Here is a 71,619-nt window from a genome sequence, read left to right as displayed (position 1 = left end):
AACACGTACAAGCAGAGATACGACGCCCCGACGAACCCGGAACTCGAGGAAGACTGCATCTGACGTTAAGGTGTCCATCGACGGCTTTGACGTAGTCACCCTCGTAGACACGGGAGCTGACTATTCGGCAATGGGCGGACCATTTGCGTCTAAACTGAAGAAAGTTATGACCGAATGGGATGGTCCGCACATACGCACAGCAGGAGGCCACCTCGTGACGCCAAGTGGAACGTGCACATCGCGCGTCACCATAGACGGCACAACGTACCCTGCGGCGTTCGTCGTTCTGCCTAACTGCTCCCGCGATGTAATTCTTGGAATGGACTTTTTGATGGACAACGGTGCAATAATCGATCTGCAGACTAAGGCAATAACGTTTTCCCCCCATCACTCCATGACGCCGGAACCGAACCCGGAACGACGTGCTGCTGTAATGATTGCCGATGATCATGTCACCCTGTCACCCCGCGCAAGCTTGATGGTCGCAGTCTACTGTGAAGTGGCTGCTCCTGACGTCGACGCTATCGTAGACACTGATCAAAGGGTGCTTCTCGACCGTGGTGTGTCTGTCGCAAGAGGCATTGCGCGCTTCAAGGAACACCAATCCCACATTTTGGTTACTAATTTCACCGAGGAGTACCAGCATTTAAACAAGGGCGCGGCAATTGCATTCCTCGAAGAAACGCAAGAAGCAAGTGACGTGATCGCGTTCGCCGACTTTGAACGCACACCCGTAGAAACCTTCAAGCTTCCGCAGGCATTCGACGTGAATCCGGCGCTACCGCAAGAACAACGGAAAAAATAACTAGCTTTGCTGCGTCACTATAGCGAATGTTTTTCGTCGAGCGCAAAACTACGTCAGACCCCTCTAGCGAAGCACCGAATAATAACCGAAGATGGAGCCCGACCTACCCGACAGTCACCGTACCGCGTCTCTTCACGCGAACGGGAAGCCATCCGGACTCAAATCGACGACATGCTCAGCGACGACATTATACAGCCGTCGAAAAGCCCCTGGACTGCGCCCGTCGTACTCGCAAAGAAAAAAGATGGCACATTAAGGTTTTGCGTTGACTACCGGCGACTGAACAAAATCACGAAAAAGGACGTGTACCCCCTCCCCCGAATCGACGACGCCCTCGACCACCTCTGCCACGCGAAGTACTTCTCATCGATGGACCTGAAGACCGGCTACTGGCAAATTGAAGTGGACGAGAGAGACCGAGAGAAGACTGCATTTATAACCCCAGACGGCCTATACGAGTTCAAGGTGATGCCGTGTGGGCTGTGCACAGCACCAGCGACGTTTCAAAGAGTCATGGACACTGTGCTAGCTGGCCTTAAGTGGCACACCTGCCTCGTATACCTCGACGACGTAGTGGTATTCGCCCGGACTTTCGACGAACACCTTGAAAGGTTGGAGTCTGTACTCGAGGCCATTCGCACGTCGGGGTTGACGCTGAAGCCTGAAAAGTGCCGTTTCGCATACGGGGAACTCAAGTTCTTGGGCCACGTCGTCAACGCCGCGGGAGTCCTACCTGACCCGGCAAAAACTTCAGCCATTGCGAACTTCCCAAGGCCGAAAGACAAGAAGGGCGTGCGAAGATTTCTCGGGCTGTGCGCATACTACCGGCGCTTCGTCGCAAACTTCGCACGCATTGCAGAGCCACTCACGCGCTTGACGAAAGATAGCACCCCTTTCAGCTGGAAAAACGACCAAGAAAAAGCATTCTGCGAGCTGCAAAAACGCCTGCAAAGCCCGCCCGTGCTCGCTCATTTCGACGAAAATGCCGAAACGTAAATGCACACGGACGCCAGTGATATAGGCTTGGGTGCCGTCCTTGTCCAAAAGCAAAGCGGCTGCGAAAGGGTAATCGCCTATGCCAGCCGTGGTCTGTCGAAGGAGGAGAAAAACTATTCTGCCTCTGAGAAAGAGTGTCTGGCTATTATATGGGCGATTTCAAAATTTCGCCCATACGTGTATAGAAGGCCATTCAAGGTTGTAACAGACCACCATGCGCTGTGTTGGCTCGCCAATTTGAAGGACCCCTCTGGCCGTCTTGGGCGGTGGAGCTTGCGCCTGCAGGAGTTCGACGTTACAGTCGTTTATAAATCCGGCAGGAAACACTCAGACGCCGACTGCCTGTCCCGCGCCCCCGTCGACCCACCACCACAAGACTCTGATGAAGATCGTGATCGTGACGGAGAGCGACCTAGCCGCCCAGCAGCGTGGCGACCCCGACTTACGCGTCATAATCGAGTACCTCGAGGGATGCAACGTTGCCGTTCCTAGGACCTTCAAACGCAGCTTACCAGCATTCAGCCTGAGAAACTCCGTCCTTGTGAAGAAGAATTTCAGCGCCGGAACAAGAGCGAATTACCTTCTCGTCATCCCCGCGGACCTTCGTGACGAAATTTTAGAAGCGTGCCACGACGACCCGTCTTCCGGACATCTGGGCACAGCCCGCACTATTGGAAAAATCAGGGCGAGGTACTACTGGCCCGGCCTTACCTCGGACGTCCCCCACTACGTCCGGAGCTGCCGTGACTGCCAGCGACGAAAAACGCCGCCGCCGACAAGACCCGCCGGACTTCTGCAACCGATCGCCGTCCCATCGAGACCATTTCAACAGATTGGAATGGATCTTTTAGGCCCATTCCCTACGTCACGATCACAGAACAAGTGGATTGTCGTAGCGACAGACTACATGACGCGCTACGCAGAGACCGCCGCTCTTCCGAGGGGGACTGCACAAGAAGTGGCGAAGTTCTTTATAAGCCAAGTTGTGCTGCGACATGGAGCCCCGGAAGTCCTAATCACAGACCGCGGAACGGCATTTACTGCGGAGCTGATGCAAGGAGTATTACGCTACAGCAACACGGATCCCCGAAGAACGACGGCGTACCACCCCCAAACGAACGGACTAACAGAACGTCTGAACAAGACAATCGCAGATATGCTGTCAATGTACGTTGACGTTGAACATAAGACTTGGGACGAAGTGCTCCCGTATGTCACGTTTGCGTACAACACGGCTATCCAGGAGACGACGCAGCTGACGCCGTTCGAGCTTGTCTACGGTAGAAGGCCGACTATGATGCTCGACGCCATGCTTCCGCACGTAGAAGACGACGACCTCAACGCCGACGTCCACGGATATCTTCAACGTGCGGAGGAGGCCCGCCAGCTCGCTCGAGTTCGTATAACGGACCAGCAGCTGGTGGATGCGGGCCGCTACAACCTTCGACGCCGAGACGCCGAGTACCAACCAGGGGATCGTGTGTGGGTTTGGACTCCCATCCGACGACGCGGACTCAGTGAGAAGCTCCTGCGACGGTATTTCGGACCCTACCAGATTCTACGACGTGTTGGCCAACTTACCTACGAAGTGATCCCCGATGGTGACTCCGGCACATCACGACAACGCACGCGGCCTGAAGTCGTCCACGTGGTTCGCTTAAAACCTTTCTACGGACGATGACGAACTTTTATTTTCATTTGTTCGGACTCTCGCTTATGTTAGCATCGGGTCGATGCACTCTTAGAAGGGGGGTAATGCCGCGAACCATACATTGGGTTTGTTTATTTGTGTTTTGCTTTTACCGCCCCGCTGCGCCGGTCTGTGTTATCTCTGCGCCAAGGGAAGCGCGTGTTCCATTCTTTCTTTCTGTGCCGCATGTGTTATCTGTTGTGATAGGAAGAACATTCCGATCTAACGTGAACAGCCCAGAATAATCTTCTTGGATCTACTATGTTCTCGATGCGAATCGACGTTTCGAGAACCACGCGCGCCAAAAGATAAAAAGCCTGCAGTGCGGACGCCGGGGCATTCGATTCGACGACACTCGCCTGTGCAAGTCACTTTGTTGACCGCTGCTTCGCCGCCTCTGTATTCTTTTGAGTTGTTAGGGGAGCACAAGTTCGCTCCAATAAACGTGTTTCTCATTCAAGACAACTGCATCGTCCTTGTCTCCGTGACAATATCAACAATGATAACTTGAAGAGCAGCCCTTTTCGCCCACGTTTCACCGCGGAGCATTAAAACACCATTTCACAATGGTGTTTTAATGCAGTGGCAACACGGCCTGTTCGATTTGCAGCCTCGGATTCACCCCGGATAATCCGCGGGTAGTAGGAGGATTCGGTACGTCGCGGAAAGGCCTATATGTATTGGTCAGACTGGGCGCTGCGGGAGCATGAGCGCACATTGGGAGATACAGATAGTTGAGCAAACTTGACGGATAATTGCCGAAATTGCGGAAAAAGCGGGTGCAGGCCACGACGGAGTGAGATTAAGATTATTGGCCGGGGTAGCAGCGATGTCGCGCGTGAGATTACGGAAGCCTTTTTGATAAAGAATGCCTACAATGGCGTTAGTGACACATCCTCGGCTTTACATAAAAGTGAGTGAGATTTGTTGAAGCCGTGCTTGTAGGGTGTGACGATGGATCATGTTTTCTAGGCGGTTTGCATATGCATGTTGGGCGCATGCGCTAAATTTGCCTAATTTTGGGGGGCATAACGTTTAAATAAATCAGTTGTTAGTTGCGCCGGTCCTGTTGTCTCTCTCTGTGTGTCGTACTTCTACGCAGTCCTCATGGCTTTTTAAGTTTCCTTCACTAGTTGACTATTATAAAGTGTATATGGCGAATATCTAGATGCCTTCCACTTTACGTCAGTCGGCCGCCACCAGAATATAGTGATATTTTTCAGAATCGTCATATTTACCCAAAATCCCCCACTTTTTTAAATAGTGGCTTCAGGGTACACGTATTAAGAAAATTGTCCTGGCTAAGAGGAAACACTGGCCACTTGGCAAAAATGCTGAATCTTAATTTTGGTCCCGCAGTCGAGAACCCAAAGTCCTGAGTTCAGCAGCGCAAAGATGGGGGATAGTTGGAACTGGCCCATATTTGACTGCGCTGAATGATGACGAAAAAAAACAAAAAAAGCCAGCTAGGAGCATACAAAACGAGCTCAAAATTAACACCAGATGTAGTCGACATATGCAAACGGATTGTGTTAAATTCTTACAGAGGGGGGGGGGGGGGGGAATATAAATGACAACAACCATGCAACATGCGTTCACACTCATGATGCTTCCGTATACACCGCCGTCCATGAGCTTCATTAGACTTTTTATTAAGCTGCTAGAGGGTGTGTTAACGTGATTCGTCAGCCTTGCAAAAAATTAAAGACGACGCCCACGATTGCTGATATGTGGTAACATGAAAGCATTACACCTTATTTTAAGCAATGTAAATATTGACACATCATACAATCAAAACATGGCATAGAGTTCATTGCAGTGGACGCAGAAACGATGGAAGTATTGTGTTCTCGCTTCGTCATGACCCTTTTCCCTTGGTTTTGTGTTCTTTTTCTTCCCAGCAGTGAATTAATGAACGGCACGGCCAATCGCATGAGCTATTCCGACGCATTCACTATTAGAGTCACGCTGTTTCTGCAGGCGTCAGCACATGTCAAAAATATGCAAGTTTCCGAACCAAATGCAACAATGTATTACTTAGACACGCGCTTGCACAGCTGCCACGAAAGGTCGGCTGGGGAGCAGGAGGGCGTGTTCGTCTCGCATTCCTAAGGTTCCTTGTTCAAATCCCGGACCAATTTGCATTTCCATTCTTCGAAAAAGCGACGTTATTATTGTTGTTGTTGTTCTCCTGCGTTCGAGAAACTGGCTCCTGCGGTAAAGATGATAAAAATTACACGTGCGCGCAGTGGGATTAGAACGCGGGTTTTCACAGTACCAGCCTTCTGCTGTTCCAACTGTACTATCTTTATTTATTGCTGGGAGATTACGCTTAAGCATGACAGTACGAGGACACTACACAGTCAAGCAAACAAGAAAATACACAAAAGTTAGGAAAAATCCAGATACAGCAAAAGTCAGGCAAACACCCTTTCAGAAGGCACCCTTTCATCATTACTTTGGTTCTTGTAACGCGTTAAGGCTCCGAGAAGTGTCAAAAGGCACAAGTGATACTGTTACGTTATTTAATGGAGAGTAAGTGACATTGTTTCTTTGGAGCGCAGTGCTGTGCCTAAGCTCGTGCGAAAGCAGGAGGCGCAGCTCACTTTTTCGCTGTGAAATAAATTCATGAAGGGTGAGTGAGTTCCCGTTCACTGATGTCTAGCATTTCGGCTCCGTTTCTGTTTCATTCCGGCGAGCCTTAACTCGAAACCCGCATGTACGAAAACCTGGCTGTAGCAAAAAATTGCGAACTTTTGTCAGCTTCGTTGCATCCAGGAACCTCGATGTAACGAATTTCAATGCCACTCCGGAATTTTTTCGAACCACGGAATTTTAACTTCAAGATTTTTTTAACACCATGTATTTTCACTCTCTGTGTAACCAAGTCCCGTTCGCCGACATTTCAATGTAACACAGTTTCATGGACAACTAGGCACGAAAATTTTGTCTTGTAGTAGATTTTGGGAGACGCAATCGCCGAAACGGGGTCTCGATCAAACGCGAACAGCGACACGGGCCGCTTAATGCCGCTGATGCAGCGAGACACGGAGTCCGTGAGCGAGTTCCTTCACTACAAGCACCGTGCCTACAAACTGGGTATGGCGCCGCCGCCGTTGCATGCCGCCGCTTTGTCCCTTCGTGTTCCCTCATGCTTGTTGGGTTTCATCATTCCAGTAAGTGCGCGGCAAAGCATTTGTGGGGCTTCATGAGCCTTGCGCGCCTGTTTCTTTCACGCCGGCGTCCGCGATAGCGCGTCGCCGGTGTCTTCTGCCTCGGCCAGAAAGCGACTCGCGCCGCGCGCGGCAGTGGGAGGAGCCGCGCGGCTTGAGCCAATGGGGAGGCGCGCAACTTATGGCGCCGTGTCCCGTTCACTTCGTTCGTCCTTGTTCATTTTGCGCTTACTTACACATTATGGCGGGAGCTTCGAAGCGCTCTGGGTGCAGGCTCGCCCCGCCAGAGACGGTTAGGCTTACCACCGCGGAGGATATTTGATAAGCGCTTTCATAAGCGGCGCGTATGACGTTTTGCAGTGAAAATTTCGCCCACCTTAACAGCTTCTTCTTTCGTGTGACCAACTTCGTGTGTCCCTCGTGTTGCGTTTCAGTGAGCGGTTAGATGCGTGCGCTGGAGCTACCCGCATCGCGTGGGTGGTCTCCGCGGCTGCGTCAGCGCGCCTGTGGCTTGCGAGCTGCGTTTTTGCGTGCAGAAAACGCTCCGCTCGGTTCACGCTGACGCCCCCGTAGACGATTAAGCTGTCCAGACAGTAACAGTGTGCCTGCCGTGTATGCGCGTCCCGTTTTCATTTGGAGGAACCGCTTCACGCGACACTTCATTCAACCGCAAATTTCACTGTAGCGAAATTTTAATGTAACGAATTAAATTGTGAATATTACCGACTTCGTTACATCAAGGTTTGACTGTATTAAACAAATTGCTATAGTCGAGAAAAAAAACGCCTCTTTTTCTTAGGCAGGAAATGTAGAACGAAATGCAGTGTTCCGAGATTTATGTAGAAATGTTCAAAGTTTAGAAACGGTAACGCTCTCCATGATGGCCACTGTACATTAAAGAAACACCAGGTGGCCTGAATTAATCTACAGAACCCTCAGACCACATTTCAATAGTATTAGGCCCCTGAACTTTGAATGATTCAATCGAATGAATATGATGAAACAACTTTGCTTTATTGAAAAGGTCAAGGTGTCACTATAATTTTGTTCGAAAAATGGTGTTTAAAAGGGCATAATTGGAAATTACCTGTTCGCTATGTCATTACATTTTCCGTCAGCTAATTTTTCGCGCAGGGATCTTCCCAACAAAGTTAAACGCCCACCATGACTCTTGTCCTTGTATGCACAGTCATTCCTGCCTGTTACCATTTTACCTTAGCAACCCAATCAGACATCACTCAATTTCAAAAGCTCTTTCGCCAATTGTGATGTCGTTGAATTGCATCAATGTACCTATTGCTGTGTACCCGCACTCTTCTTTCCCGTTTTTCTTTTCTGCTTTTAAATGCTGTTCTTTTCCTTGGGTGCTCTTTTACCATAGTGTTAATTACTTGCCTTTTGTAAGTGCGTTTTAGCGCAAGCGCAATCTGTTCATCTGTTCAAATGATTTTTTTTTTCTAGAAACACTTTGCATTCCTTACATATTTTGTTGTATCGAAGTTTCTTCATTTTTTGTATATTCTTCATTTTCTTTCATTGCTGCGAACATATGCGTGCGTACAGTCTGTGTATGACACCCCCTATGTAATGCCCTCCATTGGTGGTCTTTAGGGGCACTGTAAATAAATATGTGGCAAAAAGCCTTTGACCCAAAGACTGTAAGTCAGAACACTGACTCTGCGCCATATTGTGAAGAATCGTAAAGGTTCGGACCACTCATGAAACGTAGCAAAACCTAGCAGGGCATTCCTGCGTTTAATAACCCCATGTCACGCAACTGTCGAATTCAGTGCAATTAAATTTTGTAATGAATTACCGGTATCACTCAAACAACCTCGTTTCCTACGTTTAGGCGTCTACTTCGTTTATATTGTGTAAATAACTGCTGAGAACTGCCTGTTATTTTTTAAATTAGTTTCTGTTTACTGAAGTTATCTTACCTGATTTCTAACTGACGTTGTGTTAAATAAATGCTGTTATATTTATTCCGATAAATAATGATTTTGCGCTCGTTTTTGTTATTTTAATAATTTTGTTGAAGTAGTTGAGTATTGGTAATTTGTGCAGTCATGTGTCTTTCTCACTGGTATTTCTGCGCTATAAAGCATTGATTATCGCGTCATACGTTTCTTTTTCTTTCTCTTTTCTTCTCTTCCTCTTCTTTTCATTTTTCGTTTCCTTTTTCATTTTATTTCTCTCTTTTGTCTGCTAATAACCTGAACGAATTAAACGCTGGTTCGTAATAGTGTATAATAAACTAATATTCTTCGGATGTATGTCTGCGGGTTTGGAACATTTGTTTGTAAATTGTGCGCTGTAATAAGGCTAAACCACTAATTTTTAATCACTTGTCATACATTCAATAATAAGAGGTCCCCTCGGCAGTGCTTCACTTCGGGACCTCCCACGCTATTCCAATGTATTTGTGCACTATCATGAAATTAATAGACTTTGATTTGATTTTGAAGGACACAGGCATATAGATCTTGCCAACCTTGGTTCCATAAACACTGGTTCTTGCTTTGGATGATGACAGTAACCAAAATTTGACGACTTGCGTCGTCTTCAAGCGTCAGTGCCTCATGAAAAAATGACAGGTGTGATTAGTTTCCCATTCTTGAGCCACTTGAGGAATAGAATAGAACTTTATTGCTGTCACAGAAGGGTACATCACTGGAATATACCTAGCCAATACAGAAAGGGGAGCTCAGAGTAATAAACTGTAGTTGGACCCCTTTTATTGATAGCAAACACAGAAATAGTTTAATTGCAGCTGCTAACAGGAATGATACCTAGTTTTTTTAGTACCTATCTTATACAAAGTAGGTAAATGGTACATCACTTTAGCTCGTAAAGCTGCTTGTGCTGTTCACTTCCTATTTGTGTTGAGTTTCCTCGTGTCATTTCATTACAATTGTTTTTAATTGCTTTGTCACAAAATAGCGGTGTATTTTTCGTTTGGAATAACGTGAGCTCTGGTAGCAATCCTACGAAAGCTTTAGTAAACGCTTAATTTGGACGCCATCGGGCAGTGAGTCTTGCAAAATATACTTATTGCAACACAAATAGTGTGAGAAGTAGCTGGTGACTCGCTCCCTTCCCTCTATTTTGTTGTATGTTGTCTCCAGTTTGAAATTCAGAAGCCGCACAACTTGCAGAACTAAGCTAGCGCCCATAGCGTTATACATACTAGGGGGGAAATGTGGCACTAGAGTGCCGTAGTGGTCCATGCTCGAGTTGGAGTGCGGTAGAGTACCGCGGAGACGCAATCCGTTTTTACTTGGCAAGGCTTGCCTGTGGCTGCAAAAAGCCTTCATGCAACGTGAACAGGAAAAAAATGTTACGTTTGCTGCTTCCGATTTGTCACTGCTGAGCGCGCGGAGACGGAGATTCTTGGGAAGTTTATTGGTAAAGGTCTCGCCCACTGTCCCATGAAAAGGCACGAAAACGCTTGTACAAACGTACAAACCTTTTTTTTCTTTTCTTAAAAAATGAAAAAAAAAAAGAGAATGTTAATCCGTATACGCGCCGCATATTTCAAGGTTGAATTCTTGGAACGCGCGTAACCGATTTTATACACTGGGTTGGAAGTAGAAATTTTGTAAAAATTTAAATTTTTTCCGCAGTTGAACAGCAGAAGCGGGTGAAAGTGGATATATTGCGTACAAGGATGGGAATGTACGTATTACCCGCTTAAAAGTGAAAGATCTGTGCAAAACTGAAAACTGTTTATTCGGGTGTTAATTAAAACATTTTTGTGCTAGTTTAATATCGACCTCATTTTCTACAGGTACCAGTTTTTTCTAAACGATTTAGCTCCCGCAAGATAAACTTTTGTAAATGACATTTAGACCCCAGTGTAGCAGGGGTATAAATTACATGTTGTACTTATAGCGGAACAGGCATATACATGATATCGCTCTTCGTCTGGAAAAAATTGTGTTCCTGGAAGAAATCGCAAGAAAGCCAGATGATTGGTAGTGTATTTACTGTAAGGATGAGCAAACAGTTAGTGAAACAGGCCCATTTGTCTACTTAAAGGGACCCTGCAACACTCTTTGTGCAGTGCAAGTAAATCTGCGCGGCGTTTAGACTACACTGCCAGGAACACCCGAACCAAATATTACACGTGCACGTGAAGCGGTGACCGCGCAAATCGCTGTGAAAGACGCGGAAAAACCAATCGCGCTCTCTCCTCATTACGCACCCCTAGCATATGGCGTAAACGACGTCATCTTGGCCATGGCCAACTTCGCGGCTTATTTCTCATTTCCTGTCACGATGCGCCGTCGTCGGCGCTGTGTACCAACCTCTTCTATGCCTGAACCTGTACGCATAGCCCTGCACTTTCTTTGCGTTTTGAGTGCGCGCGGAGTTTGAGTGATGGACTCAATTCTCCCTCTTCAATGAGACCACTCGACAACAAACGTTTATTGCTTCGGAAACGCCCTACTAGACTGAGCGCGCACTTGCGAGCAGGCAGCCATGCCTGCTTTTTCGTGGCACCAGACCGGTAATAGACCCCTCCACATTGCGGGGAAGAGGGAAAAAATTTTCTCCGACCTCCCCTCGTGGGAACCAGTGTTGCGGAATGGGCATCCCCATTCCATTCCAATTCCATTCCGGGGAATTAGAACTTGTCGTGATTCCATTCCTTTCAATTCCTCGGAATGACAGAAGTTAGCCCATTCCCATTCCTGGAATGGACGGAAAGTTCAATTCCATTCCCTTAATTCCTCAGCGTAAAAACTGCCTCAAGTGCTCTATCGAGTTACCGAGGAACGCAACACGAATGTGACGTTATCATACGAGTTGAAAACTGAAAAAGTATGCAAAATGTGTCACTTGTCACAAACGTTGGGAGGTGGTAGAAGGTTGGGTACATATCTCGGGCAGAACAATTACCTAATCCAAAAAATACAGTCCGTTTTTAACGAAAATAGAGAGAAGTGGGACAGCTAAAAGTGCGTCCACCTTCACTGAAAGTGAGTCTAACCGATCGTCAAATTTTCAAACCCGCAAACTGCAAGCGAGGAACGAACCCATGCGACGATTTTTCACGCACTAAGTAAACGCAACTACGAACGATCTAAAAGTAAAAAGTACACCGTTACGTGGTTTATGAGATAAAGGTGTAGCCCTTCTTCATGGTCAGCGGGAGTGTGTGTTATTTAGAACCGGTCGTTTTTTGCGATTTTCAAGTAAGCGTTTCGACGCAATGTAAGCCCAGTTTCAGAGAGAGAGAGAGAGAGAGAGAGACTTAATTTGCGGGCCCCGGTTTCACGCACGAGCCGTGTGTGTAGACACCCCATCAGAGCTTTTTGGTCGAGCAGCCGGTCTAAGGGGGGATGGGTTAGTTGTTGAGAGTATGCGATAGGGCTTACTAAAAAAAGCTTGCCCTTTAAGAAGGGGCAGTTTCTTTTAGAATAAGTAGCGGGATCCCATTACGTATTGTAATATTTGCCTGTTAGTATGTTTTAACGGTTTGTTCTTGCGCGACGCGAGATGAAGCAGCTATTGCGTTGATGTCTGCTTTTTCCGTTTTGTTGCACAGTCTGTGGCGTGCTGTCTTGCTATCTGCTTTGCGTACCGTCATACCAGCTTAATTAGTATGCTGTGGATAACTCATAGGCATGCAATAAGGTACGCATTTGGGCTTGTTGGTTCCTGATGACTGAAGAAATGAAACACATTTGGTTGTTATTCAGCGCTCTGGTCCTGTGTCCTTTCTTGTCCTGTCTTTTTAGCGCTGTTTTTTCACTCGTAATCATAGGCATGTCGCGCAGAGCTTGCTCACGTATTCGAAACGATTGAACGATTCCAAGTGAATATACAGCTTTGAGCACCAATGCTACTGTACCAATGGGGAAGACTGGAGGGCAGCGTCACGGAACACCGTTAACAGTTTTGCATTCACCGTAGGAAAGTCGCCAGAGCTTCCTCGTCGACCTCCATTTCGCTTGCTCATTGCCCTGGAACTACCTCAGCCCAATCCCTTCAATACAGAAAGTTACGACCCCTCATTTAAAGTGACAGACCCATATCATGACGGGAGCCCTGCACAATTAAGAGGTATGGTCAGGCAGTTTATATGCATGAACGCTCAACCAACATGCACGAGGACGTGATCAAAATTTTGAAATAAGACCTTCCTACCTGAATAGTGGCGATGCCACCACTTTCAAGCCGACGACTAAGGCTTCAGTAACCAGGTAAGTTTATACCCAGGCTCAAAGGCCACGTGCACAGAAGCGCAGCAACCAAATCACGAACAAGTATAGCAAAACTGAAGGAGAGAGCCTCACATTCGGTTCGAAGCAAAGCACGGTGTCGCAAGCTGAGAGCTGACAAAGCACTCGTAAACAAGGGCGCTGTTGGAGCCGGAGCGGTTAGAAGCAAATGCCTTTCGGCAGCAGTGTGTTCTGCATTGTCTTATATAATATCTAGTGTAATCGTACATCCAGCTGCCCATTACCGTAGCCGCCGTAGCAGAGCGTGGAGGTAGAAAGCGCAGTAACATATCCGAAGCTCGGTTTTTACGCTCATGGCGGGTTCCATGTACGCAAATCCCTCACCCACAATTTTCTTTTTCCTGCTTTGGTTTTGATTTGCTCGAAGTTTAATTTCCCACGCGCTGCGGCAGGCTGCGGAGATTCAGGTACTCGAGGTGCTGGGTATGCATTCTCGTTTTTGCCGCCGGTGCTCCATTTGAGATATACCGGCGCGGTCGTCGCCGCAGACTAATTACGTAGCCGGTAGGCACCAGCAATAGTGACGCCGTCGTCTAAAAATCCCCATTCCATTCCCATTCCATTCCGGGAAAACAACGCTTAATTCCATTCCCATTCCATTCCTCCAAGCGTTGTCCTCATTCCATTCCCATTCCATTCCGGCATCTCGAAAAGGTGGAATGAATCCGGAGTCATTCCAATTCCGGAGTGGTAATTCCGCAACACTGGTGGGAACCCCTGTGTAGATGCGACGCATAGGGGGTCCCGTTGTTGTTTCCGTTAGGTTGATTCTCCCATCGCGTGAAACGTGCCTTGAACCCGCTGCCGCGGCTATGACGCAACACAATCCACTTTAATCCAATCCAAATCCAATCCAAGTTAAGCCAAGCCAATCGAATCCAATCCAATGCCCCTCGCGAGAGATTGTTCGCTATCGGAGAGGAGAGGGGGTGAGCGGCGGAGAGCGCAGCTCGCGCGGCGAGGAGAATGGGGGAGGGGTGTGGACGGACAACAACGCCGTATGGAGGGACAAGGCGAGTGAATGAGATGCAGTCGCATCTAAAACTTTCCGGCATGTGATATATTGAAGGCCGCCGAAGAGAACGCCGCGAGCCGCCCCCCTCTCCGGGAGAGAGCGCGCAGCTTTCGTCGCGTTGTCCGCGGTCGAGTTGAGAGGGAATTTCTCATCGCGCGTAGTTTCGGTAATAGTGAACGGATTTTCATAATTCTTGAAGGAAGAGGTTGCTGGGGCAATACTTTACCCCACAATACATTCCGAGTAGTCGATGCAGGGTCCCTTTAAAAAGTGCACACTTGCAGGCAACCAAAGCGGGCACTGCCGAGTTAGTGGAGCAGATTGATAAAGCCTTTCTTACGAATGCGCTTTCTGATTTTCGAGAAAGCTCCCTCTTGAAACAAGGGTAAACTCCACCAAAGGTGAAGAATAATGGAAGAAACGCATAAGCCACTTAGCCTGCACTTCTGATTGTCGTATATGTTTTTAATGCGAAGCATTATACCTCTACCAGACAATGGTTCTGTCGCTACCATCGGCGCCAACAGAAAACTCTTGCGAACAAACAAAAGAAATGACTGGAATGGAACCTGGAAAGAATTGAGAAACGGAGCGAGAGCCCGCTGTTTTGCTAATTGAGCTAACAGCCCATGCGGAGATGGGAGACAGATGGTGTACTCACCGAGAAGCTGCAGGTTTACCCCCTGCGTTCCCGTTGAATGCCATGTGATAGCATCACGCGACCTCTCGGGGAGCTGTGCGCACCGCCCACGGCACGTGTAGCCGCCATGTGCGCGTGCATTAGGAATTAGTAAATATGTGATTTCTATGAGTTTTGTTTTGTGTCCTCGAGATCGCAAAATTGATTCCCGGGCGGTTGTTAACGATCAGGCCCGAAAACAAAGCTTCAGGAGAGCTTGATTAGTTTCGGCAGCAGCTAAATTAAAGGCGTTCATTTGGTTCCGCTCGAACGGTTTCTTACCGCTGCACCCATCACGCATACCAGCAAACTGTTCACGCTTGAGAGATTTTGTCGGTTGCCCCGTCCGCACTTGAGCTTAGGTACGCTACCGCATTGTTCCCGATAATTGTTCAAGTATTTAAAAAAAGACCCTACAGGCATGTGCGGAAGCTTTTTTCAAAGTGCTACGAGTTGTGCCGCGCCTCCGCCAGATGGCGCCACGGGTCCCGCGACCGAGAGAAGACGCAGTGAAACATCCCCCTCGCGAGGGGCACGATCAAATGCAGAGCATTTCCGGGGGCGCACGACGTTAAGTAGTTTGCGTTACGTTAATGTTTTTGCACTTGTGGCAACTGCTGACGAGAGAGCGCTCGTCAGCAGTAATTTGAATGAGTCAACGATATAAGGCGCGTTCGTAGCGTCATATTCTGTGTCGGCTTTGTGGCGCAGTGGGTAGAGCACCATGTACGTTGCGTTCCGCCCGCAGGGTCGAGGGATCGAAACCGGGCGCCGGATAGTTTTTTTTTATATAGTAGGGACAACGACGGTGCGGACTACGGACGTCAACGCGGGTGACATCATGAGTTACTGAAATGCTCTGCATTTAAAATTAGTGAAAGCTCACACCAATTCATGGCATCTCACTTCGTCTCTGCCACTCATCTCGCCGCCTCTGCCGGCTGCGGCAGAGACTGAGGAGAAGTGAGATCGCCTAATACAGTGTTTGAGCTTCCTTTAATTACATAAAAAAAAGTTTCCATCATGTGCCTCACCAATGCAACTCAACCGTCCACCATTCATGGAACTCGCATTGATTTAACGTTAGCAAAGAATATCTCTTCTAAGTTATAAAGGGTGTTGTTTAGTATACTTCCCTTCTCTCTGGTCGTACTTATTGTGCAGCAACGTGTGTGAATTCAAGTGACGTCGCATGGGTTATCATTGCGGGTGTCGTTTACAGCTTCGCTGTTCAACCACCTTCACAGGGTGGATTGGTGCGCATTTCTTTTCTTTTTTTCATTTCATCTGAAATTACGGCGCGCTTTACGCTTCGTGAACAAACTAGCCCAAGAAATCTTAATACTGTCCGTTTCTTTGTCGCCTGCTATAGTTCAATTCTGGTGACTACCTCTCCACGTGCTCTGCGAGAAAGTAAATGCCCAAGCGATGTTCATAAACACTGCGGAGATTCTTTGAGTAAACACAGCGTGTGTTGTGTGTAGCGAATTCTGAAAAAAAAAAAAAAAAATAAGCGTCAAGTGTCAAGTATGATGAGAGGAGGCATGAGGGAGGTAAAGGCACCGTTCACGATGTTGTGAATGCAATAGAGTAACCTAGCTTTACCCAGGTACAACTTCAGAACGACAACAGAAGTTGCCTCTGCGCCTCACTACGGTAGCCAGCTGCTCCACCGCCCCACAAATACCACGCTACTGCGAGTATTTTGAATATGCCGAGACTCGTTTCCGTGATTTTTCGTACTTAATTCGCGTAGGTAGTTTCTTATCCGCTTCTCGGGGCCGAACGTGGTGAATGAGGTTGAGAATGTATAACTGAGTAACATCCTGAAAAAGTCAAAGCAGAAACAGTGCGAGTGAGACATGGGCATGAACATGTCGATGAACATGAACATGTCGAACATGTTCATGTCGATGAACATGTCGAACGCAGAAAGTATCGCGCTTTTGTATCCATATTTAACATATGCACATTTGCCCTTGTCTCAGGTTTCAAAACAAAAAAACAAAAAAAAACGCGCTGTTTCAGTGAGAACATGCTGTTAGATGAGATAACTGTAAAACGAGAGAGGGCGACTGATTCTGTTCAATTTATTTTGAAGTGGCATTACTTAAAGGAGTACTGACACGAAATTTCAAAGCTGAGATAACTATGCAAACATGCTTCCTTTTTATCAGGAGATGTCTCCTAGCAAGTTTTAACAGCAACCGTTCGGCGTAACATATTTTAAATCTATTTTAACCTCCGCCCGCACGAGAACGCCCAGAGCGGGCCGACATGACATCATCTGCTAATTTCCCCAAACTGCCAACGTCGGGGCTCCCGCGACGAAGCCTTCCCTTCTTAGGTGGTTCGGGTGGAAAGGAAAAGGAAGTGCACTGGGGATATTATTGAGCCCAACTGGGAGCTCACCTGGATACAACCCAATGTGGTGGGGAGGGGGAGGAGGGGATATAAAGATTAGAGAGGAGAAAGGGGGTGATAGTGAGTAGGTAGGCGACGCGCTGGCTGTGGTTGGCGCGCGCTGCTCCCGCGTGTGTACACGTCATGGTTTTGGGACTGACCTCATGCTGCCCGGGCGCGTGGGGACGGTGAAGGCCTCGGCCGGTCTGGGCGCGCGCGCACGCACGCCCTGAGCGGCAGCGGTCCGGCAAGATTGGTGACGTCACGTGATACCGCCTGTCATGGCGGCCGCTCGGAGTTCGTTTTGTCGGATCCGAAACTGACACGAATAAACGACGCCGTAAATGAATGTTTACGCTGCGCTCTACCGTCTAATGTGTCATTCTATGATTAGTGGGCTGGTAGGCACGCGTAGCAGCGGAAAAAAAAAAAAAAAAAAACGCAACACGAAACTTTCGTGTCAGTACTCCTTTAAATTTATCTCGTGCTTTCTGCGAAGTGCATCAAGGATATTGACTATGTCACCTGAATAAACAAATAAACAAACAGCGTTAACAAGCAAACTGCCCCTACCCCGCCACTCGTCATCAGAGTTGGTGAGTGTTCTCGCCGCTGCGTGCTTGCTTGTCTGCGCAGGTAAAGTACAGGCTTCTGGCCCGTAAGTGGTGGCGCTCGATTGTTCGGCAGACGGCTAAGCGACAGCTGTGTGACCTTGGGCCCTCCCCTAGGTATGTACAGAAGTTGGAGGGGTGTACCAGAGAGAGAAATACTGAGGTTTTATAAAACTTCAGCAAAAGAAAGTGTTCTTGGCTGAGCTAGGAAATTCTCTCCAAGAGCGTGTCAACCGTTGCAGACAGGTTGGGATTTATGATCCCCGTACGTGAAAGGTAGATTTGAAGATCGCATCTGCAGTTTAAGGTGTAGCTGTCGTCGCCACTCGACTGGTTGGGTGCACTTAGAGCATAGGAGAGTGAGATGGAGTTCCGGGCGCTCAAGTGATCTCTGTACGTTCATGGAAGTAGAGTGTAACTGCTGTCTTAAAGTTTCCTTTTCTGTTACTGAAGTACCCAGTTATCCTAAAGCAAATAGTTTTACGTCAAGTCTTCAGCTCCCTTCCAAGGCATATTCCAATGTAAACAAATCCAATGCATGGTTTGCGGCAATATCAACACCTTGAGTTCACCAATTCGCCCACCCTCTTCAAAAACTTCATCACCACTGCGCTCCCGAGTCTCCTGTCAAATCAGCTGGGGTTCGGGCGATTGGGTTCCTCAACCCCAGACTTTAAGGAAACGGATCATTTCAAACTTTACTGCCTCCACCTCAAAACCAGGCGCCACGGCAGGTAATTGAATCCATGTCCTTGGTCTGAGCAGCCCAACGCTTTCGTCATTGATCCACTATCGTGGGTCAAGGCCCAAAGACCTTCCTAAGTGTCACAGCTCCCAACAACATTCATAATAGTTCGACATTTTGAACATCCAAGTAAAGCAGAGAAAGAGCGTCGAGTCATTTAGTTAGTAGGCATAATCAGGAGACAGAGACTTGGACGGAGATTCGGTCTTTAATCTTTCGAGAAAAGTCAGAAAAATAAATCAGTATTCAAAATCGACAATTCCGAGATGCAAGACACACACTTGGCAAAAAATTCTTCTGCATTGATGCTCCCAACTGTTCACTATCACAATTATACAGTTTTTAAGCAAGTTCTTCTCCAGCAGGTACATTGGGTTTCTCGATGACAGTATTCATCTGAAGGGCTTGAACATCCGAGCTTGGTTCAGCACACAAGATGAACAAATCATTCGGCCCATCTACTGGCGACAACTACAGCCATGTTCATACACTCACAACATTCACTCTCAACATGGAACCAGAATTACCCTGCACTACATTTTTTCTATAAAAACCCTGGACGAAGCTAGTGTAATCAGCTGTGAACAAAGTAGCAGTTTGAACACTGCTGCTTTAAAAGGACACTGGAGGGAGCTTGTCAAAGCCCTAACTGTGGGTGCATTATGTGCTATCGTGCTCACTATGACCTAGACCGTTCATTAGTATCCACCACATTGTACAACCCTTGTCTGGTACCAGGGGTTAGAGACCAAGTACACGCTAGGTGCACAACGTCCTAATGAATCAAGGCCTATACTAACATATATGCCCATAGTCATTGTTTTGACGATGTAATCGTCTGAATACCAATGAGCAGTGTAGGTCACAGTGAGCGCAATAGTACTGTAACCAGTGCAGTCTGTTATTTGAGCACTCTGCATAAGCCTCAACCCCACGCTGCTTCCATGGACGCTCCCATCAAGTACCATAATGACGTTGTGCTGGTTTTTAAATGTTTCCATGCTAACTAAGCATTAAAAACTGATTTGCACACATTTTGAGCAGGAATATTCAGTTTTGGGTTGAGCCTGCACAGCTTGTATAGAGTAGACACGCCAGCCATCAGCTAAATTTAACACTCCCAGCTTGGTATTCTGTCTGACATTGGCTTCAGAAAAGCGTCTGTTTTGAATGCACTGTTCTCAATAAATAAACATTTTGTCAAAAAAATTGGTCAAAAAAAGTCAGCACGTTGTATCTGAACACCTTCAGGCTTTATTGTGGTCTGGCAATCAAACAGTGTTTACAACTCCCTTCAATGTCCCTTTAATTACAATGCCCATTGTTTACAAGATGCCTATGAAAAGGACATTTTACTAAAACCAGAAATACTGCATCTAAGGTTAACGTTCTAATGACAGATACAGCATTAAAAGAACACACAACACCAAAACCACAACAGTAAGAAGTGCCACCCAACTCGACACAGTTTTGCATCAGTCAAGGTCTCTGGCAGTTCTCTGTGAGAAGAAACCACGTAGGCACATGCCAAACAATGCGGCCTATTTTCTAAAGCACCAGTTTCCATCACACGCACATCATTTGTCACAAGGCACCCCTTTAGATTTTCGGCTAACTGTACAATGCCGGTAAGAACTCGTCCGGTAAATAAGTTAAAGAAATGAGTCTGCTCTTAGAATGGGCGAAATCCAACTACGTATACAGTAAAAACTGCATCCATACCCTAATCATGCTGATTCGAGAGTTCAGCCAAAGTCTCAATACTGCCAGTGTGAGCAAAAACACTTTATGCAACTTGGAAAGTTATGCTACCACTGATACGAACAAGGCTACCTTGTCCCGTCCAGTTTCAGCGCAACTCAGCGTAATGGTATTACATTACTTTTACTAATAAGCCACAAAACTGCACAGATTGTTTTTTTCTTTACCAAGTTCTCTGCTTAACAAATGGATGTGTTTATATGTATAAGATAGGACAGGTTCAATACGTGCCTGTGCAAGCAATCCACGTCATTTGTCTAGTTGCTTGACGTTTGCCTAACACAAGAAATTCTGAACGTATACTGTAGCGACTTGAAACTTCAGCATGAACGAAAAAACACCATACGTTATCAGAAAACCCGGAGACAATGCTGTGTACAGTATCGTCTTATAGGTAACGTATTGAGTACATCTCAAAATATATTATATGAATTCAGCACACCTTCAAATAGTATGCACTGAAAGCTTCAATTGTACGGCTATTACATATTTTGTTTAATACAAAGTAAAAATAAAGAGAAGGAGTCCCTAATTATTATGAAAAAAGAAAGAAGTGAGCTACATAAATACCACAATACCTGTACCATAATTACGAGGATCAAAAGCTATCACAAGCACTCCTTAATTCTGCACATTCTGTATAGCTTGCTGCCAAATATGTTCATCTCAGCAAGACACTGTGTGTTGAACAATTACAATCACCTGTCTCAGGTCAACTAGCAATCACACCATTAATCCCACCAATCACACTATCAGCTGTCCAGCCACGCATGCCACTTGGCGTACAGAGCTTACTGCACCACTAAGTGACATTTCAAGCATTACATTAGTAAATTACTATTACCACCGGGGAAACTGTAATCAAGGAAAAAATAAAACATTGCACTTGCCATGCACTGCGATACTAAAACTCGCACGATCCCTGCGAGCGCCAGCTTTTACCTCCGCAATTGCGACAGGTTTCTCAAGCACCAGCAATGTGAGGAGCAAGCCCGTTAGCACCTGCAAGCCTACAGACATCGTACAGCCTACGCAACATTCCGCTACAGGCACCAGCATAGCTCAACTGCCTCGGAGGAGGAAAAGACCTGCCATTCCACAAGAACCACAGGAAGGTGGCGACAGGTGAGGTCACCTACCGGCTGTGAGCTGTGATGCGGGCCTGACTTGGGTTGCTGGGGGTGGAAGGGGGAGATTCGGTGACGCTTACGATACCCTTGCCCCAGCAGGTCGCACCATTTGCTACCTGTGCATTCTTGGGAGTGGTGAACCAGCAGACGAAGTAAGTGCCTTATAACTGACCACAAGAACAGTTGAACTGTCCACGCACAGCAGTGGCCCTTTCCCTCCGTTTACGGAAGGCCTCCGTTTGCGGCACTCCGTTTACGGAAGGCCGCTCTGCCCCAGCAGGAGGCTGGCCAGCGAGGTAGTCCTGAGCCAGAGGTAGGCCTCGTAGGTGGTGATGGCCGACTGGGCGAGGCAGGCGCGCACCGACACCACCAGGCGGCACCACCAGCCCCCGCAGCGCTTCAGCTGCTCCTCGTAGACGGCACGCACGCAGCAACGGGACATGGTGATGAAGGAGCGCGCCATGCCCCGCGTGCCTGCCAGGGGAACACCATGCAGAAGGCGGGGGTGGGGGTCAGCTTTTGCAATTGCCTGTAAGTATGACTCCTCTGGGTACCAGTGCAAGTACAGCAGTGTCAGAATAGAGGAATGCGCAGTGTGCCATTTACCTCGAAATCCCAGTTATTATCATCGTTATTTGGATAAAGAAGTGTTTTTAATGAACCACAATTGTATTTCGTGGCGTTGTGTGAATCGTTGACTTTCGGGATGCTGTAAAACTTCGTTTCGAGAGGCACTGTCGCAGCAGACAACGGGTAAGAACAGACATTGGAATGAAAACAGTTTATATGGTTTTCCTAAGTTGACCACGTTAGCGACATTGCGTACAAGAGAACTTGGTTACAAGAGACACTCAGTTACCAAGGGCAACATTTTGGGGTGCCTACAATGAGTTCTTCCCTATTTAGAACAGACACTCTTTAAGAGCGCTCGTCCTGTGGTTCTGTTTGTGCCACATTTTCAGTGTTGCGCTTTTTGAAGGTTTCGACATATAGAAGAGACGCAATTGAAGATGGAAGATTCTGTAGGAAACTGCCTCTGAAGATGAAGTTTGGGCCTGCATCCAAGAGACCGCAGGGTTTGCAAATCTCTTGAACAATTTTGTGCCTGGAGATATGGAGCGCGTGTGCTCCAAGGACCATACAGTTCATACCGTAACCCACTCGCGTAATGACCCCTCCCCCCACCTTTCTTGTTGAGAATTTACTTTTTTGTCACTTTGAATAAAAAATGCAGCGGAAATGTGTTTTTATTTCAGCATGGTTGGTGATGCTGTAGACGATCGCAGTAACTTGATACCATGCTACAGTACGCTCAGAAATGCTAAAAACACATTCCAACAAAAAGAAATCTGAAGCGTAGCCGGACATGTGAGCGCGAATGCCGTGGCTTACAATTCAAAAATTGCGCGCTTGTGGTGCGCCACCTGTCGAATGCAAAACAAACCTTCTTGCGCCATAAAAATGTTACGGTGTGCGAACAAAGCACAAAACGTACTCTGCACTCCTTCCCTGCGCTTTGCTGTTTGGGCTGGTTATGCCGGCGTGCGAACAAATCACTAAATGTACTCCGCACTCCTCTGCTCTTGCTGTTACGCGATTTCGCCATTACGCTCCGTGGTTTTGTTGTTCAGCTGTGTTCCAACCTTTTTTTGTGCTCCTGGTGCATGGCGTTTTAAACTACGGTGGTGGAGCATGCGTTGCACATGGAAATGGCGCAGCTGCGTGGCACTTCAGTGTTGACCCAGTGCGTGTAGGCTATGGGCGAAAACGAGAGGTTTTCGGGCGGTGAACTGGGATCGCCGTGTGTTTCATGGGCCCAAAGAAGGGAGGTTTGCCGGTGTCGGGAAAGAAATTTTGGAGTGCCTTGACTGCACGGAAGACGGTGCCGACAACAAAGTGCGGCCGCAAGCGAATTCAGTGAGGAGGGAAGCTCCATGGCGAAGGGGGACAATGGCGAGTTGCGAATAAAATATAAATTTCATTACATAATTACCTACGTGTTTTTACGAAAATGGTAACGCTCTGAGAGCGCTTCTCTTAGCAACTTTATCGTATGAAATTTCAACTTTTAAATATCTGTTGCAATTTTTTTCCACCATAGTGAACCCTCCCCCCAAATTAATGCTGAATTTTCTGGAAAAAAAGTGGGTTCATTACGCGACTAAATACGGTATGTTCCTCGCACAAGTAAATGGCGCCCTGGAGGATGAACCAGGGGAGGAGGATGATGACAAGAAAGTTGCATGGCTGACAGCATTACCATTTGAGGATGACAAACCTCTAAGAGAATTCCGATGGTATTGTGAGCAACACAATACAAGCTGCACTCACTAAGCCCGCTATGAATGATTTTCTTAACGGGGCCCTGAAGACAAAACACAAGTTTGGTTCATTCGAAAGAGTGCCTCGTTGGAATTATACTGACACCACTTCTAACACACACTTTGCTCACATAAGCTATATAATTAGGAAAAAAGGGAAGGGCCATGCGACCCACTAGCTCGTTTCCCGCAACAGAACCTATGATGTCATACCATCGAGCTTTGCGATAGGCGGAGGCCGGTGAAAGCAAACGCAAGTTACGCAGAGCTTATAATCTTGCCGAATAAGCTATTTGCGCTTAAATTTATGGCACATTCTTTTTAAAGCAGTAAAAATTGGGGGATAGTTATGAATATGAAAAATTGGGGAATGATAGTTATGAAAGCGCATGTAAACATAGAAGTACCGATGCATACTGTTGGTACTGCGCACACTATGCTTGTCTTAGCTGCACAGCAGCCCACTGCTTTCGAGTTGTCTTATGCGCACTGGCTGATTTGCGTAAGCGACGTTGTCCTACGTGACCCTGTTTGTCGAGGATATTCCATGTTTCATGAAACAATTACTTTCTACAGTAACAAAAACAAGCCTGGTGCAAATACTGTCAAAAAACAAAGCAACGGCAGACAAAGGTCCGTTCATGAGCATGGCAGCACCACCTGGGAAGACTGACGGCAACCAGCGCTGCAGCCGAATCAAGCAGTGCAAGTTCTTTTGTATACGCGCGCTTATTACTTCATTGCTGACGTCCCGAAAATGCACAATTTGGCGGCAGAATCAAAATTTTCACCTAAATTGATTAATTTCTCAGTGAATACGGCATTATTTGCTGCTGGACAAGTGCTAGGAGCACTATAAAACACGAAATATTTCGAATAAAACAAACTTGTATTTTGTCCTCGTGGAGCCATCTTGACCAATTTCTTGCAGACATTTTTGAACACGCTTTGATACCAGTATATACTAAAGTGATCTAGCCCAACTCCTCACTGTTTTAGGTATTTTCGGATACAAGAGATTGGGGTTACAGGAGACAGGCTATTCAGGTCTGTTGAGTGAGTCTTGTAACGAGGTTGCCTGCAGTGTCGTCCCCGCCAAGCAACACTGCCCGAGCGGCCTCGACCATCACCCCTTGCTCACCAAGGCTGGCCTCGATGCCCCGGAGGAGGTCGTTGGTCTTGAAGATGAGCAGCATCTGCCTCGGCACCATGCTCAGGATGCGCGTGATGATGGAGAAGTTCTGGGTCGCAAACGCCTTGATCTCCGCCCCCTGCGCGCACGTCCGTTGGAGTGAGCAGTGGAACCGTGTGAGGGAACGCGGATAGAAAAAAAAAACACTCTGGGGCATTTATGTCCGCTTAAGAGCTTTGAAGTGAAACCTTTAGCAATAGAGTAGAACCTTGTTGACACGTTTAAACAAAAAACGTTAGGTACAAACGTACTATGCGGGAAAACGTATGACTCGCTCCAGTAAAGCAAAAAAGCAATCGAGAGACGAACACAAGAATTTAATGGCCTTTTTCACTTGTACATGTCTGTAAATGTCTGCTGGCGCATGCTGCAGCCCTTTGAGAGCAAGAGCTCCTTTTTGAAACAGACTTTTGTCCGCACTAAGGTTTTCCATCTGGCGAAAGTAACTCTGCCCTGCTTCCATGCCGACTACGGCCCGAGCATATGTGGCCGCTGGAGACGCCACCTCCCCGTCATCGCAGCCATCTTTCTCGGAGGCTTCACGCAGTGATTCCGCCACGATTTCTGCCAATGTTAACGTTTTGCATGTTCGGACGTCGGCATACAGGCGACGTTGGCTAGAGGCAGCTGCACTACCAAGCAACTCCGGCAAGTCCAGCACTGCTAGAAAGCCGCCACGGTGACCCAGGTGCCCCAACCACCGCTCAGTGCCTGCTTATTGCGCCGCGCACGATGAGGCTCGGTCTGCACGCGCGTCAGCACGTTTTTTGTTCACCGTAAAACGTGTCTGCTCATAGTTGGATAAAATTCTTAAAATTTGGAACGTGCTTACCGGCAAATCGTGTTACAGTTAAACCTCGATATAACGAAGTTACAAGGCACACACAATTTACTTCCCATTGGAAACCATGTATATTTTATCTCGATATAACGAAGCAAATGTTGCTGTAATTTCATTACAACGAAGTCTCTGAACTTGAAGAAAATTTACCCACAAGCAAGGACGATTTCCCCGTGACGACGTCTGAGGGGAAAGCGTTGGCAGCGCGCGCGACTTGGGTAACGCACGCGGCCGTGCCTCCCGGGGCGCGCGGCAAGCAAGGGAGAAGCAGCGAAATCCTCCCGCTGTTGCGAATGGGCAGGTTGCGACTCGCATCCCAGCTTGTCTCCGATGTTGGTTATCAGCCATCCTGACGCTGTCTCCGCTGTTAGGACTGGGCCCGCTCACCGCAGCCACCACTCTTGCGACTGGCCATCCGAGCGCAGCCACCGGTGTAGCGACGTTGCCTTGATCTGTCCGCTATCGACGCGGCGTAGAGCAGAGCGAGGAAGTTGTCGAGTCGACGAAAAGTTGAAGCAACATTTATATGCAGTATGTAGAAGGGTAAGCAAACGTTATATGGCTCGCACAAAGGCGACAACACCTCTCCACTCAATGCCTCCGAGAAGTGCCGCCAAAGAATGCCGACGATAAGTCCTAAGTGCCTCCGGGCGGGTTTCTATACCCCCGGAAGTTCGTTTGAGCCCAGAGAAGTTTGAATCACTCCAATCAGGACTCTCGATGGCTGAAGTTTCAAATTCAACAAATCGTGGCGAAGCGACGCCTACGCCGTCTCCGCGAGTCGGTCGTTCACCCGGTGTGGGATTCGGCCGAGCCGCCGCTGATGACAGTGATGATGATTTCTATTGGTTTCCCCTTTGTATCGGGGTGATGACATGTCATCTTACCAAAAAGGACTAATATACCTATGTTATACACTCTTGGTTCAATACTAGCACTGCTTAGGGCAGGCACAAAAAGCTTATTAGGCACAAAATACTTTTTTTTTTCTGTTACAGGTGGTAACTGTCCTAGGCAATATTCCCCTCTCTGCTTTCCGTTCATCAGCATTCTAATCTTCTTTTCGTCCCCTCGATAGCCTTGAAGTTAACTTCCTCTGTGATACCCTTAAATCCTAGGGCTTCTGAAAGCCCAATATTTCCTTCATGTAGATTTGGATGGATATCCTCACATTCTAACACAATGTGCCGCATAGTTTCTGTTTCTTTTCCGCAGACCACATACCCCATCATTTTGTGAATACTTCCCCACAAAACTCTTAGTTCGCAGGCAACCTGCTCTAGCCTCAAAAAGCAAAGCACTGCCCTGGGAATTATCGTAGAAATTTTCCTTTCTGACGTTCATCTTCTCAGCCTTGTACATCTCTAACGACGTTTTAGCTTCCATTTTTTCCCTCCATTTATTCGTTTCAATCTGCCTTGCCTCTTTTTTGGTAACCTTGGCTGTTTTGGATTCCCCACTGTTCTTTTCGTATTTCATCGTTAGCCTTCTAGTCTTTCTTAACCACTGCGTGTTCACGCTTTTCAAGTATAGGTACCTAAAAACCTTAGCTGCCCACCTTCGTTGATCCATTGCCCTCAACCTCATCTCAAAGCATATTTTACTCTGAGCTTCTCTAACTTCAAACGATGCCCAGCCCATATCTCCCTGAACTGCTTCGTTAGTTGTTTTTCCATGCGCGCCTAAGGCCAAACGTCTTACCGTTCTCTGGTTTACTTCAAGGCCTGATAGAACGTCTGATTTTAAGCAGAGTACAGCATTCGCAAACGTGAGACCCGGAACCATTACTCCTTTCCACATTCCTCTTACTACTTCATATTTGTTATACCCCCACAGAGCTCTATGCTTCATTATAGCTACGTTTCGCTTTCCCTTAACCTTAAGTTGCTCCTTGTGAGTCCTTAAGCAGTTATCCCCTTCGTTTAACCACACTCCCAAATATTTATATTCCTTCACTCTAGGTAATTCGCCTTGCTGGATAGACACTACGTCGGTGGTAGCGTCATTGAAAACCATTATTCCTGATTTTTCTGCACTGAAATTTAAACCGAGGTCAGTGGCTTCCTGGCCGCAAATATTTATTAGCCGCTGCATATCGGTTTGGTTATCAGCTAAAAGAACAATGTCGTCTGCGTATAACATTCCCGGAATATGCTGTTGTACCACTTCGCCTTGCAGCATATGGGTTAGGCTAAACCCTACTTGACTTTCTTCCAGTTTCTTTTCTAACCCTGCCATGTAAAGCATGAACAGTATTGGGCTCAAAGGGCATCCCTGTTTCAGTCCCCGATGGATGTTGACCTGCTGGGCGCATTTCTGTCCTTCCCAAGTAAGGTGCACTCTATTGTCTTTATAGATTGCTATAAGGAACTGTACTAACTCGTCATCTAATCCCTGGAGTTTCAGCATTTTCCACAGCCGTTCTCTGTTTACATTGTTTACGCGACGCTGCATACCTCCTCCCCCCATGCTCCTTTTGATGCGACCAAAGCACCCAAAGTGGCCTCCCTCTTTCTCGTGCCTTCGCATCGCCTGGTGCGTTCTCTCGCCGCTTTTGTTTCCCGCGTGCGACGCCGCCATGAGGGGCTGTAAGGGGAAAGCTATTTCGCTTGAGCAAAAAGCGGCGATCCTGGAAGCCGTTTCGAAAGGCAAAAAGAAGAGAGACGTTGCAGCTCGATTCGCGATATCACAAAGTACGCTGTCAACAATTTTAAAAGCTAAGGACGTGATTCTCAGCTCTGCAAAATGTGGTCAGTCAACATCGGCCGATGCGCCTGAAGCCGCTACTTGGCTGGAGAAGGAAATGCCGAAAATATTGACGCGATACCAGCCATCGGAAGTCTACAATGCAGACGAAACAGGATTTATTTATCAAATGCTGCCGAATAGGACGCTAGCACTGAAAGGGAATGGGTGCCACGGCGGTAAGCAGAGTAAGCTGCGTACACGGCTCTTCTGTGCGTCAACATGGATGCCAGCGACAAGCGGGTGCAGGTGAAAGAAGGTCACGGACTACTTCCAGAGGAAATAAAGGAGTGATTGCTTTGGTAGGTACCGAATTTCGATGCAACGAAATTTCATTATAACGAAGCATAGTGCCGATTTTTACAACTTCGTTATATCGAGGTTTAACTGTATACAGGAATGTAGTAACTGGGAAAAAAAAAATACCGTAAAGCTACGGGGCATTTTCAGTGTTCATACCATATTAACTGGGAAAGTATCAATGGGGTTTTACTGCATTGCACTTCTTTACCACTGCATTGTGTTTTCTTTGCTTTTGTTACTTCGTCTTTCGGCCCGCGTTGCTTTGACAGGCAGACTGGCAACGCTCGACACCATAGCTTCCCCAGAAACAAGAGCAGTGATGGAAGCAGCATTTTACTTCTCGGAGCAGCTGTTGGAGCAGGCAAAATTCCAGTTTGGAGCAGCCATAAGCCACTTCGAAGCAGATTCCGAAATATGCTTCAATACAGGTAAAATAAGGGTGGATACAATTCACAAGAACACCGTTAAAGTTTCCAATATTTATTACGCACCATGCTGCATGTAAAAACTAACGATCAAATGCAGTAGGCACATCATTTCATAAATCAGAACAAGATCTCTGTTGCCTTCAACTTTCGGATAAAAATACATGAGGTACATCACTAAACTGTCCTAGTTTTAAAACGTACACCACCAGCAGCCAAAAACTAAAATAGGGTAAACACAATTAGAGCAAAAGCCACAAAACCACAGTCATCCTTACGTCTCGTTTTAAAAAAATTGAACATTTTAACTTCCGGGTTTGTCTGTATATGTAGTTCGGGTAGACCACAATAACGTTGGAGTTGGACCGATGCAGCATGCAATAGAAAATGATTGCAGAAAAACGTCTTGAAAAAAACAAAGCCGAATATGACTAACTTTACAATGTTAACAATGTTAACACACCACAAAGAACCGTTCATATGTTCTTTGTGACAAACATGGCAATGCCCCAGGGTGGCCGTAAAGCCATAAAAAAAGCCATGGACGATCACAAATAACGAAGGCCATGTCTACAGATGCCCAGACCCATCGCAGCAAACTCAGTTTGACTTGGATGTTTAAATAACGGTGACACTAGACACAAGCTTATTTTCAGTTTCGGTTTTGCACCAGAGAGTTAGAAGTGCTACCACACGCTTTCCAAATGCCCCTTCGAAGGGCGAGACAGCGGAACCTAGGCATCCTGATGTGCTAGCTTGGGACTACACCACCGCGCGACACAAGCGCAGACACCGAAACAATTTGGCATGTGAGCTTAGTGATTCCTATTTCTACCGATTTAAACTGGTTAGTTTAGTAAGTTTGAGAATTGCGAGAAAGCTGAGAGAACTCTTATAATTGCTATTTATCAGAACCAGCTTCTCCTCCCGCCTTTTGCTATACCTGTTAAAATACAACCGAATTCACATTCACCGATTTAGAAAATGGAGTCCCATTCATGGCAAGTTGTGCGCAAATGGTAGCGTTTTGTTTTCGCGCCTTGCAAACCAATCCTTAATATATGTTTTCCGTATGAACACTTAACTCCGTCGGGTGCGGGTTACCCTGGAGGTGCTGTCGAACAAGTTAATCAAGCCATGCGAAGGAAGCGCACAATGGACGGGAAGCTGCGCCAAAACAGGTCTGAAACAACCGTCGCTAAAGCAGACGACAAAGCCGTACCGCCGACACCGCCGCTGGCGAGAAGGCACTTCCGCGAGAGGAACGCTGAGTAAACTCGCCGCACCATCTCTAGTGTGCTCTGTGTGTGAAACCCTACCCCCACCGCCGCCTTCTCTGCAAGGTGAGTTTGCTGTCCCGCACGCCACGAAGGAACCATTGGCTAGTAGCGCTAGAAAGCTTTGCTTCAAAAATATAGCACGTTTTCTAGCAGAGGTGCACTTGAAAGTAGGCATCTAGTCCCTCACTTTTCTCTGTTCTGTGCACTAAGAATGCATCATCCCAGGACCTCGCCGCTCACTCAGATAAAGAACAGACTCGAGTGATGGAGCGAGGACTGTTGGCAGCCCATTGCTGGCAGAGAACACCGTACGGCCGGCAGTTATGACGACGGTGACGAGCAACCAAGAGCCACAGAAACAGCCAGGGCCAGCACTTTGCCCCTCTAAGCTATCAGTTACGGCCGCTTGCTACAGTAGTCCATTCCTGCCTTGTTCGCAGCAGTAATAACACAATCGAAGCCCACCTCCTGCTGCGTCTGCTTCTGGCTGCTGATGCCCTGGGTGACGGAGCGCCAGGAGCGCCCCGAGACGATGCACGAGAGAATCTTGTGCAGCTCCCCGGTCACCCCCAGCTGGCCACCCCAGTGCTCCAGCCCGGCCAAGTCCTTCCGGATCAGGGAGAGCCACAGGTTGGCATACTGCAGCCGGAACTGGTCCGTCAGCTCCTGCATTTGCGAGAAGGGGGGGATGGGGGGAGGAGAGAGAGAGAGAGGGGATGTTGCTTTAAACAGAGCTTTATACTAATATTGTCATGGTGCAACAACTGATTAGGGCTAGTGGAACAGCGGAAAAGAGGATGCATTTCAGTTAGCTTGTGCCTGGCGCCAGGTAGCAGTCACACACCGAGAACACGTACTCATGAAGGGGCACCTCCTCATCATCTTCGTGGCTCAGGCAGTGATGATTATGCTTGTCATCTCTACGACGATGATGAGGATGATGGAGACCCACGCCAGAACGGCACACACCCACTCCGGTTGACTGGTGTGGCCAACAGAGAACGCTGCATCGGTGCCGTCTGTGCTCTGTCGTGGATTACAGACGTAACAATATTCACTCGAGGAAAATCTGGCACCACTGTGTAGGCAAGCTGTGCTTCAGCAAGCATGCCATCATGTAGTGGGGAGGCACGCTCCACTTGACCTTGGCATGGCTCATGAGCAGGTGGAAAGTTAACGCTGCCTTTTGTTATGATTCAGTGCACCACTAACCTGTTCGCGCATGCTGCAAGTTTTGTGTAGTGCCGTTGTGCTTTGCGGCAGAGCCCGCCTTCCTCGGGCGTGCTACAACATGCCTGAGAATGTCCGCTGCACAGTCACCTCGCTGGCGGTGACTCAAGCCGTTGCAGCTACAAAATACAACAACAAACTCTTCACGCAGATACATGCATCTGCCAGTGAATGCCGAAAATCTCCTCTCCCCCCCTCTGACTCAACTAGCGCCGCTACTACCGGTCTTCACGAACTCGGGAAAGAATGTCTGTGTGTGTCTTCGTTTCGTGCTGCGTGCAAACAACTAGGAAAGTTGTTTGACCGTTAGCACTTCGGGCATAAACACGAAGTTCCTCCGGGCGCACAGAACACAATCTTTTGACAGCATTAGATCCCGCTGTCGCTCTGTTCGAGCCATGCTGTAAGCTTGCCCAGAAGGGTGATGTTCCTCTACCGCTGTTGTTCATCTCTCGCCATGCAGTAAGCCAGTTAAGTTTGCCTTCGGCTTTTTGTTATCATCACCAAGGCAGCAACTTCTGCTGGTTGCTTGTCCACCGTGCTAGCACTGCATTGACAGAGGCAATGGAGCCTCGTTCAGCAACGCCTTCGCCAATGTAACACTTTGAAAAGGAACGATTTATTGTAAAACATCATTTAAATGTGGTGGACTATTTTAAAAGTGAAGTTTGAAAATGATTTATACGTCAAAGATTAAGAGGCTTTATGTGGGACAAACAAGAAAAAGAAGTTACATTCAATGTTATTTTTGACTTAATAAGAGCAAAAATAAGCCATGTGTCCAGCCAAGTCAAGGAGGCGAGGAACGTCACCCACCACCCACGGTGCCGCCCACGACGGCACGCGACCACAGCGACAGATTTCCCTCCAGCCTTTAATGAGTATGAAAGTGTGTGGATCTAAGAAGGGCCTGCAGAGAAAATACACGTTTGGTTCACCAAAAAGACTGCTTTGCCCTTATGACAATGACGCCGATTACGTCGTAAACTTCAAGTACGTATCGACGATATCAAGTATAACACAGGTGATGCAGTGCCCCTCGGCAGCCACTTTCTGGCGACTTCTCTATGAGGTCACAGAATCTTTTTTTTGTGCGATTACGAGCTGCGATGTTAAGCCAGAACTCAGACACGACTGGGTGATTGTAGTGCGGCCTCCAGTTTCATTTGATCGAACCACCTGGATGCGAACGAGCGGTTAACACATCGATAACTACATTTTCAAGACTGGCCCATAGTTCACGACTATAGCACAAAATTTGAGAATTTTTTAACATTCCCTTTTGTGTTTAAAAAATGCATTTCATGGCTTGAGTGACACTCATTTAATTACCAAAGGGTAGTTTTTTTCCAACTTAACAGAGTTATACTGTGTCTTTGTGGCCCCTTCAAGTCGCCACGTCTCGCTTTACCCTCCTCTCCACACAGAAATGGATATCCCATAACGGGGATGTTGGGATTGCGTGACGCACAGCTTAGAACATGCTGTGGAGGAGAACAATACGAGACGAGAGATGCGAGATTGGGAGACATCAGCATTAGGCTGCTCCGCCAACCCTCCTTTCATTCGTGCGGAAATAACACCAATGTACAGTCGAACTTTGGCAGAACATCCTTGCCAGACGTGTTTTTTGGCAAGTTGTGTTCATGAATGCTTGCTGATGACATTTGTACTCCAACACATGTTCAAATTTTCTGCATTTTAATTTTCAGGGCCACTATTCTCTGTTTGCCCAGTGTGGTAATCAAGCTTTGCAATCCGTCCTCTGAGTTACTTAGCAAGGCAACGTCATCAGCAAATCTGAGGTTACTGAGGTATTCTCCATTAACCCTTATGCCCAACCATGAGCCAGAGACTATTAGAAGGATAAGAATGGGGTGGAGTGCATTCGGCAGGCATTCTCAGATAATGCATGGCAGCCTACCATTGTCCCTGAAGAAGAAAGTGTATGACAGCTGCATCTTACCGGTACTCACCTACAGGGCAGAAACGTGGAGGCTCACTAAGAGGGTTCCACTTAAATTGAGAACGACTCAGCGGGCAATGGAGCGGAAAATGATAGGTGTAACATTAAGGGACAAGAAGAGAGCGGAGTGGGTCAGAGAGCAAACTGGTGTTAAAGACATATTAGTAGAAGTTAAGAAGAAGAAATGGACGTGGACAGGGCATGTAATGCGAAGGCAAGATAACCGTTGGTCATTAAGGGTAACAGAGTGGATCCCTAAAGAAGGCAAGCGTGGCAGGGGGCAGCAGAAAGTTAGATGGGCAGTATCCCCGCAAACTATCCCCGCAAACTACTTTGATCAAGTAGTTTGCGGGGATAGATTGGTGGCGGTTAGCACAAAACCGCCATAACTGGAAATCTATTAGCTAACGGGCGAAGCATTTCCCTTGCAGTAGGCGTAGACAAGCTGATGATGATGACATGTTCACATAACACGCTGCCCAAGAATATCATGCATTTTCCTTCCCATTTACACCAGGGTTTCAAGCCAAAGAAAATAAGGATGTGGTTACTGTCCAGGTTCAGGTGATTTCATTTTGTTCCGACTCCCCCTATAGGTCACCTAAATCACTCTCCAAACAGATCTGCAAACTGGTTTTCAAGCTTAGAACTGGTTCACTAAGTTGAATTCTTGCATAGCGTGAAAGAAATCGATAGTTCAAAGCAACCACAAAGAAAAAGCTCAAGTTTGCTTCATTCGAGTGACTGCTTTGTCCACCTAAACGTGGTGCAATTTTTAAAAAAAACTTTACACAATTATCCAATGTAACAGGGAAAACAAATAAGTGCAACAAGTACTATGCACGTTTTTTTTTCGAGGTGTGGGTATTTTAGTGTGGTATATAGCTTCGAGGATATGCAGTGAGTGAACGGCGAGGTCCTTTCCCTACCGCTTTCAGCCTGCTGAGGGCGTGACATTTCTTTTAAGTGCAGAGCACTTTAAGCGCTCGCCTTGTCGTCCTAGCTCGCTCGCTCGAGCCAAGTATATAGAGCACCAAGGCGGCGTCCCGGGGTAACGCTGTTGTTCGCGGCGTACCCCAGAGGTCTCGAAAGCCAAGCGTTCGAAACTCGTGAAACGCTGACGCTTGTCATACATCTTCCCGTTGTTTAGCGCAAAGAAAACTATAGGTACATTTCGAGGAAAAATAAACGTAATTAACCGGCAGCGCCCGTGTTGCTTTAGTTAAGGACAGCCGTTGGGTTGGTTTTTACGATCGTAAACGCGAAATGTGGCAGTGCAACGCTGGCACGTGCGGAAAGAAAAGCACAAAGAGAACTGAACTCCCGCTGGAGCAGTTTCAGGCAGAGGGCGCGCGAGCACTGCAAAGGTGGGAAATTTGATTTGCATTTAGTGGTAGCAGTGAGCGGATAACGTCGGCACAGCCAATTATGGCAAATCTCTGCTCTGCACTTATGACAGCTTTGACATTGAGTGAAACGGCTTCACTTTTTCGTAGCTGTGCACTTCGCTCAGATGACCAGCAGGACCCTTTCCGTGTTGTAATTACAAGAACAGTGCTGATACTGTTCCGACTGCCCTGAAGGAACAAAAAGAAGTGCACGAGAGATTACACAGCTAACGGTATGTAAAGGAGAAACACCCCAAATGGCATTGGCCGCACATTATCGACAAAGGATAGTGAAACCGTTTTGTTGTGAACCGGGCAACCGTTTTGGTTTGGATCAGCTTTGGTTCCCCTCCAGTATGACCGAAAATTAAAGGTTCGCGTTCAGGTTCAGTTCCAAAAGAAACACTGGTTCAATCCTGGTTGCATGTTCTGGTTCAGTTTCGGTTCGACACCCTCGTGAACACGTGCTATACACATCAGATACAACAGCCAGGATTCGCACCCGTACTCCCTCCCCCTGTGACCGACCGTGTAGAGGCCGTGGTCGAGCAGCACCAGTGTCGCACCGTGGCTGCCCCTGCGCACGAGCAGGTTGCCCGGGTGCGGGTCGCAGTGCACGTAGCCCTGGACAAAGATCATCTCGCTGTACAGCCGGCCCAGCCGCTCAGACACCTGCCAATGAAGGGAGAGGGAAGGAGAAATTTCAAGGGATGAGAGAGATGAGGGCTCAGCTGTACACCAGTTTTTTTATGTTGCACAAAGCTTGTAAAATTGGCACGTACTAGTAGCTACAACAATAAACGACTCCTTAACAAAATCATATTGGAGGAGTGGCTGGCTTGATTGGGGTGAATCTTTGCATGAAAGTTGCGTTTCGGGGTCTTTTCTTATTTTTTTTTCTTTAAGATTACAGGCAGTTGCATGGCCCTAATTTTTGGGGAAAAGCTGTTTGGTTTACGAGTACAGTGAATGCTTTTCTGGGTTTCTCTCCCACGTGTGTCTGCCTAAACAAAAAAATTAATCCGGTCAGCTTTTCTCCCATAGCAAAAGCGCAATTTTATTTGATTCGTAAAGAACTCGGGTACTGCTGCATGCTGCTTTCTAACAAAACAGAGCAAAAACTGAGACCTTCGCGCAAAGTTTTAATGCGAAGGAGCTACTAGTTGTTTGTAAATAAAATTGTTCAAGGACAATCATTAATTGTTGCTATATCCTGTCATACATGAAACTGTGCAAAAAAAAAAAAAATTAGTCCTACCTAATGCAGCAACAGTTAGCACAAATTTAACACTGCAGCATCAAAGTCCCCCCCTACCCCCACCCTTTCACAGTAAGCCATCAGGATAAATTTTTTTCGACTGCAAGAACCTCGCAATTTCGCAACAAAATTCATGAACCACACTGACTCACGTAAACGAGCAGACAGTGCTACTACGAGTTAAAGTTTTGGCATGATGACGAGGCATCATCGATAAACGACGGCATCGGTAAAGCATGTATGTGCGGCAAGAACCGAGCACAGTATTTCTCAACGTTTATTCTTCACATTATTAGTGCCCGCAGACAAGCTAATCACGGAAGCGAGTTTGCACCTAAGTGAACCTGTGCAAGCAGCATTGCTCCCTGCTACAGGCTGAAATGTCGGATACTCACTGGAAAGAGGATGGGAAACATTTTCATTGGCCCGAAGGGTCGAACAAAGGCACTTCCCAGCCGTAATCTTCCTAAATGCCTGCACTTTTTCAGTGAAGTTAATCCCCACCAAGTAATACTACAACCAAAACGCCAATGATGACGTTCTGCACTGCCTACAGTTTTTTTTTTCTATCATAATGCTGGGCTTTTGGTGGATTCCTGGGGCATTTCTGGAACCACGCTACTAGCAGACCTATACCATTGCACTGCACAGTCCAGGGAGGTTTCATTTGAAATGCTTGAAGCCATGAATTGAAGTCAATGGACCAGCGGCCGTGAGGCCAACGTGGGAGTCTTGAAACAGCACACTGAACTTTGCAGAATACTTCAGGCACCGTGGGCAGGCTTTTTTTCTTGGAGACTAATATTTTATTCTTATTTTATTTAATACATACAGCAGACCATCATTAGGTCCAAGCAGGGGGGCACAAAAGACAAAAGGCACGAAAAAATACAAACAATACAAACAACAAGGCACTTATACAGTGGGTAAGTCATTCCATTCTAGTAGTATCTTACGCAGAAAATATTAACACTTGAATGTGTCAGTAGCAGCAAAATATGGGGTGAGAGCATCTGGTTTGTGGTGTATGGTATGTCTTGTAGCTAATGGGGACCAAAACAAAGATGGGTTGATAGACAGTTCGCCTTTGCTGAGTGAATAAAGGAAGTCTAGGCGGAACCACTTTCTCCTGGATTGGAGGCTTGGGATATTGTTAGTCAGCATCAACTGTGAGGGAGAATCGGTGCATGGGTGTTTGGAATAAATAAATCTAACAGCTTTTCTTTGAATTCTTTCGAGTTTACGGATGTTGTGATTAGTGTAGGGGCCCTGCAGGCATATTGAAGCTTTGGCTTGCATATAGTTTGTCACATCCACTGACAGGTCAGTTTTACTCCGTCACAACGACGCTTCAAATGCATGGCCCTCTATGAAGGTTTCAACGGGAATTCCATTTACTTCACTATATCCAATATTTCGTTATATCCCACTATATTATAGCGATGTATGAGTGTATACTCGGTTACAACTCAAGAACGGCACCACCTCTTGTAGTGTATCACTCCGCCAAAGCGCCGTACTCGTGACGTCAGTGCACGCGCATTTTGAAAGGGGTTTGCTATGAATGCGTGATGTCGTCTGCCTTGTCTCACGCAGTTTGTTTGTCGTCACTGGAGTCATTTATAAGCATATCAAGTCCACAAAATCATGGGAACGGCTCATGCCACGTTCAAAATATTCCCAGTAACGCCCTACTTCCGCCGCGCGGAGAAACATCCGGCTACGGTGATAAGGCACAGCGGCAACTTCCGGTGCCGTTCTTAATTAAGGTGTCACCGAGTATACCCGTGTTCAGACTCACCTCTGCACAATACCCAGAGCGTGCGTCCCCCCCCCCAACTACCAGTCCCCCTTACCTCGACGGGGGAGATGCCGTTCTCCTGGAGGTAGTGGCGGTCGTTGACCTGTCCCCCCTCGCAGAACTGCATCGTCATCACCCGCCTGGTCGTCAGCTTCCAATGGATCTCCGGAACCTGCGCTGGTCGAGTGGGGAGGGGGGACCGTTCCACACAACACGAAAGCCCTTTTAAGGGGGGACAGACCTCTCTGCCTGATTAGACATCCTAAAGAGTTGCGCAACCCGTTCAGTTTCCAAAGTCGAGTGCCTCAGAAAGAGAGAGAGACAGCCGCTAACTCTGGACCCCACAACCTCAAAGCAGTACTGACACAAAATTTCGAAGCTGAGACAGCCGCATAGAAGGCTTCCTTCGTACCTGGAGATACCTCCCAGCAAGTCTACACATGCCCGTTTTAATCTTTGCCTGCACAAGAAAGCTCGGAACGAGTACCCTTTCAACACTGCCGTCAGCGTGATGCCATCGGCTCCTGGCCCCAAACTGCTGACATCGCAGCTCCCATGACGTGGCCAACAGGCTGTATCATGTCACAGGTTTGGGCATGACGTCATGCTGCCTGGGTGCAAGGAAGTTGTGGAGACCACAGCCAGTTTGAACACGCATGCACCTCCAGCTTGGCAGTGGTGCGGCAAGAACGGCGGCATCACGATTGATTGATTGATTGATTGATTGATTGATTGATTGATTGATTGATTGATTGTAGGGTTTAACGCACCGATGCAACGCAGGCGACGAGGCGCGCCGTAGTGGAAGGCTCCAACAGATTAATTTTTACCACCAAGGGATCTTTAAAGGAGCCAAGAAGAGAAAGTACAACTTCGTTTAATTTGAAAGAACTAGGATTCAGTATCTCACTCAGCTCCATTACGGCCACAAAAGATGTTTTTTTAACAAAAAAAAAAAGCAAGAAGTATTTAAAAACTCAAATTTCGCGCCGCAGTGACGTGTTATGAGCAAGAATGACGTCACACGGGCCAACAATAAAACATAATTTTCAGTGCGTTAACTCACGTTAGCATTCAAGTAATGCGGTCAGATGGAACTAGAGGCCCTATTACAGACGTCCAGTCATGTGTCGTCACAACGGGTCAGTTAGGCGGCCGCCAATCACACAAACAAGGTTCCGTGACGTCGTAGAAAAGTTGCGGGAAATTGGCTAGGGGGTCGCGACTGCCTCACACGTTTTCTTCAATATCTCGGTTATTTATTCGAAGATTGCGATGATATTGGCATCATTGTTATTGGGACTAAGCAGTCTTTCCAATAAACCCAACTTGTATTTTGTCTTCATGGCTCCTTTAACCGGGGTCGAGATCTCGTACACATGGGCGTTTTTGCTTTACGCCTCCATCATAAAGGCGGCCGCCACCGCGGCTGGGAATCGAACCCACGACCTCGTGCTCAGCAGACCAAGGTGGTGTCACGAGTGCTGTCCTGCATTGGCGGCCGGCCACCTCGGTGCTCGTTTCGTCGAAACCAAAATTGACACGGACAAACAGGCCTCCGAGTAATTGTTCACGCTGCGACCAATCGTTCAATGTTCAGTGCTATGATTAGGGAGCCTATTAGGGCTGTCAATTTTACAAATGCCTTCTATTGTTGCATTCTCTCTTTTTTTTTTCTTTTTCGAGGTATAGTAGGACAAGGCGGCAGAGCTCCCCAATCCATTCAGTGCCCCTCCCACAAGGCTATGGAACTCAGGCACCACTAAAGACAGAGGGGCTCAGCACAGCACACTTTAGTAAAGGACTCCACACTTGCAGGTCCACACCACACAAAGCATCATTTTAAAAACAGAGAATCAATCCGGAACAAGGTTTCCCGCCACTTGCATGCATACACTGCTTTGTTTTTGCCAACGTCAAAAGAGGCTAGTCGGACAAGGATGTTTGGCATAGTTTGCAAAGAGCGTAACACTGCACAAAATAGGCACAACAGCATGTTGAGTGCCTGCTTGGAATCGCTTATCTCTGCTATTGTACACTGAACTTGGATTTGTCAAAAAACAAACTTTATGTTGATGTGATAATTTTGTTCTCCAGGCCATCGGGTCTTTGTAGCAATCGCACCCTTTTTCACAGCGCCGACACCACAAGCTCCCTGGATGCCCGAGTGCAGCCTCCCCCCTCACCTCCAGCCAGGGGAAGTGGGCGAACATGCGCCGGACGCGGTCCGTGTTGTGCGCCTCGTTGACAAAGTCCAGCTCCAGCGGAAGGTTGCGCTTGGTCTCCTCGGCCAGCCACATGAGCGAGAACTCCGGGAACAGACGCGCCACTATGTTCACCAGCAGCTGCACAGGAATAGTAGTAAAGGGTTTGGAACAGCAGGGGCGAACGTCACCACCCGGCGGCACCCCGCAAAGAAGGTGAGGAGGAGTCAGGCGTCTACAGTTAAACCTACATGTAACGAACCTCTATGCAACGAATTCCTGGATTTAACAAAGTTTTTCCATTCCTCATTGCCAGCCCCATTGAAACCCGTGTGTTGGCGACATCTATCTAACGAAGGCGTTGCGACGGTTCACCTTGAGGTAACCAATTTGCTACGCTGATGAGTCATTGCTTTGAGCACTTTTTCTAAAAAACCAGCTGGAGAAATGCACTAATTTAGCAAACTTTGCCCGCACCGCAACAGTGCATTTCCAATGTGAGTGCGGTGCCGGTCCGCCAGTGACGAGTTTCGCTACCAGAAAACAAAAAGTTCAGTTTTTTTTTCAAGACAAGCTCGCAATTTTAAATGCCAGCGAGAAAGAAGAACGTCGCCGTCTGGTACAGTATCCCAGCTGGCACTCCCTCAACAATTTTGAGCGCAGCAGAGAGCATCAAGTTCACGAAAACGCGCCCTTTCTGCCTAAGTTTAGTTCTTGAAACAGGATAAGGAACAGAACATTGGCACAAACCAAAAGTGGAGGAGGAGGAATAAACGTGTAATTGAGCAGCCAATGATGTTGGGTGGACCGCCAGGTGAAGGACCTCCTTAGTGTAGGAAGCCCTGGGTCTTGGCCCAAAAGTGATACTTAAGTTACCACATTTACTCGCATAATACCCCCCCTTCCCTACTTTTCTTCTTGAGAATTTACTTTTTCCGTCACGTCGAACAAAAAAATGCAGCGGGAATATGTTTTTATCTCAGCATGGTTGCTGATGCAGTAGACAATCGCAGTAACTTAATATCACCCTTCAGTACGCGCAGAAATTCTAAAAATGCATTCCAACAAAAAGAAATCTCAACAGTGGCCGGAGACCCGAGCGTGAATGCCGTGGCTTACAATTTGAAAGTTTCGCGCATGCGGAGTGCCACATGCTGAACGCAAAACAAACTTTTCGCAATAGAAACGTTGCGCCGTGCAAACAGACCACAATACGTACTCCGCACTCCTTCCCTGCTTCTTGGCGTTCCAGCTGGTTTCGTCGGTGTGAGAACAAAGCACTAAACGCACTCCGCAATCCTCTGCTCTTACTGTTCCGCGATTTCGCCATTACGCTCCGTGTTCTTGTTGTTCAGCTGTGTTCCGACCTTTTTTTCGTGCTCCCGGTGCGCGCCGTACGATGGGCCAGTACATGAGCTGCACAGCCGGTTTTAAACTGAAGGTGGTGGAGCATGCATTGATGCACATGGAAACCGCGTGGCTGGGCGGCACTTCAGTGATGGCTTAGTGCATGCACGCCATGGGCGAAATCAAGGAACTTCCCAAAGAAGGGAAGTTTTCTGGCGTCGGGAAAGAAATTTTGGAGTGCCTTGACGGCACAAAAGACGATGTGCTGGGGGCCGACAACAAATGTGAAGCCAAAAAAGTGACTTCAGTTAGGAGAACAGCTCCTTGGCTAGTAGGGGGGCCACTAGCATGTTGGGAATAAAAAAGAAATTCGATTGCATAATTACCCGCGTGTTTCTGCCAAAATAGCAAGGGTCCGACAGCGCTTCTCTTGGCAACTTTATTGTATGAAATTTCAACTTTTAAAAATCTGTTGCAATTTTTTTTCCCTCATAATGAACCCTCCCCCCATATTCATGCCGAATCTTCTAGAAAAAAAGTGTGTCCATTACGCGAGTAAATCCGGTACGTTTGTGAAAACGGGGTAAGTGACTGCTTCATTGGAGTGCCGTGTAGCGACTAAGTTTAATGTGAAACAAATTCTTTAGGCGGAGTTCGCCATCAGTGATGTCTCGCATATTGGTTTCACTTCTGCTTCATTCAAGCAAGCCTTAACTCGAAACCGTGCGTGTAACGAAAAATTGCGAATTTTCACCAACTTTGTTACATCCAGGTTTAACTGTACCGAGTTCGTTACTGGCAGGCTGCTGATGCCAACAATGTGTTCACTCATTTAGTTATTGGTACGCTGGATTTAGGCAAGTGATCGCAACTCCCAAGTCACGCCAAGGCAGTGTGAAAGCTGCTGCGGTGTTTATCAAGGCATTGAAAGGCAGACAATTTCCATTGTTACACTGCGATAAAACGTGTTCAAAGTCCTACTTCTCGCCGCGACTGTAAACATGTGGCCAGTCATGTTTGCACTCTTATAAAATGCTCCACTCCCCACTGCCTGTTCAAAATGCTAAAGAGAAATAAACACCCCTTATATTTTTAATACTACTACCACTTCGGGGAAGTGAAGTATCTGGGGAGGTAGATGGCAGCTTTGTCTGTTAAGGGGGGGACACTGGTCTTGAGGACCGAAAATTTGCCAAAAAAAAAACAATTTTCTGTGTTAATTTTATTTGCAGCCTACAGGTCCCAAAGAATGTAGTACCTGCAAAATATCATAGCTGTATCATAAGTATTCACAAAGCTGTCGCCCTTTGAAGTCGCCTAAATGACCATTTTTGCCTATGTTTGCAAACTTCGTGCCCTGTTTTCTCAGAACCGATTTTTTTCCCACATGGTCAGCTGTCAGGTACAATATCTTGGGATGTACTCGTTCGATTTGCACCATTTTTCCTGCACTCGAAAGGTTATGAACTGAAAAGTGCAATAAAACCACAAAAGTACAGAATTTCTTTTTGTTGGCACAAGATTTTATGCAGTTAGTTTTACAAAAACATTCTAAATTTATGACCTGACATTTACAAATTTTACAAGTGTTTGCAGAAAGCATGCTAAAATTACTGCAATGGTATAGTTGCACTCCCTGGTCCTTCTAGAGCACAAAGGGATAAAAGCCATTAGAGTATTTCATAGGTACATAATGAAAAAATTGCCAGAAACAGAGTGACATAGCATGTTGCACAACTATAAACTTCCACCCCATAGACGAAAACTGACTGCATATTTGTGCTCAGGATGTTGAAATAGTACACTCAATGTGTAAATCTCAAGCACATAGTTTAAAAAATAACAAAAATGTCCTCAAGACCAGTGTCCCCCCTTAACAGGAGGTGTTATCTTGCCGTTCCCACGAATAATTTCTCGCCTCTGCATTTGCAAGCGCTTTCCATCCAGCAGCATATGCTACCCAAGTCTCATGGTCCTCATTCTTAAGCGCAGCATATCGCGTAAGTTCAAGCGTGCGCTATTCCACCCTACACAAAGTTCAGCAATACGTCAGCTATCATTTCACCAATCACTGTGACGGTTTTACCTCTTGGCCCGTAACATGCAAAAAAGAATTACTGTGCCGTAGTGCTCATGATTGAAACATTAGTCTCCATGTGAGCGATCGGTCTCGATTTCATTTTCAACCACGTTTCTCCAAACATCAGTGAACGGGCTTGCAGGTCGAGCAAGCAATGCCAGGTGAGGGCAAAGCAAGCAGCTTCTAGCTCTTTGCCTGTCCCGCATCTTTCGAGAAACACTCGGCAGTATGTCTTGCACGTACGTCCTCCTACTTGGTGCAATTAATGCATAATGGCCCCTGAACCCCGTCTGAAATTGGGCTGAAGAAACGCATGCCAAACTGTAGCTGAATGTGTTTTCACTTAGCATTTCCACATGTGAAGCTTACATACGGAGGAAACGTCAAGTGTTTTTCGGCACCGCCTTTCGTTGAAGCCGTTAAATTCGCACGGTTCTCACCCCACACATTTGGTTAACTCTCTCTCTTCTGCATTTGAGAGGAAAAAAAAATCAAAAAGGTGGAACCCCATTCGCAATTCAACGGCAGCTATACTCTGTTACAACTCAAGAACGGCACCACCTCATGTAGTGTATGACTCCGCCAAAGCGCCGGAACCGTGACGTCAGTGCGGGCGTGTTTTGAAAGGGGTTCGCTATGAATGCGTGATATCGTCTGCCTTGTCTCACGCAGTTTGTTTGTCGTCACTGGAGTCGTTTATAAGCATATTAAGTCCAAAAAATCACGGGAACGGCTCACGCCATGTTCAAAATATTCCCAGTAACGCCCTACTTGCGCCGTGCGGAGAAACATCTGGCTATGGTGATAAGGCACAGCGGCAACTTCCGGTGCCGTTCTTAAGTTGTCACCGAGTATAGTGGTCATGTCTCAGCATTCAGTGATTATGAGCAGCATACACACATCAGCTCCCTTTCGACAAGTTGAGCTCTCAAGTTGGGCGTGAGCTCCTTGACTTTCTTTGTGGCTCATTTTTTTTTATGTGTGCGAGCAAGAATTGATGCATAGGATTTTCTAGTTTTCCCCACCTCGTAAGAAGCAGTACTCCGTTGCTATGAAAATAATGCTAATAAAAATATAATAACAGTATAATAATAGTAATATAAAAAGAGTATAATAATAGTTCAATTTTGTAGGCACCTATAAATGCCATTCACTGCCCCTGAGCACGTAAATAGTGCGATTGAGTGATTATTATTATTATTATTATTATTATAAAATGTCAAAGAAGAAAAGAAAGGCCTAGTGTTGCAAGCCCTGACACTCGGCCAGCGAAACGTTCAAGACACGTGAAAAATAGGAACTATGCAAGTTATTATTGAATGAACGTGACCTAGAGTATATGTATGAAACCAAGGTTTTCTGACAAAACGAACTTCCTAACATTTTGTTAGAAAACCTTGGTTTTATACATACACTCTATGTCACGTTCATTCAATAATAGCTTGTATGGTTCCTATTTTTCACGTGTCTTGAACGTTTCGCTGGCCGAGTGTCATGGCTTGCAACGCTGGGCCTTTCTTTTCTTGTTTGACGTTTTGTTCTTTTTTTTCCCCTTTTTTGTTTTCTGAGATTTCTGTAACAATTTTTACTTTATTGTTTCTGTCATACATATGGTTTCTGTGTGTCGTCTCGTCCTAATTTTTGTTTTGTTCTGTATGGTGTACCAGCACCAAGACCCCAGGGTTGTTCCTGGGCACCGAAACTAAACGTTGAGTCATCATCATCATCATTACAATTAGCACCACCACCTACAACAATGTTGCGATCATCATCACTGCAAAGTACTTCCCCCCTGTCCGAGAACACCCAGAAACCTGCCCGCTGATCACAATGTAGTCATAACCATAATGCGATGCACAGAACAAGAGAGAAAAACTTTGAATGCAAAAAAAAAAAAAAAAAAACCAAACCCCAGGAATGCGTGCTTCGAGAAAGGTTTTGTGTGTGACAGAGCAGCTGCATTCACACAGCACTGCGGACTGGCCCGACACACACGGAGAACTTCATACTCGACAGCTGTCACAGATGCACTGCATGCCCAGACAGGCCCGTAAAAACAATGCAAACAGGCACCGATATTAACAGACCCTTCGATACCCGCTACAACTCTACAGTACAAATCACTCAAAAGTCCTGAACAGCAACCTCACTTCGAGTCCAGCATTTGGCCTCTTCTTTCTGCATTTACAGCTCGTCTAATTTCAGAGAGTGAAAGAATGAAAGTTGCTTAGATAACTGAAACATGTCATGGCAAGATGTACGACCACCATGTCAAGAAGCTTCCCGCAGCAGCTTTCAAAGCTCTGGTGGACCGCAAGGATTGCACACTGTCGTCCCAATGCACCTGACAAGCAGGGCACACATCAAGCATAAAGGACACACTAAGGAATTCTAAGGAAAGGACACACTAAGGAAGGAGCGAGAGAGAGAGAGAGAGGGGGGTGAAAGACAGCCAGGGCCCACCCCCAGTAGCACCCACCTCCATGGTGGCCATGTCGACGAGGGAGTTGCCCAGCACGGAGGGGTGCTGCACCTTGACGGCCACCGTCTCCCCCGACGAGCGCAGGGTGGCCCGGTGCACCTGGGCCAGGGAGGCCGCCCCGATCGGGTGCTCCGAGAAGCCCGAGAACAGCTCCTCGGGCTGCGTGTGGAGGGGGACCACCAGCCGTCAGGGGCCGGTGCGCTGGACGATGGCACGCATTTTCAAAGCCGAGATACTAACTGCGCAAAACGTTTCCTTTATATGTGCAGAAGTCTCCCAGCAAGTTTCAACCGTAACCGTTCAGTGTAGCATATTTTAAATCCGTTTTTATTTGGATCATGTCATGGTTTTAGGACGGACGTCACGCTGCTCGGCCGTGTGGAGATGGTGGAGGCCAGCTGCGGTGCGATGAGAACAGAGCCGTCAAGAGCGGTGTCCTGTCATGGCGGCCGCCCTAATGTTCATTTTTGTGGTAACCAAAGCTGATTCGAACAAACGAGGCAGTGAATATTTGCCGACGCTTCGGTCGACCATCTAATGTGCCGTTCAACGATTACTGGCCTTGTAGGCACCCACAGCAGTGGAAGAAATGTAAAACGAAAACTTTGTGTCCTTCACAGCAGTCAAACAATGCATCTCAAACAATGCACCTTAAACTCGCCCAACTTTCGACCCTTTTACAGTCAAACAATCCTAAGATGATGATTATGATGATGATGTCCTGAGGATTCTGGGATGATGACAATATTTTATGGGTGAATAGGGGAGGGTGAGGACTTTACTTTCCCACTCATCTTGTCTTCTTAGTGTTGTTGGTGATTATGATGATTGATAGTTGCTAGTGGTATCCCCTTTGCAGCGGGGTAATGTCTTGCCATCTTACCAAAAGAAAAAAAAAACTAATCTACCTATGTTTACTATAGCGCTGCTCTTAGGGCAGGCACAAAAAACTTACTAGCACAAAACACAGGTGGTAACTGTCCTAGGCAATACTCCCCTCTCTGCTTTTCGTCCACCAGCATTCTAATCTTCTTTTCGTCCCCTTGACAGCCTTGAAGTTAACTCCCTCTGTGCTGGCCTTAAATCCTGGGGTTTCTGGAAGCCGAATATTTCCCTCATATAGATTTGCATGGATACCCTCGCATTCTAACCCTATGTGCCGCATAGTTTCTGTTTCTTTTCCACAGACCACATGTACCACATCATTTTGTGTACACTTCCCCACAAAGCCCTTAGTTCACAAGCAACCCACTCTAGCCTCAAAAAGCAAAGCGCTGCCCTTGGAATAATCGTAGACATTTTCCTTGCTGATGTCTAATTTCTCAGCCCTGTACATCTCTAACGACGTTTTAGCTTCAATTTTGTTCCCTCCATTTATTCGTTTCAATCTGCCTTGTCTCTTTTTTGGTTACCTTGGCTCTTTTGGATTCTCCACTGTTCTTTCCATATTTCATCGTTACCCATCTAGTCTTTCCTGACCACTGCGTGTCCACGCTTTTCAAGTATAGGTATCTAAAAACCTTAGCTGCCCACCTTCGTTGATCCGTTGCTCTCAACCTCCTCTCAAAACATATTTCACTCCGCGCTCCTCGAACTTCAAACGACGCCCAGCCCATATCTCCCTGAACTGCTTCGTTAGTTGTTTTAACATGTGCTCCTAAGGCCAAACGGCCTACCATTCTCAGGTTCACTTCAAGGCACAAAAGAGCCTCTGATTATGGGCAGAGTACTGCATTCACAAACGTGAGACCCGCAACCATTACTCCTTTCCACATTCCTCTCACTACTTCACATTTGTTACACCCCACAGAGCTCTACGCTCATTGTCCCACATTGTCAGCATAGCCTTTAGTGCAGTTCAGGGCGATACGGAGGAGTGTTGGGGCACACACCAGATACCATTGACGACAACCAAAGCACCGTTTGCACACCTCAAAAAAAACGGAAAAACAGTTTGGGGAGTACAGTTGGTTGAGCAAGCCAGCCAAAGCAGCCTTACCGCTTGAACGGAGGCAGTAATAAACGAATAGAGATCTTGGTATGGGTGAGAGAGGAAACGAGACACGTGATGATGATGATGATAAAAAAGGACGAGGATGGAGAGGAGAGAGAGAGAGAGAGAGAGAGGAACAGGAAGAGGAGGAAGGGGACACCAGCAGCAGCGCGACCACCACTCACGTCCGTGCCCAGGTCCTCGCGCAGCACCTGCAGGACGGAGTGGAGCGGGGAGGCGGGGGCCTTGCTGTGCAGCACGCGCAGGGTGCGCACGTACTCGTCCGGCAGCAGGTAGTCCAGGGCCCCCACGTGCTGACCCACCTTGATGAAGGCGCCCCCGTTGACGCAGCAGAGGCGCAGCAGACGCTCCGCCGACCGCTGGTGCACCTGGCGGACGTGGAGCGTAGCCTGAGGATGCCGCTTTTGCTTTCACCTAAGCCACTTGGTCAGTTTTTTCAACCACGAGGGCCACGTTTTGAAAAAGGATGCTAGTTCAACATCAAATCTGCCACCTATTCATCAGTTTTCTTCCACAACTGCCCGACAGGGAGCTGTGATGATGTGTCGGATTAGTATACTCCACTGGACAAGCAGCTGAACGCATCAATTTTTTCCCTTCCTGTTAGAGGTGCGCAAATACTGAAAACTTGACATTATACTTCGCAAATGGTCTTTGCTATTCGAGTCAGTTTGTAGCGCACTTTTAACATTCGAAGTGTTGGAAGTTCGCGAGTAACGGAAATTTATTAATAAGGTTTGGTTCTGCACACACAACCAGCCAACTTCCGACCTTTACCAGATATGCTCCTTTGGTTTGGCTTTCTTACACGACACCACACCAGCGCGCAGAAGCCTGACCTGTGTAAGCCTTCTGCAAAACGAGAGAACATTAAGTCTCCTGGAGTGGAACGCTACTTGCGCAAAATTTACAAGCCTCACAGAAGTTTACTGTCAGTACGGTGCCATGAGTGGAAATTCAAGCTATTGTTGGCAATGCCTGCAGCAACGTCATCTCCATGCCTAGCCTCTTTCTAATAGCTGGAGAGGCTATTAAAATATACAGTTCCTGTATTCACAGCACATTGAAGAACCCACATTTCTTCGTGCCAATATAGGCTAAACGTTTGTTCTGCTCCGTTGTCTCGCTGTCGCAACCTTTCAATTTCTGTACCACATTTTTACCGTAAACTCATGTTAAACTCGTAAACTCGTGAAGTACGTAAACTCGTGTTAAGTCCTGACTTTATAAATTGTCTACTCTTTTTTCGCAACATTGTTTTGGAAGCTTTTAGAAGAATGCTTTAGAAAAATGTTTTAGAAGGTTGGGAATTAATTCTTGTAGCTGCCTTCTTAATTAAATTGAACACACAAAAAAACACTGAAACGTCCTGCCCCACAAAGCTGCACCAAGCGTACAACTTTCCGCTTCCAGCATCCAAACATTTTCTGTATCCAACAAAACTGGCTCAGCAAGAGATCAGTGCAGGCCTTTTCCCACCATTTCGTGCCTTTACACAACTGCTTGCACAGCTCCCTGTTCTCAACGGTTCCTCGGTCAGGCCCTGCTCTCTGCCAATCCCTATCAGAGTGCAATTTCCTCACTCACTCTGAAAGGTATCGCCATTAGAAAAACCCGCCGACATGTCGTTCACTACTTCCTTCAACCACACAGCCACCTCTGCAGGTGGTGGTTTTGCCCTTAAAATATCCGCGTGATGGCCTGCAGACTTCCCTTACGCGTTCACCTCTATTTACAACCCATAATATTGTCACGAAGCCAAGAACGACGCAGTTGTCTTGCAGGAGAAACAAGTTTATTGGAGCGAACTTGTGCTCCCCTAACAACGCAAAAGAATACAGAGGCGGCGAAGCAGCAGTCAACAAAGTGACTTGCGCAGGCGAGTGTCGCCGAACCGAATGCCGCGGCGTCTGCTCTGCAGGCTTTTATCTTTCGGCGCGAGAGTTTCTAGAGCCGTCGATTCACATCCAGAACATTGTAGATCAGAGAAGATTATTCTGGGCTAGTGACGTTAGGGCGAAACAGTCTGCTTATCTGAATGAGATGGCTCGTGCGGCATAAAAGTAAAGAATGCAAGACACGCTTTGCTTGGCAGTAAAAACAAACAGTAAATAAACAAACCCATACATGGTTCGCGGCAATATATCATTTCAGCTCTATTTTTATGCATTGTGTAAAGCTATTCCTTAGTTTCGACCACTAGCTTGACGCAACGTTTGGGAAATCTGCGTCCTCCCCCCTGGCACTCAAACAGCGGAAAGAACGAAGCAAACGTGAATCCAAACCTCCGACCGAGCCTTGGCGTACTCCTCTGAGTCCTCATTCATGCCCAAAGTGGCAAGCTTGTAGTCGCACGCTATCCTCGACACCTGCAAGGAACCAAAAATTGTTGGTCACTTATTGCGCTGCAAATTGAGAGTGAAAAAAATATACCACTTTGCCGCGTGTTCGTACTAAGCTAACATTTCTATCGCGGAAGGCAGGAAAAATTGAAACACGAAATTAGTCCGTGCACACCTTGGGACAAACTCGCACAAAGCGGGGCTTTGCACGCATATTTAATTCACACATTATATATTTTTCCCTGCATAATTCAATGGGCTGGCTGGCTATCTGGCCTCCTATCACAAGTGCATTTCAGCAAGTCATAGCAACCGCTGTCAGGCCAAACAAATGCTGGAGAAGGACACGTAAACAAGCAGGAAGATTTCTTTAATGCAGGCATCTTTATCTGTGGATGCCTGACCGCTAATGGTGAGCCATTTTCCCCGGCCAAAGACTGCTTTGCATTTAGCAATGACTGGAGTTGAATACTGGCCGTGATTTTTCTCTTTCCTGTCTAGTATAAGGGTGGCATGCAACACTTAAAAAAAGCATTCATTTCCAACATACACGAAGTGTTCTCATTCAATGGCCACCGTTACTGGACCCTATGAAGCACCCCCATCAAGTTGACAGACGTTAAAGGCTGATTTTCTGTAGCTCAAAGATGCAGCTTCGGTGTGCTTAACAGGCCACCGAGGCACGCAGCCTAACTATTTTATCATGTCGTAATTTACTATAAGCAGGTTTTCTTCTTTCTTTCAGTTTTGTTTTGTTTGCTTCATTTATACATATTTATATTCTTGCATATGCCAACCTTATTTAAGCAAGTTCACCTTGACCGCCATTGAGCAGACACATTGAAGACCATGCAAGGACAACAGGCACCCAATGTGAACTGTTCCTTATTAAAATTAGAGCGGGAAAATAGTCTAACAAAACCAGTTGTGAATTCCTTGCCAGTGAGATCAGTTTCATGCAATGCAGTGAAGCAGCGCACTGGGCCTCCCCTACCTATGCATCACAGGAAGGCCACATGCATTGAGAGAACAAAAAAAAAAGGTCCAGAAAAAGAAACAAAAAAAAAAACAGGTGGCGGTCAAGTGATCACGCAGCGAGCAGTGTTCTAACGACCCTCAACGGCAATCCACCAGCCTTGCCTTCCTTTAAAGGGGCCATAAGGGGAAACAAAACCTCGTTCGATTGAAAAGAACCAGCCCTTGGTGTTGAACGTTCACTTTGCCGAAAAGAGACGAAGACGATTGAAAGAACACGACACAATGTGTCTTGTGTCGTGTACTTCCTGTCGTCTTTGTTGCTTTTCGGCGCAGTGGACGTTCAGTATGAATTGCCAACTTGCCCAAACCTATAGCCCTTGATAATCCACTCAGCCCTATCCCAGCCATGTTTTTTTAGCCGTATGAGAGCAAGATATTGTTTCCTTTACTATGTCTCCGCTTCTCCGCGCGCTTTTCAACTCCCGCTCGCCGTCGCTGGAACACGGGTTCACCGCCGTACGTCCACTCTAGGACCCCAACAACCAGCGTGACTTCCTGAAGCAACGTGGACAGCAAGTGCTTCTCGCATCGGTACCTCTCGACCCCCATCCATTGCCGAGCGAACTGCCGCATGCTGCCGAGGTTTTCATCCACAAGGCTCGAGCTGCAGCAGCACTCACCGATGACGTCATTGCTAAATGGCGAGCGTACATCCCTCATCGTGGACGCCAGCAACCTGAAGACGCTGAGCCCTCCCATCCCGACGCCACCTGTCGAACATGTGACCTGGGCGTCCGCCCCACTATGCAGCATCTTGTGTGGGAGTGTCCCGGTCTTGAGACTATTCGCGCGCGCCATCGCCGCCAAGCTCCGACGTACGAGTACTGGATCTCGCCGCCACAGCACACGCACGCAGCCCGCGTCCTGCATTCCCTGTGGGACTTCGCACGCGAGGCTGACATTCTGAGCCGGACTTAATTTTACCCCCTCCTTTCCTGCCCTACTATCCTTATAGGCCTCTGAGCCAGCCCCTTTCCTAATAAAGTTACACCTATCTATCTTACTATGTCTCCTCCTCCTCCTCCTCATCATCATCATGTCTATGCCCACGGCAGGGCAAAGGCCCCTCCCATTATTCTCCAATTATCCCAGTCCTGTGCTAACTGTGACCATTTATCCCCTCAAACTTCTTGATCTCACCTGCCCATCTAACCTTCTGTCGCCCCCTGCCACGCTTGCCTTCTCTAGGGATCCACTCTGCTACCCTTAGTGACCAATGGTTATCTTGCCCTCACATTACATGCCCCACAAACACACATTTATTCTCCTTAATTTTGAAATGTCCTTAACACGCGTTTGTTCCCTGACCCACTCCGCTCTCTTCTTGTCCCTTAATGTTACACCCATCATCTTCCACTCCATTGCCAGCTGAGTCGTTCCCAATTTAAGTTGAACCCTCTTAGTGAGCCCCCCAAAGTTTCTGCCCCGTAGGTAAGTACCGGTAAGATGCAGCTGTCATACACTTTCTTCTTCAGGGACAATGGTAGGTTGCCATTATTTGTCTATCATTTGTTTACAGTTTGTGACAAAACTGATCCCATCGTTACCAATACAAAGCAGTCTTTTCAACGAACCAAGCTTGGATTTTATCTTCATGGCTCCTTTACGCCGTCACACCAAACTACCTAGCCTCTAACTGACAATCCAAATCGGTGTTTGTGAAAGAGACTTGAAGCTCACGAAACGCAGTCAGCCTGGGACCACGGGGTTCAGCTTTCATTGGGAGATGTCAAACTGCTGTGCTTCAGAGGCTGAACATGAGACAAGATTTCAGTGTGGCTTCCCATTAGACTATGTTCTGGTTTTGTTTCAAAATTCTTTTTGTTGCAATGCATAAACATCGACTGTTTCTCATATCTGTCTACGCATGTATTCGCGATGTGCGTTGGTCAACGGGGGAGGGTAGGAGATGTGCTCATCGTAATTCAGTTTAGTACTCATTTTTTGCTCATAAGCTGATGCTACCTACCAGATAGTCAGGCAAAAGAAACTGCAGTGAGCAAGGAAGACCTGTAAAAAAAACTTGCCACGGAGACACCACCATACCTATACAGGTTTTTCTTACAGGCGTGGCTCCCACAAATGCCGTCAAGCGCTCAGTACTTAAAACTCTGCTCGAAGACATCAAAGAGGCTGTCAGTCTTTTTCACGCATCCGGGTCCCTGAACAGTTAAAAGAACCCTGCACTTATCTGCTCTTTCAGTTTAAATTTTCTACGGAAATTTACCCAGCGGTATTTGGCTTAACAGGATGTGTTAACCAGCAGCGGCAGCACTAGGCAGCACACAAGAGGGCAGACTATACAACTGCATGCACACACATGCTTCACTCACAAATTACGATAAAGTGCCAACTGGAAACTTAATATCTTTTGAACGAAGCAGAACCAGTGCTCAGGTATCACAGAGAAAGAAGCTCATCTACAAGTCCAGTCTACGTCGCATCGTGTGACGTTGCTATACAAACGCAACGCTCGACACCAGTGCTCTTTGAGTCCCAAATGTTCACTTCTTTCTCTCGTACAATCAGGAAGCATCCAATAGCTTTCCAAACCGACAACTGACACAGAGCAGAAAAAAGGACCAGATCAACGTTTGTACTGGCCTAGAGAACTCTGAAATCATGTACCTATGCTAGTCTAAATCACTCCACCTTTTTTCTTTGCTGGATCACAACAAACTCAAACAGCAGTTGAACAGGCAACCATGAATGACCCATTTCTAGGCCACGATTACGTTTGCCTGTTCCCATCCTTTCACACACAGTGCAACAAAAGGTCCCACAGGTGCGCAGCAGCCGCGTGATTATCAAAGGAACGAGTTGCGGACTATCAATGTCAGAAGTTCTGAAACAGACCTCACGCTCAAAGCACTGTTTGCTGTTCAACGATGTCACATCTCAAAACACCCGTTCCGTTTCTCTCGGCTCGTATGACAACCTATGTATACCCTCACATAGTTTGTTGATGGAACACAATGGGATGTCAGAATATACGTTACAACACGTCCCTGTTCAAGGTTTATGCAGTGAAAACGCAGGAGTGACACAAGTGGAAGGGTTCTGGTAAATGTGCCTTTGGAAGTGTCTCGGAACAAAATGGAGAATAGAAGGCTGGACTTTAAAAATGTACTGCAGCAACGCACACACGAAGGTTAGGAATGAGGGGCTTGTTGAAGGAATACAGAAAGGAAAGTCAGTAGTCTAGAACACCCTGAAAGAGCACTCGCGAATGGTTTGGCTGTTTTTTTTTGTTCGTGCCCTGACTGGTGAACTTCATTTATTTATTTTATTTTAAGAAATAAAAGAGGGAAAACACGCGTCCAGACTGGGAGCCGAACTCTCCGGTGTGAGGTACAGACGTAATGAATGCAAATACCTCCACAAAGTGCTGGAGAACACAGTTGCATAGATATCCGAATTGGTGAGGCATACGGCATGTCACTGGAAGGCGTGGGTTTGTTCGCCACTCTGGACATGTCTTTTCCCCCGTTTTTTTTTCCTTAACATAAAATAAGTAGATTAGCTCCACTAGTCAGAGTATAATAAAAAACGGTCAAACCAATTAGGAATAATTTCTCTGGCATTGTTATGTGGCAAAGATACTCTATTTTTGCACATATAACCCGCACCGAAAATGCGAAAATTTCGATGGCAAAGTAGGGGTCCGGATAATACGCGGTGTTTTTCCTTCAGTGCAGCTTCACAGCAATGCACGTTGTGCCGTGAAGCTCCTACGCAGTAACGCTGACTTAAGCCTTCCATGTCAGCGAGTGCGCAAAACACACAAGGACAAGGAAGAAAAAACAGGGACGAGCGCACCCTAACAACTGACTTTTATTATTGAATTGTGACTTTCACCTTGCAGTCAGTGTGTTCTTCTTATTAAATATACGCTTTTTCTGTCTTACGCGATGTGTTGCTTGAGCAGTAGCTTTGGCGCAGCCTTTCCTGTATCAAATGTGCGCGCAATACGCGAGGATTTTGTCTTCTTTTCTGGCGGGCTGAGAGTGGGGGTGCAGATTATATGCAGGGGCGGGTTATACGGTGAACCACGTGTAATAGTGAAGCAATGTATTTACGAGATGAGAAAACCTCTTTACAAGCGGCCATAACAGTCTCAGCCAGACTGCGTGCTGCCCACTCTTTCATCATCTGTGATAGATGAACACGGCATGCGCAACCCTTGCAACTTCTCCTTCTCGTGAAAAGATTATATATATATTATAATGGGGTTTATTAGCAAACGGCTAGAGCGTGGTAACGGGGGCTGGTTGTACCAGAGGCCAAGCTAGCTCAGGAGTCCACGCGCAGGTCTCTCAGCAAGATCGTTCTCGATGGGGCTGCTCCGATGACTGAGCCTTGCACATAGACCCAGTTGGGAGATTGACGCCGCCTGACAGTCAGCCTCGGTCTCAGTTGAGCACACACCCCTTTGGCCACACTGGGGCGCCTGCTAACGACCACTATCTCTGTTACAATTACCCCCCGGGAAAAAAAAGAGCCATCCTTGGCGACTCAAGGCGAGGTGAGGACGAGCGGGTCGTAATACGGCTTAAGGCGCTGAATGTGAACAGTCTCGCGGCCACGGCGACGACGATCTGTAGGAAGAGTGACCGGCTCAACGACGTAATTCACGGGTGAAGTTCGCTCGATGACTCGGTAGGGTCCCTCGTATTTAGCTTGTAGTTTGCTCGAAAGGCCGGGGGTATTGGACGGTGTCCAAAGCCAAACTAGTGAACCAGCAGCGTATGTAGGAGCGCAGCTGGAAGCGTCGTGGCGAGCCTTCTGGCGACCTTGGTCTGCGGTTGTGAATGATCTCGCCAGTTGGCGGCACTCTTCTGCTTGCTTGGCGATTTCCGAGACGGGTGCAGACTCGGACGCATCCGGGTGGTATGGAAGGATAGTGTCCAATGTACATGATGGCTCACGTCCGTATAATAAAAAGAACGGCGAGAAGCCCGTAGTTGTCTGCGTCGCCGTATTGTAGGCGTAAGTGACGAAAGGCAGAACTAAATCCCAGTTGGAATGGTCGGGAGAAACGTACATCGAAATCATGTCGCCTAATGCACGGTTGAAGCGCTCAGTCAGTCCGTTAGTTTGCGGGTGATAGGAGGAGCTCTTTCTATGAACGACTCGGCATTTGGTCAGCAGGGCCTCCACAACGTCTGACAAGAAGACGCGTCCCCTGTCACTCAACAATTCTCTCGACGCTCCATGGCGAAGTATAAAACGTTGAAGGAGGAACGATGCAACGTCGCTGGCGGTAACAGCGTGTAGTGCGGCTGTTTCTGCATACCTCGTGAGGTGGTCAACCGCGACGATAATCCATCGGTTGCCTGCAGTCGTGGTGGGGAGCGGACCATATATGTCGATGCCGACACGGTCGAAAGGGCGAGCCGGACATGGTAGCAGCTGCAGCGGGCCGGTTTGGTGTTGAGGGGGACACTTGCGACGCTGGCAATCTGTACACGAGCGAACGTACTTGGTTACAAACGTGTACATTCCACGCCAGTAATAGCGCAAACGCAAGCGCTGGTACGTTTTGAGCACCCGAGCGTGCGCGCACGTTGCGTCAGCGTGGTAGTGGGAGCAGAAGTCAGAGCGCAGATGGCCAGGGACGACGAGTAACCACTTCCGGCCCTCAGATGAATAGTTCCGGCGGTAAAGAAGGTCGTCCCGAAGGGCACAGTGCGAAGCCTGGCGGCGCAGCGACCGAGAGGCGGCAACTGTTGACGGACTGGACAAATATTGACGGACAGAGGCGATCCACGGATCTTTACGCTGTTCCGCAGCCATGTCAACGGAGTCTAGAGACGCCACGGTACCATCTGGCATAGATGAACTGTGATCGTCCGACCCCACGGGTGATCTGGACAGGGCATCAGCATCCGTGTGTCTGCGTCCGGACCGGTATACGACGCGAATGTCGTGCTCCTGCAGGCGAAGAGCCCAACGACCGAGTCTGCCAGAAGGGTCTTTGAGTGAAGACAGCCAGCAGAGGGCGTGGTGGTCCGTAACGACGTTGAATGGACGACCGTAGAGGTAAGGGCGAAATTTGTTGATTGCCCAAACGATCGCCAAACATTCTTTCTCTGTTGCGGAATAATTCCGTTCCGCCTTCGTCAGAGTGCGGCTGGCGTATGCGACGACGTATTCATGGAAGCCAGCTTTCCGCTGGGCGAGCACGGCGCCAAGACCGACACCACTCGCGTCAGTGTGCACTTCAGTAGGTGCAAGCGGGTCAAAATGGCGCAGTATTGGGGGCGTCGTAAGCAGGCGCCGCATGGTCACAAATGAGTTGTCACAAGCAAGCGACCACTGGAGACGTTCGTTGTGTCCGCTGAGGAGCTGCGTTAAAGGGGCGATGATGGTTGCAAAGTTTCGGATGAATCGGCGAAAATAGGAGCATAAGCCGATAAAGCTTCGGAGGTCTTTCAGAGTGGCTGGTTTGGGAAACTCTGCCACGGCACGAAGCTTGCCCGGATCTGGAAGGATGCCCTCTTTGGACACAACATGGCCCAAAATTGTTAGCTTTCGAGCAGCAAAGCGGCACTTCTTCAGATTCAGTTGCAAGCCGGCTGACGTGAGGCAAGTCAACACTTGCTTAAGGCGCTCAAGGTGCGTGTCAAAATCCGATGAAAACACAACAATGTCATCCAAATAACAAAGACAGGTTTTCCACTTAAGGCCCCGTAAAACGTTGTCCATCATTCGTTCGAAAGTGGCTGGCGCATTACAAAGCCCGAACGGCATCACGTTAAATTCGTAAAGACCGTCAGGTGTAACGAACGCTGTTTTGGAGCGGTCGGCATCAGCCATGGGCACTTGCCAGTAACCCGACCGCAGGTCCAAGGAGGAGAAAAACTCGGCACCCTGAAGGCAGTCAAGAGCGTCGTCGATACGGGGCAGCGGATAAACGTCCTTGCGCGTAATCTTATTGAGGCGGCGATAATCCACGCAGAACCGGATCGACCCGTCCTTTTTTGTGACCAGAACAACAGGAGAGGCCCACGGGCTGGTAGAGGGTCGGATGACATTACGGGTAAGCATATCGGACACTTGCTCGTCGATCACGCGGCGCTCCGTAGGTGACAAGCGATATGGTCTCTGCCGCAGTGGGGCGTGGGAGCCGGTGTCTATTTCATGTGAAACTGCCGACGTGCGTCCCAGGGTGGTTTGTACGCAATCAAAGGAGTCGCGAAAACACTGAAGGAGAGCGATGAGCTTGTCGCGTTGTTCAAGGCTAAGGCCCTTGTCGACGGACTGCAGGAACGCATCCGAGCTTGACGCACCCACAGGACTATGTGTGCCAACAGTGAGCAGCGATGGTTCGTCGGGCACAGCGTTCACGTGAGAAGGGTCAACGGCTTCCACACACCCTATACATTCCCCATGGAACAAGGTAGTCGGGCAGGAAGATGGGTTACAGATGACGATTAAGCTGCAACCAGACTGGACGTCGATGACAGCAGATGGTAAAGGCAGACATTTGCGCGAGAGGAAGGACCTGGACGGCGTGAAAACCACAGTCGTGTCGTCCACATTGCACAAAACGGGCACTATGAGGGAAGATCTCGGGGGAATGTCCGTATCTTCGGAAACAGTTAACTTGGTCGACAGCTCGTTCGACGGCGGCTCGTAGAACGGTAGAAGTTCAACTTGCAAACGGGCGCAATCGATTATGGCATGATGTCGGGATAGGAAGTCCCAGCCGAGGATTATGTCGTGGGAACATGATGGGAGAACAATGAATTCGATGACGTAGGTGACGTCTTGGATGAGAACCCGAGCGGTACACATGGCCAACGGTTTAATCTCTTGCGCGCTCGCAGTCCAAAGGGTAAGGTCAGAGAGAGGCGTCGTAACTTTACGTAATGAGCGGCGTAGACGTTCATTCAACACAGACACAGCGGCACCAGTGTCAATAAGCGCGAGGGCGGCGACACCTTCAACAGTCACGTCTATAACATTGGCGGGTGAGAGAGGAGGGCTTCGGAATTTCGACGGGGCTGCAGTTCTTGCCTCGGGAACTGCAGCCGTTAGTTTCCCTCAGCGGTCAGATTCTGGCGGGGACGCATGGGAGACGGCGAACGGCGACGCGGAAAAAAGGAGCGACGGCTGGAAAAGGGCGGACGGTCGGCAGAGGACGAATTCGGTGCCTGACCCAAGTCTCCATGGGTGTAGTACGGTTGCGGTCCATAAGGAGGCACTCGATGGACGTCGCTAGCAGGCGGTGGCCGCCGACGGCACAACCGAGCGACGTGTCCGGGCATGCAGCACGCGTAACAGATAGGGCGGTTGTCAGATGTGCGCCAGGGGTTCAGCGGTTCAGGTGGTAGCCGAGGATAAGGCGTCGCGCGCGGGTCTCTCACATACTGGTACGCTTGGAAAGCACCGGGCTGCAGTTGCCGGACTACTGAGGCGTAACTGAAGGGGAGCGCTCCAGGAATGGCGGGGGGCACCGCCATCGTCACTGGTGGTGCGATGGGCGCTGCCACTGGTTGTTCGAGGGGCACTGTCACTTGCGGTTCGAACGGGGGCGCCACGGGTGGCGCGACGGTCGCTACCACGGGGGCCGGCACAAGTGTAGGTTGGTGAACTGGAGGAAGCGCCTCAGCGACTTGCTCCCGGATTACGCGGCGTACAGTCGAAGGCAGTGAAGGCGAAGGCAGGCGCTCATGAACACTGGGAAGCAGAGCCAGCTGTCGAGCAATTTCTGCGCGCACGAACTCCTCGATGTGCGGCAGAAGAGAAGAAAGGTCATGCGGCATCGTGAGAGAGGAAAGGCATCCCCGTGAGCACTCTTCATGGGGCGATGTACGCTGGCGAGTAACGACACGCTGCTTGCGCAGTTCATCGTAGCTCAGGCACCATGTAGTGATTTCGTCCACAGTCTGCGGGTTCTTGTTTAGCAACATCTGAAAGGCGAACTCTTCTATCCCTTTGAGAACGTGTCTGACCTTCTCGCTCTCCGGCATCGCAGGGTCAACGCGCTTGCAAAGGTCTACAATGTCCTCGATGTAGCTGGTGTAACTTTCATTGTCCTGTTGGGCTCGGACGCGCAGACGTTGTTCGGCGTTTAGCTTGCGTAGAGCGGGGCGACCAAACGCTGCCAGGAACCTCGTCTTAAAGGCCGACCAAGTCTGCATCTTCGGTTCATTGTTATGAAACCATGATTCAGCTAATTTGTCGAGGGAGAAAGGGACGTTGTTGAGTTTGGCAACGTCATCCCAGCGATTGTGGGTGCTCACCCTTTCGAATGTTGAGAGCCAATCTTCCGCATCGATGTCGTCACTGCCAGTGAAACTGGGGGGGTCGCGCTGACGCAGTGACCCGGAGCAGATGACGGGCGCAGGCTGCGGCGGGGTCATGTCGTGCTCGATTCCTCGGGAGACGGGAGGGAGCACTCGCTTGCTTCGTAGTTCCAGGCCGGGGACCGTGCAAAGACTACGACCTCCACCAAAATATAATGGGGTTTATTAGCAAACGGCTAGAGCGTGGTAACGGGGGCTGGTTGTACCAGAGGCCAAGCTAGCTCAGGAGTCCACGCGCAGGTCTCTCAGCAAGATCGTTCTCGATGGGGCTGCTCCGATGACTGAGCCTTGCACATAGACCCAGTTGGGGGATTGACGCCACCTGACAGTCAGCCTCGGTCTCAGTTGAGCACACACCCCTTTGGCCACACTGGGGCGCCTGCTAACGACCACTATCTCTGTTACAATATATATATATATTTTGTAGAACAGAGACGTACGGGACGAGGGATTCCGTAAGGACACATATCACAGTTTCAGTCCTTATTGCCAGTGCTGTTTGGCATTTTAATAGTGTTTTATAGTGCCGAATGAGGTATGATTGCCTCTTTTTTTTTTTTTATGCAGGAATAAATAATTGAAAATTCAAGTCGAGAAAAAATGCGCCGTTTTTTCCGGAAGCGGGAATCGAACCCACAACCTCTGCATAATGCGTGCGGTGCTCTACCATTGAGCTAGTTCCGCGGCGACTCCTCTCTCGACTATATTGCGGGGTTTTGTATTTACGACTGCTCAGAGCCCGGTCAACTAGCGCCGCCCCTCGACCACCGCGGGAAGACGTAGAACGTCTTTTCCCAGCGGCCGCACGTAAGACGTGGTCGGTACAATACGTACAATACAAATACAAAACGTAAGACGTTTTGTATGTACAACGAGCAGTCGTAAATACAAAACCCCGCAATATAGTCGAGAGAGGAGTCGCCGCGGAACTAGCTCAATGGCAGAGCACCGCACGCGTTATGCGGAGGTTGTGGGTTCGATTCCCGTTTCCGGAAAAAATGGCGCATTTTTTCTCGACTTGAATTTTCAATTATTTATTCCTGCATAAAAAAAAAAGGCAATCATACCTCATTCGGCACTATAAAACACTATTAAAAAGCCAAACAGCACTGGCAATAAGGACTGCAACTTTGATATGTGTCCTTACGGAATCCCTCGTCCCATACGTCTCTGTTCTACAAAATGCATTACGAGAGTTCTGGCTTCAGCAGCCTGAAATGCCTTTGGCTATCCCCGACTTCCGACCACGTCTTACGTGCGGCCGCTGGGAAAAGACGTTCTACGTCTTCCCGCGGTGGTCGAGGGGCGGCGCTAGTTGACCGGGCTCTGAGCAGTCGTAAATACAAAACCCCGCAATATAGTCGAGAGAGGAGTCGCCGCGGAACTAGCTCAATGGTAGAGCACCGCATGCATTATGCGGAGGTTGTGGGTTCGATTCCCGCTTCCGGAAAAAACGGCGCATTTTTTCTCGACTTGAATTTTCAATTATTTATTCCTGCATAAAAAAAAAAGGCAAAGGCAATCATACCTCATTCGGCACTATAAAACACTATTAAAACGCCAAACAGCACTGGCAATAAAGACTGCAACTTTGATATATAATATATATATATATATATATATATATATATACATGACAGAAATAAGGGTTTGCAGTCAAGAAAACCTCAGAAAGCAAAGGGGAGGTTGTGGTGGGTCATAGAAAGACATGAAGAATTTTTTGAGTCAGAAAGAAAGTGGTGAAAAAATGCCCGCCAGGTGGGATCCGAACCCACGACCTCCAGAATACCGGTCTGGTGCAATAGCCACTACGCTAACGGCGGGGCTGTTTCCCACTTTCTTTCTGACTCAAAATATTCTTCATCTCTTTCTATGACCCACCACAGCCTCCCCTTTGCTTTCCGAGGTTTTCTTGACTGCCAACTCTTATTTCTGTCTTCTATATCTATATATATATATATATATATATATATATATATATATATATATATATATATATATACATACATACACACACATACATGAGCATGTGCGCGTGCAAGTGTGTGTGTCTCTGCATTGAAATCAAGCCACGTGAAAGCAGCTATGTATCAGGGACAGTAATTCTGCTCCATTTGTTCCTGGCCGCAGTGAGCAGGCGGCTTTGAAAAACCAAAAGGAGCATCGGTGTACACACGAACGCACCCATCCCATGTGCCCATATCCAGTTTCTTTAATAATTTCTCCCAAAGAGGAATTACGCCTGACCTCGAAGTCAGCACAGATCCCACTCTAAAAAAGCTGCACTTCAAACTGCTTTTTGCAGGACATACTTTTTGCAAACATTTGCTCGTCATGAATGCGTGCAACAACAGCCCTGGTCATTTTTTTGCCCATCTTTTTAATCTAAAGCCCAATATATACATTTTATTCATTTATTTTATTTATTTGTAATGCAGCATTTGTAATTTGCAGCATTTGTACATTTTGTAATGCAGCAAGCTATAACTGCAGCTAGTCTGTGCCCTGCACTTATGATACGCAAGACACACAACTGTGTCTTCCTCAAGCTTCCAAGCAGGCCAAACCTTCAACAAACCAAAGTTGGCGGCAACCTTTTTCCGAAGCACACGTAGACATGGAGAAAAGAATACCCTGGCATCCCCAGTGCATAGAAGGAAACGTGTTAAAATTTACATTTTGAAAAAGCCAGTGGGTAGCGCTGCTTAGTCATTTACAGCCACAGCAGCTCAATTTGACTGAACACTGCCGGCAATTTTTATGGCGTTCCAACCAAGCCTTGTGTGTGAACGAATTTAGCGACGGAGATGGTGAGTACGGCTGATTTGCACCAGATTTTTTCGACACCTTTTTTCGGCGTTCGAATGCCCCGGTGTCCACAACTAACTGCTCTTTCAACAGAAGTAGCAGAAGAGCATGGGAAAGGGTAGTGGCCCAGTGGACATCTCGACACGGTGGCACCGGCTTCACAAAACGTGACGATGGGGCATCTTTCAACCTGTTCTTTCCTCCATAGATGTAGATAGCTGCCAGACGTTATAGTAAGTGAGAGAAGGAAGGAAGGAAGAGAAGGAAACTCACGGTGACGGCGGCCCGTCCGAAGCGCACGATGCCGATGTTGGAGGGGTCCCACTGGTTGTTCCGCAGGGCCAGGTAGGTGGCGCCGGTCGTGCCGGCCAGCGCCCCCAGCTGGAGGAACCGCCGCAGCATCACTGCCGCCCTGGTGGTAACTATGGGAACTAGGGATGGGGGTGGGAGAATGCACTTGCAACGTCAGTGCCCTCACTAGTGCCCTATGGGCCACACAAATGCGGAAACTGCCCCTCTGCTGGTACCAAGAAGGTAGTACAGTACCTGCTGTCAGTAAATAACGTTAGTGCAAAATCCTATCCTTTTCAAAGAGATGGTTTGGTAAGGATTAGAGATATCTCCACTCAGTGCAGCTTCAGCGTGTTGCACTACGTTAGGTCAAGGTTCAATGTCATGCAAGACTTTTACTGGGCAACTATGTTTGCCTTACAAAGTGTTTGTCTTGTTCCTTAGAATTTTATAGTCGCCAAAGAACATATGATGAACACAGTGCACATTTTTTTTTTTCTCTATCAGTAGTTTCCTTTGAGGTATCTGCAGTAAACATAAGATGCAATCTCTTGATGAATTTACACAGGAAGGACGCTGAAAAAATGAAGGGGGGAGGGGGGGAGATGTCTGCAAATATTCAATAGCAATATGTCACCAAACAATGCTGTCTATGGCATGCACGATTATAAATTTCGAAAAATTCTGCATAAAAGTCACGCATAAATCTGCCTGTAGGCGTGGAGATTACGACTTGAAACAGAGGTGTTTTTGAAGCTGTACTGTTAATTAACCACTTCTCGTGGCTACATGTAAGTAGCGATTATGAATACTTCTTATCAGTTCACCTTAAATAAATTTACTTACGTGAAAATCCGCCGAGACAAGCACTACTTCAAAGCACTATACATTCTCCGAAACTGTTCTGACCGCCTGCTAAATGAAACTGATATAATGGATGCGGGTCTCGATCACGCTCGACTCAACCAGTGCCAACAAATCTGCGTGCGTCAAAAACAATCCACTAGACATCGGCGTTCGCATGAGAAGCTTATGAAGGAGGAAAACCTACCATTAAGGAAAGTCTGCCACGTGCATGGACACCTTTGCATCGATGATACGACAGGAAAAAGTCACGTCGCACAGTAATTTTTCTTTTCATTCGCTTCGCTGACGATACAACTTGATCGCAAACCGGCTTCGACCTCGCGCAACGTGATCGAGTTCGTGGACCGTCCGAAACGAACATCGCGGTTGAGCAAGCTGGCGTGCTTACCCCTTGGTTGCGATGCATTGGATGACAACTTAGCGGTACAAGTTAGCAGACTACCGAGCGAAACGTGAACAGGAGACCGGGACACATGCAGCGAGCCGCGAGCTCCTCGAAAAAAACTACGAGAAGCAACAAGAGGACAAGAGTTCACCGAGGCCAGCGACTCCTGCCGACATTGGAAGAGAAGTTCCCGTCAGTTTCGGTTTCCTCGCTTTTTGCTATTTCCGTGTTAAATTGCTTGTTTATTTTCTGCTTTGCAATAATAACTTCAAAGTAGTTTCCTTAATTTTTTCACGTACAAACAAGATAATAAATGCGACAATTTTTAGATATTTTTTTATTGCCTGCTGGGGAATGATTCCGATATTTTCGCAAAACATACGCATCATTATCATCGCACAGAGCACATGCTGTATTTAAATTCGCAGTGTGACAAGAGCCGGTCCCGAGCCAACGTCAGTTTGCAAACTGCGCCTCGAGAGGCGGCACCATTTTGTCGCCAGTCCGAGAGGTGGCGCTGGCGTAGCGTTGAGATCTAGTTTGGGGAGCGAGGCCCGCCCCGGCCATGTGTTTACGCTGTGCTGTTGGCGCTCGCCTGTTCGTCACGTCTGTATTAACTATTAGCTCTGTGCTGTTATCGTGTATACATAGTTTAGTGGATCTCTGAAGTGTCGGTGCGGTTTGTTGACGTGCTGCGCGCCGGGCTGCCTCGGAAGCGGCCAAGTCCGTGCAGCGGCATTTCTTCAAAGCGCCGAAGGGTCCTGACGGATTGAAGGCGTGGGAAAGCGCGATTCCGGGGAAAAACTTCGAGGTTACGCCGTAAACATACGTTTGTGACATTCATTGTGAGCCTTCAGACATCGTCAACTGTTACGAACACGCCGTGAGTTGTCAAACTGTAAGGATACCGTAAGGCAGGTGGACTCTGAGGGACCGCGCGGCGCCCCGTATTTTCCCTGACATACCTGAGCATCTGTCGCCACCAAAGACGTCAAAGTCATGCCGAAAACCACCCAAATGGATGACAGTGGTTCCCACCTATGTTGGGTCCTGCTAAAATGATGGGTCTTTGCACGAGGAAACTGGCGTAAGTGGCGCGAGTGGCGATGTCAGCACGTACATTGGGAACTGAGCTGTGGTTCGCGGTTATGCAGGAATTCAGCGAATGTCCGACATTTCAATCGTAGAATGTGAAGGCTTCGCCTACCCAGGTTATCCTCTACAAGCTCGGAGATTCTGGGTGCAATTGTGGTCATTGAGAAGGGTGCAGTAGTCGGGTAAAACTTGTCGGTTGAACTTAATTCAAGAGGTTTGCTTGTTACGCCGTGTAGCTACAGCGATAAAAATGGGAATATTCACCCTCAGCTGACAAGGCAGAAGAATGTAACAACATTTATTCGCTACATTGTTGCTAAAGATCAGCCCTTGGAACAAATGTTACCTGTTTCCAGACGTTTCATCCGCAACAACTGCCGTGAAAGGGCATGCAGTGTGTGCGGCACAACATATTCACGGTGCTGTCAGATCAGATCCCAACCCGGCGCGGTGGCTAAGGCGCCGTGCTGCTGGGCGGAAGGACTCGGGTTCGATTCCCGGCCGCGGCGGCCGCTTTTCTGATGGAGGCGAAAAGCAAAAACGCCCGTGTGTACGAGATTTCGGCGCACGTTAAAGATCCCCAGGTGGTCAAAATTAATCCGGAGCCCTCCACTACGGCGCGCCTCATCGCCTGCGTTGCGTCGGCGCGTAAGCCCCTACAATCAATCAATCAAATCAATCGAGATTTCAGCGCATGTTAAAGATCCCCTGCGTGGTCAAAATTAATCCGGAGCCCTCCACTACGGCACGCCTCATCGCCTGTGAAGCGTCGGCGCGTTAAACCTCTTATAAATCAATCTGACTAGTCAAAACTGAGAAGTGTTGCCTATCTGCAGATTGCAAAAAGAAACGAGCAGGAAAAATCAACGCAGAAGACAGCATAAGCGATGGCTCAGCGGAAAAACTACCAGGCGAAACGCTTTAAAAAATCGGCTTATCAGGACTACAAGAAGATAAATGAAAGTTTCTGTGACCCTAACACATAGTCCATCAGATTTACGAACCAACAAAAAAGAATAGCAGTACGACAAGCATTCTCATCCGAGAAAAAACGTTTATTTCTTTTAAGAAACCACATTTATACCTGTCAAAGAAATAAAAAAACACTGGTTTATTAATTGGTTCAATATTCTTTGTTAACAGCGAAGCTGTTTAACAAATCGTAATTTTTCGTGTCCGCAGTTAAAATACCAAGAATTTGCTGAGCGCGGGAACGTGAGCGCGTGCACGTGAGCGCGCACGTCAGCACTTAGTTTCCAATCGGCTCAATTGATCAGTTTTGTTGGGGTTGTAAATATGTTCTTGTGAAAACGTACCTACTGCATTTTCTTACACAGCATAAATAAAAATGTCGAGGCGTTTTTTCTCGATTCCAAGTAGATGGCTGACTATTGTAGGCTTTCCCGCAGTTTCAGAAGTGTAAGACGTGTTCGGCTATGCTTTAAACATTATTGAGCTATAAGGGATCCCGTACTGGGGAAAAACTAAATGGAAAAATAAATAAATAGAACGGGAAGCAGCCGAAGACAAGCGGACTGTGCAGTGTTCGCCTTGCCTTTTTTTTTTCTTCTTAAGTACAGCTTGTTTCTCGTTATAATGTCGATAAAAATGTAAAGCTCTTGTCACTAAAGCGTAAGAGTAGAGCGAAGTTGGATTTCGCATGCCAAAAAAGAACATTAAAGGCGTGCGGTGGTCGTTCACCGGCGCCTTTCCAAGCAAGGAGTAGCAGACGACGCGCCGAGACCGATCTCAACGCTACCGCAGCGCCACCGCCTGGTCGGCGACAGCACCGGCCCGCGCCGCGCTGCTTGGAAGGCCGCGCTCTTTGCCAACTGACCTAATCTAAAAACGTTGTCCCGAGCTAACCCAAACAAGACGCCCCCTCCCTGTTCTGTGACGCCCCACACTGACATCATGGACGAGAACAACGCCCACAAATACAGGTAAAAAGTAGACACCGCTATCGAGTATTCAAGCGTTTCGTGATGTCGGCGGAAAGTGCCTGCGCTTTGAGGCGTGCTGGAGTCTCACAGACGCGGCAATTGTTTATTTTCGTTATTTTTCGTAGACCGACTTTCCCGGCGGTTGACGACTAGGCTCGTTGCTATAACGCCTTGAGTACGAAGGGCCGTGACGGGCTACAAAAAAAGAGAACGAATGCCGTTCGCAGTTCGCATAGAAAATGCTGTTCGCGTTGTCCATGTTTCTCTCGTGCTCGCCTGGCGCTGACGCGGATTTTGCGAGCGCTCTGTTTCGAAAGGCTATCTGTGTGGATGCGGTCAAGCTACGTCCATATTGTCCACTTGTGAACTTCTTCGGACACAGCATGGCTGTCATGGTGCCGAGCGTAATTTTCACTTTAATAGGCCTATCGGTGAGAGTCGTACCTTGACGGATGGACGAAATCTTTTGCCAATTCCTGTACAGGGTTGAAAGAGGTGCTGGAATTATGCGAATCTGAGGCCCAGCAACGTGAAGGGAGCATCAGCCGTTCCGGATGTAGTGGCTGCTTTCTGCGCATGCGTGGGTAAACCAGGTTGGAAAGGAGTTACATGTCAGAGGTGAAGACTGGCTGGGTTTATAGGTGACATAGCTACACTCTTTCAACCTCCAACATTGGTAAGTGCGGATAGCAATTTTGAGGGGACGAAAAAGTTTCTCTCTCGATGCAAAGTGCTCGCACAGCGAGCTACTGTAACGGAAAATTTGGCATCCACCTAAAATGCAGCCGCACGGCTACTCCCTCTTGGGGATTTCTTTGAAATCTGGTCATTTAGGGAGCTACAACCTGCAGCACAGCTCAGTTAAGCCACGGGCGACAATGGTGTGGGCGGAGTTGCGCACGTTACAGCTTTGCTAGCTAAGTCTGTAAGGAGTACAGCAGCACATTTTTTTTATTGTACTGCCCCTCCCCTTTGCATGCAATGCCTGCTCCTATGCCCCTGCCTCTCAACTGGCTTTCCCCTGAAGGGTTCAGGAATGCGAACGTATTGTTCCAGAGGTGCCGTGTCGACCCTTCAACGCATGTTCGCTTGCAGGTGTACAGAGTGCCCGAAGTCCTTCAAGACGGCCCGCGACCTCTCCACGCATGTCCGACGGCACGACGGTGACAAGCCGTACAACTGCAGCTTCTGCCCCAAGGCCTTCTGCACTGCGTACGAGCTCGACTGCCACGAGCGGTCGCACACTGGCGATCGCCCGTTCAAGTGCGCGCAGTGCTCCGCGAGCTTCGCCACGCAGGCGGCGCTCGCCAACCACAAGCCGAGACACCTGCCCGACGGGGAGAAGGGCGCCTTCGGCTGCCGCCACTGCCCGGCCACGTTCGCGCGCGCTGCCACGCGCACCGCGCACGAGCGCACGCACCGGGGCAACTGCCCGTACCAGTGCGGCGTGTGCGGGAAGAAGTTCCCCCAGAAGTCCAACCTGACTCGGCACCTGAAGCTGCACACTGCGGGGAAGCTGCTCCAGTGTTCCGTCTGCACCAAGTCGTTTGGCTCCGCGGAGACCCTCGCGAACCACGCGAAGACCTGTGCCGAACTCCTGCAAAAGTGCCCCCAGTGCGGAATGGCGTTCACGGAAAAAGCGGGCTTCGAGGCGCACGCGCGATCCGCCCACGAACTCGAGTCTGCCGAGAGTTTAAGCTTCGAAGGCCCGACATTGCCATCTGGTGACGACACAGCAGACTCTGATGCCTCGGGCGACGAGGGAGTCGTCAACAGCAAGGAGAACCAGGCCACAGGGTGGGCCGTTGCACTGAAGCCCTCCAGAGGCAAAAGTTGCCACTCAGCTGTGAGGAGTCGAGCTGATGGAGACTTGCGACCGGAGCCCCGGAAGGCCGAATATGTGGTCCCCAACCAAGCGGACAGTTCTTCAGAGGGTGATGAGGATGTGGCAGGTGAAGCAACCGCTGGCGCGGTGGCGCCCGTAGTCACAGCCGCAGCCAAGCCGACATACAAGTGCACAGAGTGCGAACACTGGTGCGGCGAGTGGAGGGCCCTGAAGGAGCACGCCGCCACCGAGCACCGGTCGGACCTGGCGGGGTACCAGTTCCGGTGCCACCTGTGCCACAAGACGTTCACGCAGAACAGTAACCTGAAGACCCACCTGAAGTCGCACAACCGGGTGGCGGCCTTTGCGTGCGACGTGTGCGGCCGCCAGTTTGCCCTGAAGCACCACATGCAACGGCACAGGGCCCGGCACTAGCGTCTGTTAAGACAATGGCTGTTAATTTGGTGGTTTTAATGAACTTTAACGATTTATTTGCCAGATTCCTCTTGTGTTCATTGCCTTCTTAGTGTTCATTTTAGTGTTCTATGTGGCTTTTTATTTGCACAACTTTAGTTGACAAGTCTTCAATAGAGAAGCTCCTGTTTTTGTAATATCTTTAAATTTTTATTCTGCAGTTTGTCTTGTGATAATCATTTTTTATGGGAATCTTTTGCACGGCTTCTGTTTACAGGTCTGCTGTGGAGAAGCCTCTATTTCTGTGATGTCTTTCCATTTTTTTTTTTTTCATTACATGCCATATTTAAAACTTTGTTTTACTGATTTGTATGGGATGTTGTTTGCATGGCTTCTGTTGACATGTGTGGAGTTGAGAAGCTCCTGTTTTTTTTTGTCCTGTTTTTATTTTGCTATTCGTTTTCGAGGCCTTGTTTTCTGCTGTTGCAGGCTCTTTTATTGCTTAGGTTCGATGACAGTAGTTGCAGGTTCTTGATGTCAGTAAAATAAAAGATCTATCGGGTCTGGCAGCTACATGAATCCACTCTGCTGGTCTGTCTGTTTCACAGCCTTCAGGTATGCGTCATTAATGCCTGCATCATTTGTGCCAGCATGCTGCACAATGCAAAAAATGAATCTTGTTTTAGGTTGCATATGCGTTGACACAAAATGCGTATAAAACTCGCTATGGCTCTTGCTTTTTTCAAAGCGGAGGTTATGGCTACTAAAGCAACTAACTCGCAATGGCTACTCGCTATGGCTACTAAAGCAACTAAGCGGAAGTTATGATTTGAGTGTTAGCCTGTGGAACCTGCTCTGATAAGATATCGGATGCCTAAGAGCAGGTTTTGCAGCACATCCGATATTCACCCGGTGGTCATCAGTACCATTCGACGGCAACGTTCTTGTGCAACGCCATCATGTTTACACACTGTGGAGGCTTGTGGAGTTGTCTTGGAACCTAGGTTAACATTGCATGCACGTGCTGTTGGTTTTCAGACAGTTCGCTTTGTATGGCCGACACAAACTGAGGCATGGGGAAGTTGTCATTGCGGGGTAGCGACGCGGAAACTTGGGACGACTCTGATGCATGTGCAACCACAGTAGAAATGACAAAACACA

The 71,619-nt window shown here is 47.9% G+C and overlaps 2 protein-coding genes across 4 annotated transcripts; one reads left to right on the top strand and one right to left on the bottom strand.

The window, feature by feature from the left end:
* Positions 1 to 21,170: 21,170 nt before the first annotated feature.
* Adck1 (aarF domain containing kinase 1) lies at positions 21,171 to 65,253 on the bottom strand. Of its 3 annotated transcripts, none has more exons than XM_077695567.1 (11): positions 65,185 to 65,253; positions 63,912 to 64,069; positions 50,422 to 50,505; positions 48,301 to 48,504; positions 46,120 to 46,281; positions 40,196 to 40,354; positions 38,065 to 38,181; positions 35,479 to 35,622; positions 30,832 to 31,032; positions 24,722 to 24,851; positions 21,171 to 21,733 (listed from the first exon to the last, which is right to left on the bottom strand). In XM_077695567.1, exons 2-11 carry the CDS (start codon positions 64,038 to 64,040, stop codon positions 21,513 to 21,515), a joined length of 1,551 nt encoding a protein of 516 aa, XP_077551693.1. In that variant the 5' UTR covers positions 64,041 to 64,069; positions 65,185 to 65,253; the 3' UTR covers positions 21,171 to 21,512. The 3 variants fall into 3 exon arrangements, with proteins under 3 accessions (XP_077551693.1, XP_077551691.1, XP_077551692.1); XM_077695565.1 differs by lacking the exon at positions 65,185 to 65,253 and adding an exon at positions 64,981 to 65,157; XM_077695566.1 differs by lacking the exon at positions 65,185 to 65,253 and adding an exon at positions 64,776 to 64,933.
* A 2,894-nt stretch (positions 65,254 to 68,147) lies between these two features.
* Positions 68,148 to 71,037, top strand: LOC144165790 (uncharacterized). Its single transcript, XM_077695564.1, has 2 exons — positions 68,148 to 68,219; positions 69,315 to 71,037. Exons 1-2 carry the CDS (start codon positions 68,191 to 68,193, stop codon positions 70,477 to 70,479), a joined length of 1,194 nt encoding a protein of 397 aa, XP_077551690.1. The 5' UTR covers positions 68,148 to 68,190; the 3' UTR covers positions 70,480 to 71,037.
* The last annotated feature ends 582 nt before the right edge of the window (positions 71,038 to 71,619 follow it).

This window comes from Haemaphysalis longicornis, unplaced genomic scaffold (assembly GCF_048455015.1).
Source record: "Haemaphysalis longicornis isolate Haplotype H1 unplaced genomic scaffold, Haemaphysalis longicornis Haplotype H1 scaffold_15, whole genome shotgun sequence".
NCBI lineage: Eukaryota > Metazoa > Arthropoda > Arachnida > Ixodida > Ixodidae > Haemaphysalis > Haemaphysalis longicornis.
Note: the sequence above shows the minus strand (reverse complement) of the source record. Positions and strands in the feature narration are given on the sequence as shown.

Bases quoted from the DNA above. Each gene is read 5' to 3' on its own strand.
- Adck1 (XM_077695565.1), bottom strand. From the start codon at position 65,020: ATGCAAAGGTGTCCATGCACGTGGCAGACTTTCCTTAATG. The intron at 64,070-64,980 runs GTAGGTTTTCCT...CCCCATCCCTAG, and splicing joins GTGGCAGACTTTCCTTAATG to TTCCCATAGTTACCACCAGG. The intron at 48,505-50,421 runs GTTTGGATTCAC...CACGTCCGCCAG, and splicing joins ACGCCAAGGCTCGGTCGGAG to GTGCACCAGCGGTCGGCGGA.
- LOC144165790 (XM_077695564.1), top strand. From the start codon at position 68,191: ATGGACGAGAACAACGCCCACAAATACAG. The intron at 68,220-69,314 runs GTAAAAAGTAGA...GTTCGCTTGCAG, and splicing joins AACAACGCCCACAAATACAG to GTGTACAGAGTGCCCGAAGT.